At 36.0% G+C, this 72,089-nt stretch overlaps 2 protein-coding genes and 1 long non-coding RNA gene across 3 annotated transcripts; 1 reads left to right on the top strand and 2 right to left on the bottom strand.

Annotated features, from left to right (window-relative positions):
• Positions 1–16,402: 16,402 nt before the first annotated feature.
• On the bottom strand, positions 16,403–18,325 carry LOC130459647 (uncharacterized). Its single transcript, XR_008919173.1, has 3 exons — positions 17,622–18,325; positions 17,191–17,253; positions 16,403–16,439 (listed from the first exon to the last, which is right to left on the bottom strand). It is a non-coding gene; the product is annotated as an uncharacterized lncRNA (long non-coding RNA).
• A 30,301-nt stretch (positions 18,326–48,626) lies between these two features.
• On the top strand, positions 48,627–53,009 carry LOC110789914 (phosphoglycerate mutase-like protein AT74). The gene is made up of 2 exons (XM_021994635.2): positions 48,627–49,261; positions 52,325–53,009. Exons 1-2 carry the CDS (start codon positions 48,808–48,810, stop codon positions 52,807–52,809), a joined length of 939 nt encoding a protein of 312 aa, XP_021850327.1. The 5' UTR covers positions 48,627–48,807; the 3' UTR covers positions 52,810–53,009.
• Positions 53,010–53,730: 721 nt separating this feature from the next.
• LOC110789913 (glutathione synthetase, chloroplastic) lies at positions 53,731–58,985 on the bottom strand. Its single transcript, XM_021994634.2, has 12 exons — positions 58,544–58,985; positions 58,024–58,193; positions 57,266–57,341; positions 56,993–57,123; positions 56,743–56,865; positions 56,580–56,660; positions 56,237–56,317; positions 56,042–56,111; positions 55,527–55,648; positions 55,129–55,268; positions 54,862–55,054; positions 53,731–54,062 (listed from the first exon to the last, which is right to left on the bottom strand). Exons 1-12 carry the CDS (start codon positions 58,910–58,912, stop codon positions 53,939–53,941), a joined length of 1,680 nt encoding a protein of 559 aa, XP_021850326.1. The 5' UTR covers positions 58,913–58,985; the 3' UTR covers positions 53,731–53,938.
• Positions 58,986–72,089: the final 13,104 nt, after the last annotated feature.

Genomic DNA, 72,089 nt, shown 5'->3' with positions numbered 1-72,089 from the left:
GGCCCAGCGCAAGGCCAGGCCCAGCAGGCCGAGGCAGCGCGCACAGCGCGCGCAGCGCGCGCAGGAGCTACGTGGGCTTGTAGCTCGCGTAGGCCTCGCTGCGTGGGCTACTGCTCGCACGCACGCGCATGGGCGGCCCATCGTGGCTGCCGTGTGTGTGTGCGTGAGTGTTTGTGTTCATGCACGATTCCTAAAACATGCAGAGTTCGGTTAATGATTAAATTCCTAATTCTATTAGATAAATTAATTAATTAGAGTTCTTGTAGGATTCTAGGTTTAATTAATTTGTATCTGAATAGGATTCCAATTCCCTTTCCATACCCCTATAAATATGTGGCCTGGGTTCACAATTTATAACGAGTTTCAAAGTATTCAAAGTGAGTTTTTGAGAGAAAAATTCAATCACACATCTTGCTCTAAAGTGCCGAAAATTCTAGTACCTTAAGGGCGATTCTAGTTGGTCAATCTTAAGGCGGATCCGGACGTGCTGTGGACTATCTACGGAGGGACGACACTTGGAGTCCTAAAGACTTGTTCTTGTTCGGTTCGGGCGCAGCTAGGGAGGGCACGCAACAAAGAGTATGCATCTAAATTATGCTATATGATTATGTGTAAATAATATGTAATCCTGGGTTAATGGTTGTTTCCGCATGATTTATGTAATATCATATGTATCATAACCTAACACCTTACCCCTTTAGGATCAATAAGTAACACCTCGCTTAGGCGGAAAACTATTACTAAGATTGATGTAAAGGTTTATCCAAGTAAGTCTTATTTTGTCATGACACCTTTTAACTCAATTTTTTTTAAAGTTTGGAACTTAAGGCTCTTACTATGTTGGTTAGATTTTAAGTTAACTAAAATCCTTAATCATGCAACATAATCAAGCCACAATCTCATGCATAATTAAGACATATTTAAAGCAATAAATAACTTAAAGCATGCATAAAATATAAATGTGATCTAGTATGGCCCGACTTCATCTTGAAGCTTCAACTTCAAACTCCGTCTTGAAAATGGATTGGAAACTCCGTCTTGAATTTCACCATGGGAGGCGCCATTTTCTTCAAATAGGATAAGCTATAATTTAATAATTAAAACTATTTGATGGTATGCAGACCATTTTAAAGCAATAAAATTTGGTACTTTAGACCAATATTACATTCAAATTAATGGTACGCAGACCATATTTTCTATCCTATTTGGGCCATACCAGTCACTTTCAATAATCTGCAAAACAGTACATATACAATATATACCATTCACCCATTCATTTATCAATGAATGGCCCACATAGCTGGTTAGTAGAACATATTATGCATCACATAAATATTTGCATCAATTAATCAAGGCTTCCAATAATCTACCAATTATTCAATCCTTATTAATTCTAATCAAGTTGTTTTAACCTTAAAGGATTGTAGACCTAATCAAGAGTTTATGACTAAAAGGCACCCACTTAAACCAATAAATTTACATGCTTTACTAATTTTAAACATAAAATTGTATTTCATAGTCTAACCGGAAACATACAAATTTAATAAAAATTTAAAGCTCATATAAATTATTAATTGAATCCTTTAATTTATTTTCAGTTTATTAATTTAAATTTAATCAAGGTTTAAATTTTAGTAAAATAATTAGTATAAATAAAATTTATAATAATTAGATTATTCAAAATTAAATTCCGAGAAAAAATAAAATTACAAATTTTAAAATTAATTAAAATCGTTTTCTGACTGAAAAATCAAAATTAAATTCAAAGCGCATCAATCGGATCAAGATGAGGCCATGGGCTTACGCCCATACCCCGTCGAGTGCACGAGGCAGCAACGCCCCTCGACTGATCGCATAGCAAGGCACAAGCAGTAGCCACGCCTAGACGCAGCAAGCCGAGCCACGCCTAGGCGCAGCAGCAGCTCGCTCGCTATGGCGCAGCAGCGCTCGCTGGGCGAGGCAGCGCTCACTGTGGCGCAACATCCCTCGCTGCCCACGCGCGCCCGCCTGCTCGGCTTGTGCCTTGCCTCTAGGGATGGCAGCGGGTCTAGGACCCTACCCGGACCCTGTCGGACCCTACCCTAAAATTAGGGTATGGGTCTTTATTTTTTAGACCCTATAGGGTAAGGGTAGGGTATGGGCATATGCTGTTTTTTTTAGGGTAAGGTAAGGGTCTTAATTTTTCAGACCCGTACCCTACCCATACCCTACCCGCGGACCCTTAAGACCCATACCCTACCCATACCCTATATTTAGACCCGCTTAAATTTTGTTATTTTTATGTACTTCACTTTTTTGGTAGGATCTTGATGATGAAGTAGATGATGATATGGACGATAACTACTACTAAAGTACTGAATGGATGCCTATTTATTAACATTAATGTTGTGTAGTTAAGAATGTGGGATTTTGTAACTTATGAGCTTCGTACTTTAAAATGTATTGTGTTTAAGGATAGACAAGGATTATTTTTGAAGACTAGCTATTTATTTGTTTTAAAATGCCTTATTACTCGTTGTTCTTGTATTATTTTTGCATATTACATATAATTGTATACAAAAAAGGAAATAAAAGTTATAGTTTAACGCGGACCCGCATAAGACCCTAGACCCTACCTATATCCTATCGGACCCATAGGGTCCGGGTAAGGGTCTTATAATTTTAGACCCTATAGGGTAAGGGTAGGGTATGGGTATATGTCAAAAAATTAGGGTCCGGGTCCGGGTATTACTAGACCCTACCCATACCCTACCCATTGCCATCCCTGTTGCCTCATCGCCCCATCCGCCCATGGCTCGCAGCACACACGCGTAGGCAGACCCACTGCCTTGCGCGCATGCCACGCTCGTTTTCTCGCTGCATTCGTACCGCATGGGCGACGAGCTCTCTTGCTCGTCGTCGCATGCCCGCACTATACAACACCCTTTAAGGGTAACACGTAGCGTCCATTGCTTTGTGCGTGCAAATTCATGAGCGAATTATATAAAAATAAAAACTTTTAAATTCAAATTTATAGACAAATTAATAAATCATATTAATTTCATAAATTTAGGGCGAAAAATCGAAAATTTATTATTCAATTAATTTCCGATTATCATGGATTCAAATCTAGGTCATAAAAATTTAAAATTTATCAAATTTAACAACTTTTATGGTAGTTTTAATCATGGATACCTAATTAAATTGTCAATTAATTATGAAAATCAAATCAAATTCTAAATTATTCGAATTTCAACAAATTAATTACAATTACAAATTAGGTTCTATAATTAACAAGCTTAGGCATTTAAATTTGTTAAACATATACAGTAGGTCAATCAAAAATTCAAGATTTACAAACAAGAATCGCAAATATTTAATTTAACATCTTAAAAACTACAAATTTTGCGTTCGAAAAACTAAAACCTCCGAAAAGTCATAGTTAGACTTCGAATTTGGGAATTCTGGGTTCGGCATCAAATCTTTGATTTTAGTCAAAATTTTAAAACTCCGTTTACATGCGAAATACACTAGAAAATTATACAATTCCGACCATTATTGACTAAACTGCCGAAAATTCTGCGAACATATAATCAAATAATCGCACGAATTTGCAATTAATTACAAAAAATCAAATTTTCGAAATTAATCACCCCTTTAATTCATTGCAAATTTATAAAATTTAACCATGTTAACTAATTATTATGGAATTAATTAGAGGCTCGTGATACCACTGTTAGGTTATGATACATATAAATCATATATTAATCATGCGGAAAAACCATAAAGCCAGAAATCCAAATTAATTGCCACGTAACAATTAGCATAATTTAGGATACATACACTTTGTAGCGTGCCCTCCCTAGCTGCGCCCGAACCAAACAAGAACAAGCATAGGACTCCAAATGTCGTCCCTCCGTAGATAGTCCACAGCACGTTCGGATCCGCCTTAGATTTAATTAACTAGAATTGCACCTAAGGTATTATCAATATATTCGAATATTTTTAGGCAAATATTAGTCTTAGTTTTAATCCTTAAAACTAGGTGAATAATTGAAATTATGTGTTCATAAATTTGTGAATGCCATCACATATTTATAGGGTAGGAATAATGGAATTAGAAGTCTACTAGGATTCAAGTATTCTAAATCTATTAGAACTAGAGTTTACTTAAAACTAGTAACTTAGGAAATTTAATCTTTTAATCTAATCCTAATTGCTTAAGGATTCGATGCATGCACAAACTTCAACACACACACGAGCCCGGCCCACAAGAATGCAGGCCATGCCCGCGCGCGGAGAAGCCCGCAGCAGGCTCGCAGCCCACACGCTGCTTCGCAGCCCGCATTGCTCGCAGCCTATGGGCGCGCTGGGCCCGGCCTTGCGCTTGGCCTTGCGTGCCTTTGGCTTGCTGTGTTGCTCATGCCTTGCGCGCTGGGATTGCTAGGCGTGGGCCTGGCTTCGTGCTGGGCCTTTGTCTAGCAAGCTCGTCCGATGCTTATTTCGTACGACGCGCTTCCGATTAATTTTCCGATTCGGGAATTCATTTCCGATTCGAATAATATTTAACATTTTCGATTCGGGAATTAATTTCCGTTGCGAACAAATATTTAATATTTCCAATTCTGGAATTATTTTCCGATTCCGATAATATTTCCGATTCTGACAATATTTCCGTTTCCGGCAATATTTCCGATTCCGGCAATATTTCCATTTCCAATAATATTTTCTGATACGTACCATGTTTCCGTTTTCGGCAACATCTACGACTTGGATAATATTTATATTTCCGATACGATCCATATTTCCGTTTCCGACAATATCATCGTTTCCGGAGTATCCATAATTTGCCTTTTGACGATTTCAGCTCCCACTGGAACCGAGATCCGTCGATTATGAATATCCATAAATGGAGTATTTAATTCCATTAAATACTTGATCCGTTCACGTACTATTTGTGTGACCCTACGGGTTCAGTCAAGAGTAAGTTGTGGATTAATATTATTAATTCCACTTGAACTGAAGCGGCCTCTAGCTAGGCATTCAGTTCACTTGATCTCACTGAATTATTAACTTGTATAATTAACACTGAACCGCATTTATTAGAGTTAGCATTAAATGCATACTTGGACCAAGGGCATTATTTTCTTCAAAAGACTGCGATTTTTTCAGATGGGTTGGAGAAAACAATGTAATTGAAGACTACCAAATACTAATTTTGGAGAAGGAGACTACGATATCTGAGTTGGAGTATGAGAAAAACGTGGTTGAGGAAAAAATGAAGAAGTTGCAATTGAGGATTGAAATTATGGAAGAGGATGAACATGGATGAAGAACGAGCTTCGTGAATTGCGTATAGAGTTGATGAAAAGTTCAAGGAATGAGAAGAATTATTCGATGGTTTTGATGTTTTCATGGGTATTTTTTGTTGTTTATATTTTCTATTTAAAGTAGGAAAACACGAGAAAGGAGCGTGAAAGCATTACATTATGTTGGAGTTTGTAATTTTGAATTAGAAATGATTTTAATTCAATATAATATCGTATTTCTTAAACTTAGCGTGTTTGTGTAATTATGTGGTCGTTTTCTTAAGTTATTCAAACGATCGGAAAATTTATCGTAAAGGAATCGTATATGCTACATTTGTAAATGTAGCCCTGGACTAATAACGAACTTGCAACAAAGTCAACATTTACCAATTTATGGCTGTTTATGACTCAGAAACTCAACATTAGTCATATTTCAGAAAGTCAACAATAGTCAACTTTAGCACAAGTTATGTGCATTTAGATAGTGAACTAAACCAAACCAACTGCCAGCAACATTAGTCAACTTTGGCACTGCCAGCAACATTAGTCAAGTGATGGCACTGCACTGCTGAAGATCAACTGCCAACAAGGAATTCAGCAGAGGTTAGGGGCAGTTTAACTGCAACCAACTGCACTTGAGGGTCAGTCCAACTGCACTGCAAGCAGGCAAGTAAAACCAACTGCAGCTGCAGACAGGCAGGCAGGTCAGACCTGATGTTAACATGCAAACAACAAAAATAAAATCCACATCAGCAACATAAGTCAACTCTTGCAAGTTGAAGTTTGACCTGTAACATTCAGAAGAACTGTGATGTATAACAAATCCAAACCAAATCTGGTCAACATAAGTCAACTTTTGCAATCAAAATAACGACCAAGATTCATCGTATTTTCAAAAGATGTTACATAAATCCCAAAAGCACCACCAAACATGGCCGTGGTTCCAAAATTACAAAAACACAACACTACTACTATAACTAGTGATCTACTAAGTTGCTTGGTCCACGGTTGATGTTTGACTTTGCTGCGTATTCAGGACCGAGCCATCAGAACCAATCAACACTCCTGCAGTACTAGGTAACTGCATTCAAATCACAACAATCAGGCATGTAATATAATTCAATTATGTTACAAAAAATAAAGTGAACACAGAAATAAAAATATACCCTTGAACCTCTTCCACCTCTGGAACCTCTGCCTCCTCTCGAGCCTTCTCCGGTTTGTCCAACTCTTCCCCTTCCTCTTCCCCTTGAAGTTCTCCCTCCCCTTGAAGCTGTTTCTGTTCCCCCCCCCCCCCCCCCCTCTTCCTCCCCTACCCCTACCTCCCCTACTACCCCTGCCTCCTCTAGTACCTTGTCCAACTCTAATCATTCTCCCCCCCTTGACCTAATTGTGTTGGCTGTGTTGTGACAGTGTGAATAACAGTGGATGTTGTCCCTATGTCAGACTGTGCAGTAGGTCCACCATCTTTCCTTGGTCTTCCTCAAAGCCTCTTTGCTGCTGGTTCCTCAACAACAGGCCTCCTGTTGTCCTTGTTGGGACATCCTCTCTTGTTATGTCCCTTTGCTTGACATAAACTGCATGTCATTTCCATCCCGTGCCTTGACAATTTTCATGGCTTCTTAGGATCTTCAAAAGGGCACTTGATTCTATTTCTTCGAGGTCTTCCCGGGCCAATCTTGATGGGAGGGGGATCAATGTCAGCAGCAAACCTAGGCAAATGCCTTTCACCATCCAATGGAGGTATGGAACCTGAATATGCTTTCAAGTAGGTTGATTTTTGTAACACTCGGCTACGAAATCTTCAGTCTCTTTATGCTGAAAGAAAATGCAGGCAATGGCATGGCATCAAGGAATTTCCAACATGTCCCATTTTCTACAGGTACATGTTCTCTTCTCTAAATCCACAGTGAGTTGATTCAAGTAGTACTTGACATTGAAAAGTGTGTCAGTCGAGGGTACTACATCACAGTTTGCAGCTATTACCTTTTCCTCTTCCAACTTAGCTTGAATTCTAGGACAAATAACTGAAGTCGACTTCTCCATTTCTTGTTTCTTAATGAGCATCCTTTACATCAATTCCACTCTAATATACTCTAACATGTAAAGCAAGTGTTTTGTCCTAGCATCTATTATGTATACGTTAAACATTTCTGCCATGTTGCTTGTAATGGCATCGGACTTAACGGAAGTATCCAAGAATGCTCTACATAACAACTTAGGGTTGTAGGATTCGAATGCAATGAGAGCATCTGGGTTAATCTCATTCAATTCCTCACAAGCATCCTCATAATCAGCCATGTTATACGCTTTGGCTATTTTTCAAAACATTAAGTTCATTTCAACACCCCTAAACCCCTTATGCCAGTGAGAAAAGATGTGTCGAGCACAATGCATATTCTCTGCTTTAGGTAGAACAGTGGAAACACCATGCAAAATTCCCTTAAAAAAAACAAAAAAAAAACACACAAAAATGCAAACATTTAAAATAGAATCAAGCAATATCAATAAACATGCACACAAACACATTATGCCATTCAAAAAGACAAAAAAACACACATTATGCCAACTCGATAATACAATATGAAAACGATTACCCGAGTTCGGGTAACATCCACAAAAATTAATATGTATTGAAATAACAAGGAAGGTAAAGGACCCTTACTATGTGTTCATCAGATAAAATTGCTATGCCTTCACCGTCACCCAACTCGAGAACTTTAGCTAGTATAGTGAAGAACCATTCCTAAGAATCATTGTTTTCCCCCTCCACAGCAGCCCAAGCTATGGAAAACATCTGGTCATTAGCATCTCTTCCCACAACAGATAACAATTGGCCACCTAGGAAAGTCTTCAGAAAACATGCATCGACTGCAATGATCTTTCTACACCCTTCTCTCCACCCTTGTTGTAGTCCCTCAAAGCAGGTAAATAACCTCTGGAAAATAGGAGGTATCTGATCTTTGCTAGGATCAATGACTAAATGCACCTCTATGCCAGGACTTAGTGTTTTCAGAGCATCCACATATCTCCCGACCTTCTTGTAATGGTCTTTCATTGAACCATGAAGTAACAAGTGAGCTGCATACTTAACCTTGTATGCAAAATCTCTATTCACCAGAACCTTGTATGCTCTCCTTACACACTCCATTATCTCTGCAGCTGGCCAGTGCGGTCTTGCTTTGAAGACTTCTAAAAACTGCTCTGCAAGCCATGTTGACTTCAATTGTCTGTTCTTCTTCATATTTCTGTGACACGTGTGGTTGTCGTCAATTGTTTTTACAAACCAAGTTGCTCTCCTACTATCCCAAGAACCATAAAGGTACCAAGGACACCCTTCAACACACTTCACTGCCACTTTCTGCTTTCTTTTCTTGGTACTGCACACTATGCTAATGTTCCTGCCTTGAAGAATAGCATACTTAGCAAGACAGTTCTTGAAGTTCTCCCTGGTTGCAAATCTCATACCCACCTTCCATTTAAAAACTGAGAAATCAGCATCTAGACTCACAAACACACCTCTTCTGGCCCTCCTAGCAACAGTGTCTTCATCTCCACTTTCTGGTGGGGTATGGATCTCATCACCACTCACCTCATATTCACTGGTATAACCCCCATCCACAACAGGATCAGATCCAGGAATAGATCCACTCTTCTCTTTAACACCAAGCCTTCCTTCAGCAGCCTCTTATTGTAGTTGTTTTGCTAACTCATGAAGCTTGTTGTTCTTGTCTTGTACTCTCTGCCTTACTGCCTTGAATTCATCATCACTGGTGTCTGGATCTTCACCATTAAATGTGTCATCTTCATTAATTTCTTCTTCCTCATCATAAATAAGTCCATCACCTTGATTGTCAACCTCATCTGCATCAGATGCCTCATAATCTGGATCAGTATTAAGACTCCCAGAGTCACTTCCCCCTATAAGTTCATCATATGGCAGTGGACTATCAGGCCTATTATCATAGAAACCATAATCTTCTTCAGTGTTTGGGTCTGGTTGTGTCTGGTTGAAAACTTCAAGGGTTGGGTCTGGTTGTGTCTGGTTGAAAACTTCAGGGGTTGGGTCTGGTTGTGTCTGTTTGAAAACTACAGGGGTTGGGTTTGGTTGTGTTTGGTTGAAAACTCCAGGGGTTGGGGTTGGTTTTGGGTTGACAACTCCAGGGGTTTGGGTAGTTTCAGTTGGAATTTTAGTACTTGCACTTGTGTGAGGTGGGGCAGATTGTGTTTCAGTGGGGGAAGATTGTGTTTTAGGGTTAAGTTCTGCATTTGTAGCATCTGTAGATGAGGTGGCAGAATCTTTTCTGGGTTGTGGTGCCCTAAGACTGGTCCTGGTTGGGGTATTTAGTGGCTTAGGTGGTGGACCCCTCTTAGGAGTTAATTTCTTAGCTTTGGGTTTTACAGCGGTGGAACTTTTTGGTGGTGTGTTTTGCTTATCTTCTTGGATTATTTGTGGTTCAAATTGTGCAGAGATAATGGGAATCAAATCTGGTTCATCTCCTCCATGTAATACATACACCTCCAAACACCTAATCATTTTTGCAACAACAGTCATCTCCCTAACCTCCTTATCCGTATACACCCTTCTCAACCCATTCTCTAAAATCATTCCCGGAATCAAGTAATATATTCCATCAATTTTTCCGTACTTCCCACATTTCTTAGCCAAATCCACAAGCTAAAACCAACACAATTCATCAGGATCAACCACAAATGTTCTACCTTGTGCTCCAACATAGGCCCAACCATTATTTGACTTCCTAAATAACCCACCATGCCAGAATTTTAATGTAACATCATCATCTTCCATTTTCCCCAATTTTACCTATAAACAGTGAATATTTGCGCAATTAACACATAAATACATAGTCAATCGCAGTAACTTAATTACAATCAATCACAATTTAACCATAACCAGTCAAAATTAAACCCTAAACCCTAGTTTAACACCAATCAATCAAAAACCCTAAACCCTAATTATGCAATACATGTTCATAATTATACCCTAATCAATCGCAATTGAAACCTAACAAATTGCAAAAACCCAAATAAATCCCTAATTATTCACAAAAAAACCCCTAATTATTCACAAAATATCCCTAATCAATCGCAATATATCCAAAATTAATCAGAACACTTTTACAGCAGTTCATGAAACAACGAATCATCCAAATCACACCCAAAATAAAGAAATATGCAAAATTGCAGGCAATTCTGGACATTAAACCGTAAACCTAACGTCTGTAAGCAAATTATTAGGGTTTAGACTAGGCTTGCCTGTATGATGTACGATTTTGGAAGTTAATGAAGATGACGCCAAATTCTGCTATGCGTGCATCCTTTTCCTAAATTAATGGCCCAGAATTGATGTTGACGAAAGCAAAGACAAAGGAGAGAAGAACTTCAGTAGAGAAGAAAGAGGAGTAAATGAAACAGGGGTAGTAATGGGGAAGTGAGAGAGGTGGTTGAGAAATGAAGGAGGGAAATGGAGGGAAACAGAAAAGAAGTCAACATATTCGAGTTTGACTTCTCTTATTGCCACGTAACAAAGCCACGCCACCCATTTACCTTTGTTAGCAGGTAAAAAAAAATCCCTTTAATTATAAATTAGTACTTAAGCTTATATTATTCTTAGATTAATGAAAGCTCAGCCCTTTTTTAGCGAACCGGCCAAAGGTTGGATTTTTTAAATCAATTTTTCCTAAAAAAAATCTAGAAAAGCTTTGCGGTTTTGCCTGTAAGGATTATGGGCTAATTTACTTGACAGAAAAGCTCTCCTATATTTTGGTATGAGACCAAGAAAGGATCACTTGAACTCACTTCCCCTGTTACAAAGCAAAGACTGGACCCAATCACTATTTTCTCTCTCTTTCTTGTTTTACATGGCCCAATTTCACATTTTTATGCCCAAAAAATAGTTTTTGGAAAAAAGTTAAAAGTTTTAGAGGTATTTCTATTAAACTAAAGCACAGGGCCCCTACATTAATTAGTTAGGTCAGGCCCTAGAGTAACTACCTCAAGATTAGAAGAAAGTTTTGTTAGCCACCAAATTAGATATATGAATCTTTACCAAACACCTAAGTAAAATTTAGTATGTATTGATCACCAAAATAAAAATAAAAATCTTTAAAAAACACAAACTAAATTAGGGTTTCATATTCTAACTAAAATACAACCTTAAAATTTAATAAAATAAAATACTTTTTTAAAAAAATGTATAATTTTGTAAAATTCAAGTGAAGCAAATGAGTACATACGACGTAGTACAGTTCAAGATGAAATTCTAATGCCCTAAATCATGGATGATGATAGTTATTCAAAAGGTTTTGATGATGAATATTTTGAACGATAATCATTATACTTTTTTATTTTTGACATTGTCAATTGCAATTTGTTTCAAAACACTTTTTGTGGAGTATGAACGTATTGATCAAGCTACCCGTTCTCTTCTCGGTCGACAATGTTCGGACCAAGTATAGTGGTGCCTTTTTTTTAAGTTGTTGATATGTAATTCTGCTACTATTTGAATGTACATGTTGAAAAAAAATTTGTTTCTTATTTTTTTCTTATAACTGATGTTTACTTCTTTATTTTTTATTTTTATTTATTTTTTAATTTTTTTTGTTCTCTTTGTTTTCTTTTTTTTTAATTTTTTTTTTTTTTAATTTTTTAATTTTTTGAATTAGTTATTTTTTGGGTTTAGTTTAGGTAATCATTGGGTTAAGATATCAAGTTATGGTTTCTCTGTAAGATTGTAGGGTTTATATCGCTCGACAAATCATTTACCATTGAGGTTAGAGTGTACGTGGTTCCTATGTTCTTTTCGATTTAATTTCTTTTATCTCGTGGTCATTGTCTTTCATCCGAAAGGGCAAGCTAGGTAGTCCGCATAATTTCATTTCCTTATAAAAAGAGTCCGCATAATTTCATTTCCTTATAAAAAGAGTTATAAAAAAATTGAACATTTAACGTTCTTTAAACAATATTGAAGGAAATCGTTCGGACGGTATGATGGGAATTAAGTAAAAAGTGGCCCATTTTTTAAATTTAACATTTAACGTTCTTTAAACAATATTGAAGGAAGTCGCTCAACAAATAGTGTTAGACATTTAACGTGAGACAAAAGGAAGATGGATTGCTCGTATAAGAATTCGTGATAATGTGGCATAATATGGTGATTTTAGACTGGACAATATATATTAACTAGATTAGGTCCCGTGCATGCACGGTTATTTGAAAATTATTAATTGACTATTTTTTCAACTGAAATATTTATCCCTTAAATCTATTGCATAATTAATAAATCTCGAACATCCTCATTTTATCATATCCGGAGTAATATAAAAATTTTTCTCTATTACATATTATATATTTTATATGTTTAATATGATGATTTGATCAAATTAAATATTTGATATGCTTAATATGAACAAAATATTGAGTAAGAATGTTTTTTTATTATTGATATGACTATCTGACTAAATATTACCAAAATTGTCTAATAATGTCATATTTAATAGTCCTATAATTTTTTCTATTTATAAACATTTATACAAAAGGAAAGAAAATAAAAATAGAATAAAATAAATATTTTTTTTAGGAAAAGGTTTTTGACGGGAAAAAATCGCACCAGGAATTGACACGTGTCATTCCTGGTGTCTCTTTTAGTATATAGTATAATAATAGATGGCCCGTTTCTGTTTGTGTTACTTCATTGGGCCTGTGTTGTAGTATTCAGTCTTCAGTCTACACTATACATCGTATAAAATGACCCAAAATACAGCACATGTCATTAAATCTTGACGAATAATTAACAAAATTTGATCAACGTCTCAAGGGTAAATCCATAATAATACTAATGAAATTATATCTAATCCCCTAGAAGAATAATTTCGCTAATTTTGTCATTCCAATGATTAATGGTCCAAAATATGGACTAGGCCCAAATAGATTGGAGTAGTATTTTATATATTGTGGGTCATCTCAAATTATACCTCAAGCCCTCATGTAAGGAGTTCAAAAGAAGAGAGAGTGATGTAAAAATAAAAATGAGCTCTATATGGGATAAGTATAAAAAATATTGTAAGTTTTGATACCTTTTATTGATAAGAGAAGCGGTGTTTTGAGAGTCACACTATTAGACATTAGAGTCTCAAAAATATAATACACTAAAAATATTATGACTAATCACTGTAGAAATAGAAATAATTACGAAAGGTATCAAACATTAAATAGATCGACTCAAATGGTACATATAAAGGACATGTTTGCAATAATATAAAATATACTTGTATAACTACAAGCTCACTATTGGAGGCCAACAAATTTGAGTATTTTGCATTTTTGCAAGTTGTTATAGCCCAAACAGTCTACAAATTAACTTCCTTGGAAAAAATATTGGAGCTCCACTTAGGGGGTGTTTGGTAAGATTACTGGAAATGGATTGGAAAGGATTTTGATAAGAAGGGAAAATGCTAATAAAAAGTGTTACCTTAAATAACTGTTTGGTATTATTATGGAATGGAAACAATTATAATGCATTCCTTTCTTTTTGTTTGGTATGATCAATAGTGGAATGGAAAGGAAACATTACTCTTATTTATTTATGCATACGGAGTATTTTTTTTTTCAATTTTTTAAAAAAAGGAAAAGAAAAATGCAAAAAATTGGTACGGTTAATTACAAGAATCTCTCCACTTTTTTAATTCTCTCTCCTCCAACTACAAGCAAACTCTGTTTTCATTATTTTTCTTCAATTAATTATGTCTTCTTCGTCATCTTTGATTTTTTTTTGTTTTATTCATCATCAAAATCATCAGACAATCAAAAATCAAAATCATTAACACCAGATCATCAAAAACAGATCATCGTAAAGGCAGATTATGGCTCACGAAGTTGTGATCATTTGCAATTACCATCATCCATCATCACAACTGTTTATAATCAGCATTTGATCATCATTATCCACCATCAAATTCAAATCGCGACCATCAATCGTCATCATGTTCGATCATCATGAAAACAAACAGATCAATCGCAAATAACCCAGAAATACGTTGATGTTGATGATGATGGTGGATGATGATGATCAAATGCTGCAACCCATGAACCGTTTCCATTGATGTTGATGGTGGATGATGATGAAAAAAGGTTGATGATCAACTGTCGTGAAGATAGATGAATGACAGGTTGATGAGTGTTTGAGCCGATGGAAACAGTTTTTGTTTCCTTGGGGTTTTGAGCGGAAACAAAGTAGGGGGATGTGTTACCATCAAGAAACGGTAATTGTTACCTCCCATCACTAATCAAACAAAAAGTAACGGCAATTGTTACTTGTTTCCGTTTCTTGTGTTAAAAAATTTCATACCAAACACCCCCTTAGAGTGTGACTTTCGTACAACAATATTTTAGTTTTTTTAGGCAAGCTAACAATTAAAGCACCTTGTAGCTAAAAAGTATAGTAGCTTAAAATTCTGACGTGGCAATGCAAGTTAATTCTTGTACCTTACCGCTGGAGGTGGTCTTAAAGAGTCAACATTGGTGATGATTAAGCTCCTTTCTATTCGACTTATTTTGACTGAACTTTTATTTTCTGAACTTATCTGAACTTAACTGAACTTATCTGAACTTATTTTATTTGAAACAAACGTATTTTGTCTGAAATAAACTTATTTGTGTGTGAAAATGTCCGGAAACAACTTTTTTTTTTTGAACTTAACTGGATTTATCTGAACTTATGTTGTCTGAAATAAGTCAAAATAAGTCGAACAGAACAAAGCCTTAGAGATAGGCATGGGGTGGACAAGCACGCGGGTTTCTTGACTCCGGCATGAAATTGGTCTAGCACGACATGAAAGGCACGACGATAGGCCACATTTTGTGTCTGGACATCATTTAAAAATTTGGCACAAGCATGAAGAGTGGGCCTACATGTCGATTAACACATTTATTTTTTTAAGCTATTTGCAAAACATCTTAAAATCAGCAAATGGATCCCGCTGTGTCGTGACCGAAACATAAAGAGAGGTATGAGCCTGACACAACTTTCCCTTGACCCGTTCAAGGCACGACTCGTTGTGAACGAGGCATGCGATCGATATGTGAGTCTATACGGCCCAATACGTGTCCAACTCTAATAACACTGTATAGACTATAAAAAGTGAAAAAAAAATTATAGCATACAAATTAGGATTTTATCAAACTTACCACCTATAAAATTTCATTTAAAAATTACCACCTTCTAAAATCACAAACCTTTATAGTCACCACCACTTAACAGAAACTATTAAGTTTTTGTTTGCGGGACCCATTTTTTAAAATTTTCTTTTGTTTTCCCTCTTTTTTTTCCACGATTTTCACAAACTCCCATACATATCAATCTTTTCTCAAATATCGACCATATTTCTCTCTCCTCTTCTCTCACCCTGTTCTCCATCATCACCATCATTGAACTAACTACTCAGTAAAAAAAATCGCTGCAGATTCAAAATCAACAAGCTATGGGGAATGATGCAACGCCAAGAGATGGTTTATTACCCAACACTCAAAACCCCCAAAAGATCATTCAATCGATTACTCTCGCACGCCCTTGTTGAATTGCATGGCTTCCGGTATTACTTTCGATGGGTGTGTGTCGATCAATCAAATACACAACTTTTCTGTTATGGTATGTGTTTCTAATCTGAGTCATTGCACTCCCTACATTATCCTATTTTTACCTCGCTTGTCCTTCTTGTGACGCCACGCACGACCGCCGTTACAATACGGTCGTGCAACTCTCTCTCTCTCTCTCTCTCTCTCTCTCTCTCTCTAGCGTCGCGACGATGTCAATTTTATGTTTGTTTTTTTGATTAGTTGTGTAACACCCCGACCTCTAAATCACTTATTAAGGAATACCTAGCAGCGTAATTAACCTAATTCGGTCGGGACATTACCTGCCGTAACTCCCTCTTGGGAATTACAAGGCAACCATCAATCATAAGCTATTAAACTCCGAAATTAACATAATAATCCTTTTTAATTCCTTAATCAAAGTACGTAACTTAATCTCGAATCTTTACTGAAACTTCTTACAACTTAACAATAACTTAGGTGAACATAGCTATAGTGAAAATCCTCGCCACTACTCGTTTCCGTGGTCCCCAGCAATACCTAAAACAGAAAACAAAACGGTGAGCCGAAGACTCAGTAACGAGTTACCCTAGCATCGTATCATCATTTCAATTCATTTTATTTAATAAACAGGGAGAATAGAATATAGTAAAATATTTAATAAATCATCATTTCAGAAGCATCATCATTTCAGGAATATCATTTCATTAACCTTTTTTTTCTTTTAACAGTTTTATTCTGGTCGTCTGGACTTTACAGGAAACATGGTAGGACGTCTCCTACGAACAGGGGAAGCCAGTGCTTCATAACAGGGGGAGCCAGTGCTCCATAACAGGGGAAGCCAGTGCTTCTTATCAGGGGGAACCTTGGTTCCATATCAGGGGAAGCCAGTGCTTCTTATCAGGGGGAACCTTGATTCCATATCAGGGGAAGCCAGTGCTTCTTATCAGGGGAAACCTGGGCACCATATCAGGGGAACTTGACCAGTTCTTACACTTTCCTTTATCATGTTTACATTTCTTTTAATGGGACATTAATTAGGAAAATCTCATTCATTCATGATAGTTCAATAAAATCATTAAATCTCGTTATTTCATAAAATTATTTCTTTCAGGAATAATAATTCATTAAATCAATACTTTGCATAAAACTGCATTATCATAAAACAATTCAATCAAATCATACTTGTAATCCCGCAAATCATAAAACAACATTATAAAACATCAGTCATTCATAACATCATTCATAAATACATTTCGAAGGGATTGCGGGTACTAGCAATAACCGTTACCTCAACCGTAGTTTTTATACTCCCTGTCTGATGGATCGTCCTTCCTGAGCCCGAGTCCAATTTCTTTCAAAATATTAAATTATTGAATTAGTAACTAAAACGATAAATACTTAAAACTAATATTTTATAAATAATAAATTTATAGATAGTGAATTTTGAAATAATGAATTTAATAAAAATATACATTTTTATAAATTATAGAAAATATTATTAAACGAGATTTCAATCGAAATATAAATATTTCATAAATCGATTTACTTGAAACTTTATTTAAATCCCATAATTAACGGTAATATTATCTAAATTAAATTTTCAGCCAAAATATAAATTTGAAATTACCATTTAAATTTATATAATCATAATTAAAATAAATATCAATTGATTTTGATGAAATATTAGCATGAGTGTTTAAATAAAAGAATAGAGCTTACTTTGATATATATATTGGGCCAAAACAAAGGTTTGGGCTTTTGGGGAATAAAAGAACAAAGTTCCAATTACTGGAACTCGTTTTATTAGGAAACAAGGGCACGAAGAAGAGGAGGGCGGGGGCAGAAACAGAGAAAGGAGATGAGGGAGGAAGAAGGTGGCGTTGGGCTCGGGTTATGGACGGCGCAGCAGCATCAGAGCCGCTGGAGAGGCGACGGAGGTGGGGTGGTTCTGCGGCGGCGGAACAGCAAGGAGGGGGAGAAGGTGGTCGCGCAAAACAGGGGAAAACAGGGGTTCTGGTGTGATGATGTGGTGGTTTCGGGGGGTGGCTGTGGTGGCTCGATGGTGGGGGTGGAAGCGGGGTTTAATCAGGAGGTGCTGAGGTCGCGGAAAGTGGTGGCTGCGTGGCTAGGTGGTGCAGAAAAGGGACGAAAAGGGGGGGCAGGGTGTGCGAAGTTGCGAGGAGGAGAGCAGGGACGACGGTGGGTGTGCGGTGTTTCTGGGGACAGGTGGTGTTGCGTGGTTGAGATGGTGGTGCTGGGCAGCAGATAATGGTGGTGGTGGACGGTGTTGGACGGTGGTGGTGGAAGATGGTGGCTGATTGAGAATGGTGGTGATGGTTCGAAGTAGAGAGGACGATGAGAATTGAAAATCGGTTTTGATTTTCTGATGTTCAATTCCAATTGGTATTATGACTGATTTGTATAGTCAAGTAGAGTGAAAGAGAAGCTGAAGTCCTTGGGGAGCAAGGCATGAATCAAGACTGAATTGAGGGAAGGAGAGGAATGAAGAATTTTCTTCATTCTAGAAAGGGGAAATGGAATTCTGACTTTGCAATGGGCATTTTGTAATTTCAATTACTTAGGCAAAAATTCAGAAAATTGATCTCTATTATTAATTAGGAAATTAGTTGGAATAGAAATGGTTAATTAAAACTAAGTTTCAAAATAACCTTTTAAAAAAAAATATCGTTAACGAAAACTAAATTTAATTTTCGAATAAAATAAGATCGTTCCGAAATTATTAAAAATCCGAGATAAATTATGAAATAATTAAGATTTTAAAAAGTAGCTTAAGCTCGTAAGTTTGAAATTAAATCATAGAATCTGAAAAATAATAAATCGTGTAACAATATAAAAATTCAAGCGAAATAAACTTCGTTAATTAAAATAAATTTCGGAATTAGTATTTAAAACGATTTTAAGCTAAATAAAAATAATTAAGCATAATTAATCTAGTTTTAAAAATTCGGGGTATTACACTCTTACCCCCTTAGAAAAAGTTTCGTCCTCGAAAATTGAAAATTAGATTTATAAAATGATTGTTGAAAATTGAAAATGCTCGAATAAAAGTATAATGTTTTATTTAAAACCAAGATCTAACAATTTCAATTCTGACAATGTCTAGCCTTCATTCCGCCATCATCCTTTAGGACTCCGCTTCAACTCGAGACCTAGAATCGAAGAGTAAAGAATACAAAAGGGGCAAAATTATATTGATCCTTAATCGTCATTAAGGTCAATTACATTCCACCATCGTCTTTCGTATCTCCACTTTACTTCATAAAATAGGATCGAGGAGCAAAGAACATAAAAGGGGCAAACTTGTTAGCATAGACTAGGCTCCCATTTTACTTTGTGAGATCCTGTTTGAAAATATTTTCTACCAAAAATAGTAACTTTTAATGCAAAATTATAACTCTGAAATTATATGTATATGTAATGAAAATAAATATTTATCTACCAATTGCAATACTCAAATAATTTGTACATTTATTATATCAATCTCGTACTCTAAGCTCAGGAGAACTTCCATCGGAGACGGCATCCATGAATAACAATTAGATTACCAGTACAATCATGTCATCATAAATATAATCATATCATAACGACATAATTCATAATTGAAAATTTTCATATTCAACATAAGCATAACATTCATAATCATTTGATCTAACACACGAGCATGGTTGACCATAACATAATCATTCAAAGAAAACATAGCCATTCATACATCATATCGTTCATGGGCGAATAATTAGAGACATTTCACTTTCATTTGCTATTGGCCTCTTTGTTGCAGGAATCTTGTCGTTGACTTTCATTATTCGATTCGTTTTGATTTCGATCTTCGATCTTTTCTTATGCGTCAAACAACTTCGTTGACTACGTTCGTTGCGGGGGTTCGAGTCCAATCACGTGACAGGAACTACATCATTAGACATACGACTTCGTTACTTATCCTTAGTATTTTAAGTCGACAAACCTTAGGTTTTGGCGGATAATTCTAAGACATCACATGTGCCTTTATCAGAAACAAGCTAGGTTCCAGAAACTTTGTTCAGACTACCTGGATTTACAGACATGTCATTTCGTCGATTTCTTTTCTTAACTCCATTGCATTCCTCAATCATTAATAATTCTTTTCGAATTTCATAACATTCATTTATATCGTCAATCTAATAGACAAACTAATTCTCGATAACTTATTTTGGTAAGATCCTAAAAGCTTATATGCAAACTCAATCTCATGCTTTCACCATAAATCATAATTTTTCCACATAACATTTTTGCAAACCTTACATTCTTTCGCTTAGCTTTCTTTATGGAGATAATCAAGCATCCTTTCAAATAAATACATAAAAATAATCCTTACAAATGATGCAGAAAAGTAAACTAAGAATCGATTTCAATTATAACTTCAATGCTTTAAACCTCGATTTATTTGTTGACCTGCCACTCATGAAATACAAACTCATGCTCTTCCGATACTCTATTATCCGACCTTTTTGATAGACTAATTCTTGATAACTCCTTTTGATAAAATCCTCAAAATCTTATCCATGTGTCGACTAAAACGGGTCTTCTACCATAACTCATGGGGTTCATAACATTCATGTATAACTTCTTAGCATCCTTAATAGAGGCATATCAATCATCTTTCAGATACTAGACTTTTGTACTTATAAACACCAAAACATTCATCGGAAAGGTAACCCAAGAATAACTTTTATTCATAACTTTAACACTTTAAACTTCGAATAATCTCAACTTAATTAGTGATCCACCAGTCATGGAATACAACCTTATGCTCGCTTTGTACTCTTAACATTTATACTATCCTTAAAAATTTCATAACCATAAAAATTCCTCAAAACGATTCACATCCACAAATTCTTGAGTTCGAGCCGTGCTTACCTTAACTTCTTCCGAGAAAACAGTAATACTTAAACTTTTCCTAGTCTGTCTAGGGTAGGAAATTCATAACATGACATGTGACGATAAATATGAAATCAAGGGAAATTCGGTTAAAATAATATCAGCTTTGTCGTAATCTTCGTCTTTCATCATGTAAGCTCTTGCATATGTCGTGATCGTGTTGGATTATGATTAACCCTAGAATTGTTGTTGTTTCGTTCATGAATGGTCGAGGTTGACGAAATGCTCTTTCCCTCTACGTATTTGATCCTACACGACATTAGTTTCTTATTTGTCGGGGCATTGAAAAGTCTCCAATAGTTGATCCATCTTGTTGGTCCAATCTTCAAATTCCATCGAATCGGCTTGCCGTCATAGATTGGTGGATTCCAGGGTGAAATTTTCTCAAATAGTGATGCATTTTCGTTCGATTTCGTTTTTCGAGAATATTTGACCGATTAAGTTGACATTGTACTTGCAGTTCCTAATCGTTTCATCATCTCCTCGTGGTCTTCTATAAATTGGTCGTCACAAGAATCATCATGGAAAACATCATTGTGGACGACGTTATCGTGAATATTGCGCTTGTTGTGAGCTTCGTTCGTGGTATCGTTAGTAACCTCGATAATCGATATTTCGCATAACATATTCAATCAGGAAAACATAAATAACATTAGAATAAATCCCTTTACTCCCGTTCCTACACTCACACTCATTCCATTTTAACTTGACTTGATCTTAACGTATTCTTTTTAACTTATTCTTTAAAACTCTTTGCTTAAAGCCTACTGAATTCTACTATGCGCAAAACCCGTAAGGTTTAGCACATGTGGTCCAGAACCCTTGCTCTGAATACCAAACTGTAACACCCCGACCTCTAAATCACTGATTAAGGAATACTTAGCAGCGGAATTAACCTAATTCGGTCGGGACATTACCTGCCGTAACTCCCTCTTGGGAATTACAAGGCAACCATCAATCATAAGCTATTAAACTCCGAAATTAACATAATAATCCTTTTTAATTCCTTAATCAAAGTACGTAACTTAATCTTGAATCTTTACTGAAACTTGTTACAACTTAACAATAACTTAGGTGAACATAACTATAGTGAAAATCCTCGCCACTACTCGTTTCCGTGGTCCCCAGCAGTACCTAAAACAGAAAACAAAACGGTGAGCCGAAGACTCAGTAAAGAGTTACCCTAGCATCGTAACATCATTTCAATTCATAATTTAATAAACAGGGAGAATAGAATATAGTAAAACATTTAATAAATCGTCATTTCAGAAGCATCTTCATTTCAAGAACATCATTTCAGGAATATCATTTCATTAACCTTTTTTTTTCTTTTAACAGTTTTATTCTGGTCGTCAGGACTTTACAGGAAACATGGTAGGACGTCTTCTACGAACAGGGGAAGCCAGTGCTTCATAACAGGGGGAGCCAGTGCTCCATAACAGGGGAAGCCAGTGCTTCTTATCAGGGGGAACCTTGGTTCTATATCAGGGGAAGCCAGTGCTTCTTATCAGGGGGAACCTTGGTTCCATATTAGGGGAAGCCAGTGCTTCTTATCAGGGGAAACCTGGGCTCCATATCAGGGGAACTTGACCAGTTCTTACACTTTCCTTTATCATGTTTACATTTATTTTAATGGGACATTAATTAGGAAAATCTCATTCATTCAGGATAGTTCAATAAAATCATTAAATCTCGTTATTTCATAAAATCATTTCTTTCAGAAATAATAATTCATTAAATCAATACTTTGCATAAAACTGCATTATCATAAAACAATTCAATCAAATCATACTTGTAATCCCGCAAATCATAAAACAGCATTATAAAACATCAATCATTCATAACATCATTCATAAATACATTTCGAAGGGATTGCGGGTACTAGCAATAACCGTTACCTCAACCGTAGTTTTTATACTCCCTGTCTGATGGATCGTCCTTCCTGAGCCCGAGTCCAATTTCTTTCACAATATTAAATTATTGAATTAGTAACTAAAACGATAAATACTTAAAACTAATATTTTATAAATAATAAATTTATAGATAGTGAATTTTGAAATAATGAATTTAATAAAAATATACATTTTTATAAATTATAGAAAATATTATTAAACGAGATTTCAATCGAAATATAAATATTTCATAAAACGATTTACTTGAAACTTTATTTAAATCCCATAATTAACGGTAATATTATCTAAATTAAATTTTCAGCCAAAATATAAATTTGAAATTACCATTTAAATTTATATAATCATAATTAAAATAAACAGTTTTTTCATGAAATACCCCTGAGGTTTGCAAAAACGCATCAAATACCCTCGCGTCTTTTGAATCACATAATATACCCCTATTTTTGCGTACTTTTCATGAGATACACCTTTGAGTTAACGGCGTTAGTCTGCCGTTAGTCGCGTTTTACTATTTTGCCCTTAAAACATGTTTTTTGACAAAATTCCCAAAGAAATCTCAACCATTTTCTCTATCTTTTTCTCTCTCCTCTCCGATGTTCTTCCTCCGGCTCTCTGGTCGCCGGCGGCATCCGATCTCTGCTCTTTTTTCGCCGGCGGAGGCCGATCTCTGGTCGCCGGCAAGCCTAACCCACGATTTTTAAGTATAGTGGCTACTACAAATGGGGGCAAGATGTTGGTGATCCTCGTGACCAGATTCCAAACCCAACAGCCTCACTTGCATCATCCTCGTGACCAGATTCCAAACCCAAATTATTTTCTCTCTCCTTATCAAGTAAAGCTCTACAAAGCTTCTTCTCTTTCCTTTGATAATTATAATTGCCCAGTAGAAGGAAGTTTCTCATTGGGTTTGAATTAGGGATGGGTTTCGGGTCTTCTGGCGAGGGATCGACAAATTTCGCCGGATTTTGATCGGTGGTTTGGTTGTGATTCTTGGGTTTGTTGTTGATTAGTTCTTTTGATTACAAATTGGCGTTTGATTTCTAGGCGTTTTTTATTTGGTTTGATTCGCCTGTTGAATGTGATGTGGTTATTGCAGTGCCTGATTCTGGGGTTGTTGCTGCTCTTGGGGATGCTGAGAAAGATGGTGTGCCCTTTCAAAAGGGTTTGATTAGGTCCCATTATGTGGGGAGAACCTTTATCGAGCCTTCACAGAGGATTAGGGACTTTGTTGTGAAGCTTAAGTTGGCGCCGGTGAAGGCTGTTTTAGAGGGGAAGAGGGTTGTGATTTTGTTGACGATGGCTTGACTGGAGTTATTGCCCCCATTGATGGTGCTTGGGTTCAAGGCCCTAGGTATCGTAAAGCAGATGAAGTTGCTGGTCATTTGTAGTAGCCATTTCAGATAATAACTTGATGATGATGATTTCTACAGTTTTGATTTCTATATACTCTTTGGTTGTGCTTTCTAGTTGAAATTGGTTATATTTCACCCTTGAATTCATCATGACAGTCATGTTCCTTTCTTTTTCTTGTAATTTTGATCTCATTTTATTAGAGTGAGCTAAAGTCAGTTGATTATTAGCACTTCCCTGCTAAGTTGTTGCCCCACCTTGCTGTATCTATGGGATATGAAACTAGTCGGTTATTGTTTTTCTGTGAATTCAAGCCCAGAGGTGATGGTGAACTAATATAGAAATGAACCACTATGATTTGGTTTTCCGATTAATGTTTGTGGGTTGTGATTGTGTAGACGCCCCCCTTTTATTTCCATTGCTGGTCAAACAAAGTGTGATATTTTAGGTGAAAGATTTGAGTGACAATATTTTCTATTATTAATTGCATATCCTCAATCCCCATATTAGGTGAACGATTTATGGAAATCAAAATCTGCGGTTTAAAAATATTTTGGGTATTTGGTGCAACTTAGTTTATAAATAGGGGTATTATGTGAATTATAAACACGACTTAACGGAGGCTTAACGGAAGGTCGGTTTAGGGGTATTTGGTGCAAACTTGGGAAAAAATAGGGGTATATTATGGGATTCAAAAGACGCGAGGGTATTTGGTGCGTTTTTGCAAACCTCAGGGGCATTTCATGAAAAAACCGTAAAATAAATATCAATTGATTTTGATGAAATATTAGCATGAGTGTTTAAATAAAAGAATAGAGCTTACTTTGATATATATATATATATATATATATATATATATATATATATATATATATATATATATATATATATATATATATATATATATATATATATATATATATATATATATATATATATTGGGCCAAAACAAAGGTTTGGGCTTTTGGGGAATAAAAGAACAAAGTTCCAATTACTGGAACTCGTTTTATTAGGAAACAGGGGCACGAAGAAGAGGAGGGCGGGGGCACGAAACAAAGAAAGGAGATGAGGGAGGAAGAAGGTGGCGTTGGGCTCGGGTTATGGACGGCGCAGCAGCATTAGAGTCGCGCTGGAGAGGCGACGGAGGTGGGGTGGTTCCGCGGCGGCGGAACAACAAGGAGGGGGAGAAGGTGGTCGCGCAAAATAGGGGAAAACAGGGGTTCTGGTGTGATGATGTGGTGGTTTCGGGGGGTGGCTGTGGTGGCTCGATGGTGGGGGTGGAAGCGGGGTTTAATCAGGAGGTGTTGAGGTCGCCGAAAGTGGTGGCTGCGTGGCTGGGTGGTGCAGCAAAGGGATGAAAAGGGGGGGCAGGGTGTGCGAAGTTGTGAGGAGAAGAGCAGGGACGACGATGGGTGTGCGGTGTTTCTGGGGACAGGTGGTGTTGCGTGGTTGAGATGGTGGTGCTGGGCAGCAGATAATGGTGATGGTGGACGGTGTTGGACGGTGGTGGTGGTAGATGGTGGCTGATTGAGAATGGTGGTGATGGTTCGAATTGAAGCAGAGAGGAGGATGAGAATTGAAAATCGGTTTTGATTTTCTGATGTTCAATTCCAATTGGTATTATGACTGATTTGTATAGTCAAGTAGAGTGAAAGAGAAGCTGAAGTCCTTGGGGAGCAAGGCATGAATCATGACTGAATTGAGGGAAGGAGAGGAATGAAGAATTTTCTTCATTCTAGAAAGGGGAAATGGAATTCTGACTTTGCAAGGGGCATTTTCGTAATTTCAATTACTTAGGCAAAAATTCAGAAAATTGATCTCTATTATTAATTAGGAAATTAATTGGAATAGAAATGGTTAATTAAAACTAAGTTTCGAAATAATCTTTTTTTTTAAAAAAATATCGTTAACGAAAAATAAATTTAATTTTTGAATAAAATAAGATCTTTCCGAAATTATTAAAAATCCGAGATAAATTATGAAATAATTAAGATTTTAAAAAGTAGCTTAAGCTCGTAAGTTTGAAATTAAATCATAGAATCTGAAAAATAATAAATCGTGTAACAATATAAAAATTCAAGCGAAATAAACTTCGTTAATTAAAATAAATTTCGGAATTAGTATTTAAAACGATTTTAAGCTAAATAAAAATAATTAAGCATAATTAATCTAGTTTTAAAAATTCGGGGTATTACAAGATGCATTATTGATTTTCTGGGTTTGTTGAATTGTTGATTGAATTGGGTGATTTTTGTTTTGGATTACCGATTTTGCTTTCAAAATTTGGGGTTTGCGGGTTTTAATTTGATATGTGTCACATTGTCATGGGATTTTGATTAATTCGATCTCCAGGTGATTTTTGGATTAAATTAGTTGTTTAATTTCATCCCCTACTTTTGGGTTTGTCAAATTGACGATTAATTCATTTCTGGAATTTGTTTTCAATACTTGCTACTTTGCTAGTATGATTTCGATTAGTGATATGCGCTTTGATTAATTTGCATAATTTGATCCCTGTATTGAAAAGTATATTTGTGAGAGAGAGAGTGAGTGAATGTGTGGTGATGAGTGAATGATGAAATTGAAAAGTACAGTTGCGAGAGAGGGAGGAGGAATAACACTAATGAAGAAGGTGGAGGTTATGTTACAAAGGAAGAGGAAAAGTGAAAATAGTGGGGGAAAAAGGATGGAAACGAAATAAAATGAAAAATTTAGGCCCTATAAATGGAAAACTTGACGGTTTTCGCTAAGCGATAGTAACTTTGAAGGTTTGTGATTTTATAAGGGATAATTTTTAAATAAAATTTTATAAGGTGGCAAGTTTGAAAAAGTGGACATTATAAGGTGGTAAGTTTAACGAAAAGAGTAGTACTCTCTTTGTTTTTTTAACCTACACGATCATCTAGACTAATATATTAAAAGGCGTTTGTACGAAAGTATACAATGGGCACGTGGCGCCGCCCTCTTTCAATTCGACACATGTTATTACATGTCATCCAAATGTTATTAAAAAATTAGAAATACAAGATTCAAACCCATGCCTTGATTATTTAAACACTATTGACTTATTCACTTGGCTATGCAATGTTTTTTTTTGACATTGGGTTATGCAATGTTACGTGTTATCTTTTACAAACGGAATATAATAAAGTGATAATAAAAGAAAAAAATTAGTTTAATAAAATTAGGAGTTAAATATTTTTTTTTTTTTTACATAATGACATTGTTACAATTATCTAAGTGATTACTCGGCCACTCAGAACATCACCCGAATCCGAAATCTAGTTTCATACTTCGTATATAATTAATCAAAGGAGGCATATATATTATGTATAGATATTAGAAAGTATCGATAAAGAATACAAATATGACGGTGGAAATTGTTATCCCACTTTTTGTACTAACGACATAACTGTTTTGTCGTATGATCATGTCGTGTTGCCAGGTACCGTCGTGACTGCAGGGCAAGACATGCCGCCTGGAAAGGTCATGAGTAGGCTCGAGCGACCGACGACAAGGGATAGACGACCAAGAGTTAGGTTAAGATTGTGGGCCAAGGCCCAAGGTCCAGCGCCGACAAGAGGTTTGAACGAGTCAAGGGAGCAGTTGAAGACTAAGTACGTTGTTGAGGATAAGCAGGAGAAGTGGGGAAGTTGGTTACTAAACGGCTTCCTATTTCCTAGGGATTCTGATAACCAATCTTTCCGTTGGGCTCAAGTTATAAAAGGACGAAGCCATAATGAGCAGATGACACGTTAACTCAAGCATTCAAGCAATATAGCATTATTATTCAGTCTAGCCATTATTGAGAAATCATTGTATCTTTATTATTATCGCAAAGTACTTCTTTTTTACTTAGATTATTTGGGATATTAGTGGATTGATAGCCTCATTGCTACCCGCGGTTTTTCTCCCTATTCCTGGGTTTTCCGCGTCACCATCACCTCGTGTCGTCTTTCTTTCTTGCTTTCCTTGTTCATTGCATTTTTTGAAGTAGTTGTGAAAATTATTGCACGTCTTTTCTGCTATTTACTGGCCTGATTTTAGCGGTTCCCAAAGTCCGACCAGTTGGGCGGTTTTTCTTTGTTCAAATTTTAAATTGTAAATTTGCTTTACGTGCTTCCTCAAAACCACAATTGGCCGGGGCAAAATTGTTATCCCACTTTTTGTACTAACGACGTAACTGTTTTGTCGTATGATCATGTCGTGTCACCAGGTACCGTCGTAACTGCAGGGCAAGACGTGTCGCCCGGAAAGGTCGTGAATAGGCTCAAGCGACCGACGACAAGGGATAGTCGACCAAGAGTTAGGTTAAGATTGTGGGCCAAAGCCGAAGGTCCAACGCCGTCAAAAGGTTTGAATGAGTCAAGGGAGCATTCGAAGACTAAGTAAGCCGTTGAGGATAAGCAGGAGACGTGGGGAAGTTGGTTACTAAACAATTTCCTATTTCCTACGGTTTCTGATAACAAATCTATCCATAGGGCTCAAGTTATAAAAGGACGAAGCCATAATGAGCAGATGACACGTTAACTCAAGCATTCAAGCAATATAGTATTATTATTCAGTCTAGCCATTATTGAGCAATCATTATTGTATCTTTATTATTATCGCAAAGTACTTCTTTTTTACTTAGATTATTAGGGATATTAGACTATTAGTGGATTGGTAACCTCATTGCTACCCGCGGTTTTTCTCCCTTCCTGGGTTTTCCGCATCACCATCTCCTTGTATCGTCTCTTTCTTGCTTTCCTTATTCATTTGCTTAAGTAGTGTTGATCCAAATTAAGTGTCGCACCTTAGACGAAATTTAGCGTAAACAGAAACATACAATGATGGCACAAAAGTATAGGTATATTAATAATACACCTTTTATTTTGGCTTAGCCCATACGGCCATACCCATAGGCCAAAGGTAGAAAAAGCCTTGATGTAACCATAATTCCATCTATCGGGGATTGTTTTTTTTGGTGTACATCTATCATCGGTGATTGTGAATGGCGTGCGCTGAAGCTTCCTAGTCGTGAGAATAAAGACAAACCTACCGACCAACATCTTAATTATACTATGGTACCTTAAAATATATAATATGTACCATTTCTATTTATTTTTTTGCAACCCTTTGTTTTTTCCATTACTCAGGTGTTCTATATTTATTTATTTTTAATGATTTATATTTAAGAAAAACATATTAATATAAAATCTTTTTAGATTTTTCTTCATAAATGTATGTATTTTACGAATATTTAACTTTTATAATATTCATTTATTGATAATTAGCTATATTAATTGTTAAAGTTACATATTAGTAAGTATAAAAGTGAAAATATTACGAGTAAAAAAGAAACGTTTGAAGTAATTTACTTATTCTTAAAGTCCACACCTTTATTGTTCCTTGTCAATGAGGCACGCCACCTGATTAACAGCAAAGTTAGTGTTAATTAAAAAAAAGGATTAGCATGATAATCTAGATTGATGGGTTCCACGATGCGTCCAAAATATGAATAAGGATACGTTAATCAAGAATTAGAGACGAAAGTCAACCATGCACCGTCAAAACTAATAATCGCATGCATGTACGTAACGCTGTTGCCAACTGCCTTTGTATTCTTATAAGCAACGATCGAGTACACGCTAAGAATTAACACATTGATAATGATGACTCCTCATGGATCCAGATAATACATGGGAAATATACAACTATGTATGTATTAGTGTATTACAAATATACGACAATACGAGTACTTTTATAACAGTCAATTATTAATATCTATGGATAAATTATAACATATTTACAAGCGAAAATTTTACAAAAAAAAAGTTATTTATAATTACCGCGCACTAACATATTTATATAAGATTCACAAGAGCATGCATATTTGCATAGTGATGCATCAAATTTTGTAAGGAATGATAAATACATCTCTATTTTATTACAAAAATGTTTACCCTTTAAATCACTCATAATGAATGAAAATCGTGAGCAGGCAACTTATTTAATTTATGTTAATTAGCGTCAGAAATATTGTGATACAACGACGCATTACAAGTCTATTACTCCGTATGAATTATGAATGAAGAAAGCAATCGAGCATTTTGATTTCTGAGACACACGGTCTGGTGTGTGTACAAGTGGTCCACCACTATCACCCACTACTTTATCAAAATAATTCAATCACGCAACAATAATAAAAACACAACTTGATAGATGTTACAAATTTATAGGCTTATTTGTTTTAATGGTTTTTCGATATATATAGTGAAATCAATTTATTAATAAAAAGTTATACGGTATTTATAAAGAAAAAATGACTTTAACAAATCACAAACTCTTGTATAAAGCTAATGTACAATAAATAATTAATATAAGTCAGAATGCTGAATGTAAAATTAACTCAATATGCTTAAAAAATACACAGTATAACGTAAAAGTTATCAATTTGTTAGTAATAAAATTTCCTCTTTAATAAAAACTATACATTTAAAATCACTAGTAATGTGGGTAGTACCATAGTATGAAGGTAACTATATATGCAACCTTTTAAAAAGTTATCCCTGAGTTTTTTACCTCATCACATAAAAAGTGAATCAAAACATTATGTTAAAATACGAATTGAAGTACCAAAAAATGAGTAAAAGCTATCATGATATACAATAAATTTATTACAACCCACATGCGCGCAAGACCTTCATCAAAACTACTATTCCCGAGGAGATATTACAATGCAACGTATCTCTCGTATATATCGCTAAAATACACAACCCTTTAGAGATACAATTTAACGATTTGTTGTAGCCATGAGCATTATTTTCACCTTACTCATTTGACAATATTTGTAAAATTGATACCCGTTGCGATTCCATGTAAATTTTTATCATCGAACCAATTTACAATAGCCCTCCATATATGCGATCTTGAACGTTAGATAACATGAAACAAAAAGTCTCTCGCAAGGACAGGAGAACAATCCCTACCTTTCGAGAGAATAACGTTCCTCGTGGAGGAAATAATGCCCTTGGTCCAAGTATGCATTTAATGTTAAGTCTAATAAATGCGGTTCAGTATTAATTAAACAAGTTAATAATTCAGTGAGATCAAGTGAGCTGAATGCCTAGCTAGAGGCCGCTTCAGTTCAAGTGGAATTAATCCACATCTTACTCTTGATTGAACCCGTAGGGTCACACAAATAGTACGTAAACAGATCAAGTATTTAATGGCATTAAATACTCCATCTATGGATATTCGGAATCGACGGATCTTGGTTTCAGTGGGAGCTGAGATCGTCAAAGGCAAGTAAATGAATACTCCGGAAACGATGATATTGCCGGAAACAGAAATATGGATCGTATCAGAAATATAAATATTATCCAAGTGGTAGATGTTGCCGGAAACGGAAACATGGTACGTATCGGAAAATATTATAGGAAATGGAAATATTGCCGGAATCGGAAATATTGCCAGAAACGGAAATATTGTCAGAATCGGAAATATTATCGGAATCGGAAAATAATTCCGGAAACGGAAATATTAAATATTTGTTCGAAACGGAAATTAATTCCGGAATCGGAAATGTTAAATATTGTTCGTATCGGAAATGAATTCCGGAATCGGGAATTTAATCGGAAGCGTATCGCACGAATTAGCATCGGACGAGACTTGCTAGACGAAGGCCCAGCACGAAGCCAGACCCTCGCCCAGCAAGCCATACGCATCAAACCACACGCCAAAGCCTCGCCAGGCCCAGCGCAAGGCCAGGCCCATCAAGGCGTGGGGCGCGCGCGGAGCAAGTGGGCTGCGAAGCAATGGGCTGGGCGCCGTGCAGTTCGTGTGGGCCGCGAGGCATGCGCGCGGGCTGTGCGGTGCTCGTGCTCGTGCTCGTGTGCGTGCTATACGAATCTTAAAGCTATTGGAATTCGTGCTATGATTAAATCCTAATCCTAGAAGATAGAAATTAATTAAATAGAATTCTAAAGGGATTCTAATTAATTAATTTAGTATTCTAATAGGATTCTAAATCCTTTTAAATATGTGCCTAGGGTTACAAATTTATACGCGAGTTTAATAAGTATTCAAACAATAAAAAGCTAGGATTTTTAAGCAGAAAAATCAGCCATATTACTTGCCTATTTAGCCGAAAATAATAGTACCTTAAGGGCGATTCTAGTTGGTCAATCTTAAAGCGGATCCGGACGTGCTATGGACTATCTACGGAGGGATGACACTTGGAGTCCTAAAGACTTGTTCTTGTTCGGTTCGGGCGCAGCTAGGGAGGGCACGCTACAAAGTGTATGCATCCTAGACTAATTATATGATTATGTGCTATTAATATGATTCCTGGCATTAAGGTTTTTCCGTATGATTTATGTTGTTCATATGTATCATAACCTAACACCTCGTACCAGGAAAAACATTATTATAAAACTAAAAACAAAAAAACAAAACAAGACAATAAACCCAAAAGTAAAATTTGGGGCTTTCCACGGTATAAATAAATGAAAGCCCCCTTCAAAATTCGTTGATGGGAGCTAGCCGGCTAGGGTTTGAGAGAGGAGGAGGAGGAGACAAGTAGACAACCCAACTATATGGCGAATATATTGTTTTAATGGAAAATGATATCATGAAAAATATACGGAGTAATTACAACTTAGTTTTCCGTTGTTTTTTTTTACTTACAAGAAACTTTTAAAAAATGTATTTCAACGTATAATAAAATAAAGGTTAAATTGTTTTTTACCACCTAAAAAAATTGATAAATTGTTTTTTACCACCTAAAAAAATAAAAGTTGTTTTTTACCACCTAAAAATAAAATATAAATTGTTTTTACCACCTCTTAACCGAAAAAATGTAAGGAAACGTTATGCGGATCCATTTCACAGACTATATTTTTTGTTTCCTTCTCTTCTCCACGATTTTCATTCATATAAGCTACCATTTTCCCTTACTTCCCATTAATTCACATAACGTTTTCATCCATTTTGTAGTTAAGAGGTGGTAAAAAACAATTTTTATTTTATTTTTAGGTGGTAAAAAACAATTTTTATTTTTTTAGGTGGTAAAAAACAATTTGTCAATTTTTTTAGGTGGTAAAAAACAATTTAACCTAAAATAAACAAAGAAAAAAAAATTGATAAATATTTCCCGTCATAACAAACAAGCCTTAGTTACTCCTCCATTTTACAATAAAAACATTTTAAGTATTAAAACACTCGAATTAGTTAACATTTATTTAATCTAATGCTTATGTCTCATTTGTCATATAGGAAAATCATTTCGCCATTTCGGTTCAAATAAATTTCACATTTAATTTGACCCAACGATTCCTCTTATTAAGTTATTCATCTTTTTTGTTTTTAATTTTTTTCTTCAAAAATGAATTTCTGTACAAGTTTTGTAATTTCGAATGTTTTAAGGTGAAACCCTTTTCACAGAGGTGGAAAGATTACCTCCACAAGATAACGTAATGATTTGAACTCCGTATATTTTAAGATGAATTGAATAAGGCCTCGTATGATAATGCATGTTATGATATTATCCAACCAAGATTTTAATTTTGACCTTGAAAATAAAAATATACTCCGTATTGATTTTGAAACGAAGGTATTAAAAGTTACTCACTTCTTCCCATTTTAATCTTTACGTATGGTATAAGGTGGTTTAATAAATAATTAATGTGAATAAATTTTTTATTTTTTCTTTCAACAGTGTAAATTACGTTTATTAACAATGGTTTCACTTTTATCCAAAATTTGACATACGTTTATTAACAATGTTTTCACTTTTATTCTAAATATGACATTAGAAAAGTGAGAGAGATTTAATGTCCCAATGGAAAAAATGTGAGAGATTTAATGTCCCAATGAATCTGATTGATTAATAGTCGCTTGACACGATTTTTGACAGAATATAACGGACATTTATGTTACTCCCCCCATACTTTAATGATTTGTGCATTTTTCTTAATCAGTCGTATTTGAATGATTGATGCACTTTCTATTTTTCAAAATTTCTCCCTTTCTTTTTATTATATTCTTCTTACACTGAATACCACACTATCAATCAATACCTATTATTTAAAAAACATAACCATCATCATTTCAATGACACATAAGCAACCCCATCTTGAAGACACATGTCCAAACCTTATTAATCTTTCTATTTACTTTTTGTTACAAAAAAAATAATGGTCAGTCATTATTCTACTTTATTGCCATTAGTTTTCATGTAGTATACTATTAATTCCCGTCTCTTTAATTTATTAGAATTATACTCACTCTGTCCCATATTATACCCCCATTGACTAAAAACACGGGTTTTAAGAAAAATGGAATATAGTACACGTAAAATTGGAATATAATACATTGATAATTGATTTGTATGAGAAAGTGGAATATATTACATAGAAAATGGAATATAGTACATAAAGAATTAAAATATAGTACATGGGGAAGTTTTTTTGGGTTTTCAATGCATTTTAAATCAATATAGTAATGGAAAAGTGGAAAACTTAATGGCCAAAAATAGAAACATGACTATAATTTTGGGACGCTTAAAATAGAAACAAAATTATAAAATGTGACGGAGGGAGTACCAAAAATTAGGATCAGCACTCAACTTGATTATGCCTAACAACCGTCCCCTACTTCATCTTCCCCATTCTTCAACTTCCCATTAGCTCTCCAACCGTAATTATTTTCAATGACAATTTAATTCAATCCCCAAATCTTCTACCCTTCTCCTGTAGCATTCATTCAAAAGTTAACCTCCTACTAAAAGACTTTTTGATTGCCCCGTTTTAAAACGGTAGGAGATTATAGGGTGTTTTAATTCAACATTTCGATTGTTTATTTTCATGCATGCAATTCAAGTTGTAGTACCACCTCCTCCCTCCCCCCCCCCCCCCCACCACTCTATCTCTCTCTCTAAGAAAATTGTTCTTGATTTTTCTTAATTTTGGGACGCTCGAAATAGAAATAGGACTATAGAAATGAGATGGAGGGAGTACCAAAAATTAGGATCGATACTCAACTTAATTATGCCTAAATAACCGTCCCGCTCTTCATCTTCCCATTAACTCTCCAACCTTAAAATTCAATCCTCAAATCTTCTCTCATTCTCCTGTAGAGTTCATTCAAAATTTAACCTCCCACTAATAGAATTTTTGACTGATCCTTTTTGAAACGGTAGGAGGTTATAAGGTGTTTTAATTCAACATTTCGATTGTTTATTTTCATGCATGCAATTCAAGTTTTAGTACCACCTCCCCCCTCTCTCTCTCTAAGCACGTTGTTCTTGATTTTTCTTAAGCATATTGGAAGTATGTTGTTTATTCTTCTTGCTTAATTAGTTGCAATTCATTTTGCAGAGAAGGAGAATCTTATATTGTATGGTTTTCATGCAAATGATTAAAGGAGTCTTCAACATTTTGAGACTTTTATGTGGTTTATTTGTATATGTTTGTTGTTAGGGAACTTACATTTAGTTTTAATTATTCTATAAGAAATTTTTTGTCAATATAGTTCAATAGTTAAAATTTGCTAAGCATTTCCCTTAATTGGATATCATGAGTATAGTCGTACACTGTAACAGTTTTGTTTGATTTTTATATAAATGATATGTTATTGGTGGTAATAGGGGATTTAAAGTGGATCTATTTTTTCAGGGGAGATGAACATAAGTAGAAAAATGTAATGATCGAGAAGACAAGACTTCATAGGCCATAAAGTTTTATTATTGTCATTTGATTTAAACACCTTCTAACACTAGCTTAAAAACAACATAACTTTTAAACTCCATTACACTACCAACATATGATGAACGGGCCCAAAAACTAGTTAATATTTAATCATTTCATCCACACTTACCCCACTTCCATTGTCTTTCAATTCGCATATACCTCACTTCTTCTCCACTTCTTCCATTCTTTAATAAAACTAGTATAGAACCCCGTGCGATGCACGGATTTGTCACTGTTCGTACTTTTTTTGTCTTATTATAATTATATTTGTTAGGTTATGATACATATGATAATACATAAATCATGCGGAAACAACCATTAAGCCAGGAATACATATTATTTACACATAATCATATAGCATAATTCAGATGCATACTTTTGTTGCGTGCCTTCCCTAGCTGCGCCCGAACCGAACAAGAACAAGTCTTTAGGACTCCAAGTGTTGTCCCTCCGTAGATAGTCCACAGCACGTCCGGATCCGCCTTAAGATTGACCAACTAGAATCGCCCTTAAGGTACTAGAATTTTCGGCACTCTTAGGTAAGAAATATGGCTGAATTTTTCTCTCAAAACTCACTTTGAATACTTGAATTAATCTCTGAAAATATGTGACCCTAGGCACGTATTTATAGAGTTATGGAAAGGGAATTGGAATCCTAGTAGGATACGAATTAATTAAACTTAGAATCCTACAAGAACTCTAATTAATTAATTTATCCTTTTAGGAATAGGAATTTAATCATATACTAATTCTAATAGTTTTAGGAATCATGCATGAACACAAACTCACACACACACGGCAGCCACAAGGGCCGCCCATGCGCGTGCGTGCGAGCAGCAGCCCACGCAGCGAGGCCCACGCAGCCGTGGCCTTGGCGCGCGCTGGGCCTGCCTTGCGGTAGGCCTGGGCGCTGCCTTGGCTGGGCTTGTGGCGCGCGTTTGGCTTGCTGGGCGATGGCCCAACTTCGTGCTGGGCCTTCGTCCGGCAGGCCTCGTCCGATGCTATTTCGAACGATACGATTCCGATTAAATTCCCGGTTCCGGAATTCATTTCCGATACGAACAATATTTAATATTTCCGATTCCGGAATCAATTTCCGTTTCGAACAAATATTTAATATTTCCGTTTCCGGAATTATTTTCCGATTCTGATAATATTTCCGATTCTGACAATATTTCCGTTTCCGGCAATATTTCCGATTCTGGTAATATCTTCATTTCCGATAATATTTTCCGATACGTACCATGTTTCCGTTTCCGGCAACATCTACGACTTGGATAATATTTATATTTCCGATACGATCCATATTTCCGTTTCCGGCAATATCATCGTTTCCGGAGTATTCATTTCTTGCCTGTGACGATCTCAGCTCCCACTGAAACCAAGATCCGTCGATTCCGAATATCCATAGATGGAGTATCTAATGCCATTAAATACTTGATCCGTTTACGTACTATTTGTGTGACCCTACGGGTTCAGTCAAGAGTAAGCTGTGGATTAATATCATTAATTCCACTTGAACTGAAGCGGCCTCTAGCTAGGCATTCAGCTCACTTGATCTCACTGAATTATTAACTTGTTAATTAATACTGAACCGCATTTATTAGACTTAACATAGAATGCATATTTGGACCAAGGGCATTATTTCCTTCAGTCTCCCACTTGTCCTTAGGGACAAGTGTGCATTTCCTAATTCCTTTGTCGCTCGATGCTTGCTCTTGAACATAAGGTAAGAGTTGTCATCCTTATTATGTCCAGAGGTGTTCCTCGGTTTCAGAGTTCAACTGATCAAATAAACAGATAATCATAGCCTATGATTCATCCGAGCACGGCCATGCATTTCATAGTTTCTAGCTCTCCGAGTGGCCTTGTACAACTTTTAAGCATCTCATCCCGATTTATGGGAGGACAATCCCAATCTTGCGATCTTGAGATTAGACTTCGTTTGATAGGTGATTACCTGAGCGTTGCCTTTATAGCCTCCTTTTACGGTGCGACGGTTGGTCAACGTCAAAGCAACCAGTTCTCAAACAAGTAATCTCAAATCACTCAGGTATTGAGGATTTAGTGTCTAATAATTTAATGAAATTTACTTATGACAGACTTTCATCTCTTACAGTAAAGTTTCATAGGTCTTGTCCGATACTAGTCTTCCCAAAGTAAGTATCTATGCAAATGATTATGACATTGCCATGTCCACATAGTTCAAGAAACAGAACTACTAGTCATCTTGCATTCTAGTCGTCTAACGTTTTCTATGCGTCCAATTTTATAGAAAACTCCGACTAGGGACCATTTTCAACCTTTGACATTCAAGTTCACTTGATAGACATTTCTTAGTCACAGGACTGGTCCTGACAGTCTATCTTGAATGTATCGTCAAATTGAAGGGACTCATCATTTAATAAACCACAAATTAAATGGAAAAATGAATTCTTTTCATTTATTGTGAATGATTAACCAATAATGTTTTACAAAGATTTAAACTCTAAAACTTCAAAACATTAAACAGAGACATCAAAGCCATTCTCCAATATGCTTGATTCCCATAGCTGCAGTGTGCGAGTTGTGCTTCGCCTGCGGCAGAGGTTTAGTTAATGGATCTGATATGTTGTCATCAGTTCCAATTTTGCTTATCTCGACTTCTTTTCTTTCAACGAACTCTCGTAGAAGGTGAAATCTACGAAGTACATGCTTGACTCTCTGGTGGTGTCTAGGCTCCTTTGCCTGTGCAATAGCTCCGTTATTGTCACAATACAGGGCTATTGGTCCTTTAATGGAGGGGACTACACCAAGTTCACCTATGAACTTCCTTATCCATATAGCTTCCTTTGCTGCTTCATGTGCAGCAATGTACTCCGCTTCAGTTGTAGAATCCGCAATGGTGCTTTGCTTAGCACTTTTCCAGCTTACTGCTCCTCCGTTGAGGCAGAAGACAAACCCAGACTGTGATCTGAAATCATCTTTGTCGGTTTGGAAACTTGCGTCCGTATAGCCTTTAACAATTAATTCATCATCTCCACCATAGACCAGGAAGTCATCTTTGTGCCTTTTCAGGTACTTCAGAATGTTCTTGGCAGCAGTCCAATGCGCCTCCCCTGGGTCTGACTGGTATCTGCTCGTAGCACTGAGTGCGTACGCAACATCCGGGCGTGTACATATCATAGCATACATTATTGAACCAATCAATGATGCATATGGAATCCCATTCATTCGTCTACGCTCATCAAGTGTTTTTGGGCACTGAGTCTTGCTTAGAGTCATTCCATGAGACATGGGTAGGTAGCCTCGCTTGGAGTCCGCCATCTTGAACCTATCAAGCACCTTATTGATATAAGTGCTTTGACTAAGTCCAATCATCCTTTTAGATCTATCTCTGTAAATCTTGATGCCCAATATGTACTGTGCTTCTCCTAGATCCTTCATCGAAAAACATTTCCCAAGCCAAATCTTGACAGAGTTCAACATAGGAATGTCATTTCCGATAAGTAATATGTCGTCGACATATAATACTAGGAAAGCGATTTTGCTCCCACTGACCTTCTTGTATACACAAGATTCGTCTGCGTTCTTGATGAAACCAAAGCCACTTACTGCTTCATCAAAACGTATATTCCAGCTCCTGGATGCCTGCTTCAATCCGTAGATTGATTTCTTTAGCTTGCATACCTTTTTAGCATTCTTTGGATCCTCAAAACCTTCAGGTTGTGTCATAAACACAGTTTCTGTTAAAACGCCGTTTAAGAAAGCAGTTTTGACATCCATCTGCCATATTTCGTAATCGTAATATGCAGCGATTGCTAACATTATCCGAATAGACTTTAGCATTGCAACTGGTGAAAAGGTTTCATCGTAATCCACACCGTGGACTTGCCTGTAACCTTTTGCAACCAATCTAGCTTTGAAAACTTCAAGTTTCCCATCCTTGTCCTTTTTCAGTTTGAAAACCCATTTGCTTCCAATGGCTTGGTAGCCATCTGGCAAATCGACCAAATCCCATACTTGGTTTTCAGACATGGAGTCTAATTCAGATTGCATGGCTTCTTGCCATTGCTTGGAGCTAGGGCTCGTCATAGCTTGTTTGTAAGTCGCAGGTTCATCACTTTCAAGTAATAGAACGTCATAGCTCTCGTTCGTCAAAATACCTAAGTACCTTTCCGGTTGAGATCTATATCTTTGCGATCTACGCGGGGTAACATTTCTAGATTGACCATGATTCTCACCAGATTCTTCTAAAGATCTCTGAGCTTCATCCTGAATGTCATCTTGAGCATTCTCTAGAGTTTGTTGTTCGACTCGAATTTCTTCGAGGTCTACTTTTCTCCCACTTGTCATTTTGGAAATGTGATCTTTCTCCAAAAAGACACCATCTCGAGCAACAAACACTTTGTTCTCAGATGTATTGTAGAAGTAATACCCCTTTGTTTCCTTTGGATAGCCCACAAGGATACATTTGTCAGATTTTGGATGAAGTTTGTCTGAAATTAATCGTTTGACGTATACTTCACATCCCCAAATCTTAAGAAAAGACACATTTGGAGGCTTTCCAAACCATAATTCGTATGGAGTCTTTTCGACAGCTTTAGACGGAGCTCTATTTATAGTGAGTGCAGCTGTATTTAGTGCATGTCCCCAAAATTCTAATGGAAGTTCGGCCTGACCCATCATTGACCTGACCATGTCTAGCAAGGTTCTGTTCCTCCGTTCCGATACACCGTTCCATTGTGGTGTTCCAGGAGGAGTCAATTCTGATAGAATTCCACATTCTTTCAGATGGTCATCAAATTCATAGCTCAGATATTCACCGCCTCTATCAGACCGCAGTGCCTTAATCTTCTTGCCTAATTGATTCTCTACTTCACTCTGAAATTCCTTGAATTTGTCAAAGGATTCAGACTTATGCTTCATTAGGTAGACATAACCATACCTACTGAAGTCATCAGTGAAAGTGATAAAGTAGCTGAAACCACCTCTAGCATTTGTACTCATTGGTCCACATACATCTGTATGGATTAAACCCAATAGTTCATTTTCTCTTTCTCCAACTTTAGAGAAAGGTTGCTTTGTCATTTTGCCAAGTAAACATTATTCGCATTTACCATAATCCTCTAAGTCAAATGGTTCTAGAATTCCTTCCTTTTGAAGTCTTTCTAAGCGTTTCAAGTTTATATGGCCTAATCGACAATGCCACAGATAGGTGAGATCTGAATCATCCTTTTTGGCCTTTTTGGTATTTATGTTATATACTTGTTTGTCGTGATCTAATAAATAAAGTCCATTGACTAATCTAGCAGATCCATAAAACATCTCTTTAAAATAAAACGAACAACTATTGTCTTTTATTAAAAAGGTAAATCCCTTAGCATCTAAGCAAGAAACTGAAATGATGTTTTTAGTAAGACTTGGAACATGGAAACATTCTTCCAGTTCCAAAACTAGCCCGGAGGGCAACGACAAATAGTAAGTTCCTACAGCTAATGCAGCAATCCGTGCTCCATTTCCCACTCGTAGGTCGACTTCACCCTTGCTTAACTTTCAGCTTCTTCTTAGTCCCTGTGGATTGGAACATAAGTGTGAGCCACAACCTGTATCTAATACCCAAGAAGTTGAATTACCTGTATCTCATGCATTTTAAGACATATTTAAAAGCAATAAATAACTTAAAACATGCATAAGATAAATGTGATCTAGTATGGCCCGACTTCATCTTGAAGCTTTGACTTCAAAGTCCGTCTTGAAAAACTCCGTGGGAGGCACCATTTTCTTCAAATAGGATAAGCTATAACTAATTACAACTATTTGATGGTACGCAGACCATATTTGAATTGAAAAACAACTTTGGTACTTTAGACCAATTACATTCAAATTAATGGTACGCAGACCATATTTTCTATCCTATTTGGGCCATACTAGTCACTTCATAACCTGCAAAACAGTACATATACAATATATACCATTCACCCATTCATTATCATGAATGGCCCACATAGCTGGTTAGTAAAACACATTATGCATCACGTAAACATTTGCAGCAATTAATCAAGGGCACCAATAATCTACCAATTATTCAGTCCTTATTAATTCTAATCAAGTTGCTTTAACCTTAAGGATTTGTAGACCTAATCAAGAGTTTATGACTAAAAGGGCTCCCACTTAAACCAATAAATTCATATGCTTTACTAATTTTAAACATAAAAATGTATTTCTAGTCTAACCGGAAACATACAAATTTAATTAAAATTTAAAGCTCATATAAATTTATAATTGAATCCAAAAGTTTAATTTAATTTCAGTCGTATTTAAATTAATTCATGATTTTAATTTTAGTAAAATAATTAGAATAAATAAAATTTATTATAATTACAATATTCAAAATCAAAATCCAAGAAAATAATTTAAATTATTAATTTTAAAATTAATTAAAATTACGTAAACTGAAAAATTTCAAATTAAACATTCAAAACGATCTAATCGCAACGCAAACACCCTACGCATCGCACGCCCATGGGCCGCACGCACACAGCCATCGCTGGCCATGTGCGCGCAGCCCATGCGCTCGTCGCATAGCTGCTGCATCTCCATCGCAAGCCATCGCACGCTGTGGTGCTTGCTGCGCGCGCGCCAGCGCTCGACGCACGCGAGCCATCGCTCGCTGTGCGCGCTCGCCAGCGCACGCTGCGCGCGCTCCATCGCTCGCTGTGCGCGCTCGCCAGCGCACGCTGCGCGCGCTCCATCGCTCGCTGTGCGCGCGAGCCATCGCTCGCTGTGCGCGCGAGCAATTGCGCGTGATCAATCGCTGGGCGCAGCGCTCGTGGCACGCGAGCTTGCGCTCGCTGCGCGCGAGGCTGCGCGCTCTTGCGCGAGGCAGTGCGCGTCGTGGCGCAGCTCGCTTGCTGCCCACACGCGACTGCCTTGGCTTGCCTTTCGCCCATGCCCATTTGTTCATAGCTCGTGGCCCACGACACAAGGCAGGGCTGCTGCCTTGTGCTCGTGCACCATGCCCTTGCTCATTGCATTCGTGCCGCACGGGCGACGAGCTCCCTTGCTCGTCGTCGCATGCCCGCTATACAACACCCCTTAAGGGTAACACGAAGCGTCCATTGCTTTGTGCGTGCAAGTTATATGAACGAATCGCATAAAAATTTAAAATTTATATTTAAAATTAATGACAAATTAATAAATAATATTAATTTCATAATTTTAGGGCGAAAAAATCGAAAATTTATTACTCAATTGATTTCCGATTGTCTTGGATTCAAGTCTAGGTCATAAAAATTTAAAATTTATCATAAATTTACAATTTTTATGGTGGTTTTTAATCATAGGTTTCTAATTAAATTATAATTAATTATGAAAATCAAATTAATTCTAAATTATTCTAATTTTCAATAAATTAATCATAATTACAAATTAGATTGCATAATTAACAAGGCTAGGCATTCAAACTTGTTAAACATATACAGTAGGTCAATCAAAAATTCAAGATTTATCAACAAGAATCGCAAATATTTAATTTAACATCTTAAATTTACGAAATTTTGCATTCGAAAAACTAAAACCTTCGAAAAGTCATAGTTAGGCTTCGAATTTGAGAATTCTGGGTTCGGCAGAAAAATTTTATTTTTGTCAAAATTTTAGAATGCCTTTTACATGCGGAATTGACACAAAAATCACTCGATTCGGATGAGTAACGAAGAAACTGCCGAAAAACTGCGTACGTATAATTAAATAAACGCAATTTGCAATTAATTAACAATTACGAAAATTAATCACCCCTTTTAATTCATGCAAATTTGTAATATTTAACCATGTTCATGCAATTTAGATTATGAAAATAATAAGGGGCTTCTGATACCACTGTTAGGTTATGATACATATGATAATACATAAATCATGCGGAAACAACCATTAAGCCAGGAATACATATTATTTACACATAATCATATAGCATAATTCAGATGCATACTTTTGTTGCGTGCCTTCCCTAGCTGCGCCCGAACCGAACAAGAACAAGTCTTTAGGACTCCAAGTGTCGTCCCTCCGTAGATAGTCCACAGCACGTCCGGATCCGCCTTAAGATTGACCAACTAGAATCGTCCTTAAGGTACTAGAATTTTCGGCACTCTTAGGTAAGAAATATGGCTGAATTTTTCTCTCAAAACTCACTTTGAATACTTGAATTAATCTCTGAAAATATGTGACCCTAGGCACGTATTTATAGAGTTATGGAAAGGGAATTGGAATCCTAGTAGGATACGAATTAATTAAACTTAGAATCCTACAAGAACTCTAATTAATTAATTTATCCTTTTAGGAATAGGAATTTAATCATATACTAATTCTAATAGTTTTAGGAATCATGCATGAACACAAACTCACACACACACGGCAGCCACAAGGGCCGCCCATGCGCGTGCGTGCGAGCAGCAGCCCACGCAGCGAGGCCCACGCAGCCGTGGCCTTGGCGCGCGCTGGGTCTGCCTTGCGGTAGGCCTGGGCGCTGCCTTGGCTGGGCTTGTGGTTCGCGTTTGGCTTGCTGGGCGATGGCCCAACTTCGTGCTGGGCCTTCGTCCGGCAGGCCTCGTCCGATGCTATTTCGAACGATACGATTCCGATTAAATTCCCGGTTCCGGAATTCATTTCCGATACGAACAATATTTAATATTTCCGATTCCGGAATCAATTTCCGTTTCGAACAAATATTTAATATTTCCGTTTCCGGAATTATTTTCCGATTCTGATAATATTTCCGATTCTGACAATATTTCCGTTTCCGGCAATATTTCCGATTCTGGTAATATCTTCATTTCCGATAATATTTTCCGATACGTACCATGTTTCCGTTTCCCGCAACATCTACGACTTGGATAATATTTATATTTCCGATACGATCCATATTTCCGTTTCCGGCAATATCATCGTTTCCGGAGTATTCATTTCTTGCCTGTGACGATCTCAGCTCCCACTGAAACCAAGATCCGTCGATTCCGAATATCCATAGATGGAGTATCTAATGCCATTAAATACTTGATCCGTTTACGTACTATTTGTGTGACCCTACGGGTTCAGTCAAGAGTAAGCTGTGGATTAATATCATTAATTCCACTTGAACTGAAGCGGCCTCTAGCTAGGCATTCAGCTCACTTGATCTCACTGAATTATTAACTTGTTAATTAATACTGAACCGCATTTATTAGACTTAACATAGAATGCATATTTGGACCAAGGGCATTATTTCCTTCAATATTATCGTATACAAATACGCACTTTTTAAAGTATATCTATAATAGAAAGTTAAAATAGGTCCCTTTTCAAGTTGGAGTATAAACGTGTTCTTAAAATTAAAAATGTTTATACATAAGGCGCTCATGGAAAAGCTGAGTTATGAAATGGTAATTCAATAATGGTAAAACTCGGGTTAGTTATTCACGTGATCTCAACAAAATCATTACATATACTTTGTATAAGTATAGAATCCCTCTATCCTTATTTTCTCGCCCCATATTCTATTTAGTACATCCCTTAGATCGAGCAAATATACAAGACTCCTCCCAAACCCCAACTACATAATGTAATTACCTTTTGAATTAGCGGGTGTGGTCAATATGCTTAGTTATGTAATTACCTTTTGAATTAGCGAGGGTGGTCAATATTCTCAGTACGAAGTAGTTAATAAACGAACCAATTACATTAAAAAAAATAGAAAAAAAATTCAAGGGTGTAGAATATTAGGAATATATTACTTTAGAATTATCTTAGGAAATATTATGTTAGAATAAGTATTTGGTTCATATTAGGTATATATATTAATCCCTTATGACTCTCGTTCAGTTTTCAACAAACAAATTTATCAAATATCTTTAGAAAGATCTACCCTCACATACCTCTTTTTGTTTCCAATTCTCTCTTTTTTTTTTAAGGAAAAATTACTTTAAATAATCCAACCTTTCGACGATTTTCTGTTAATAATCCGACCTTTGGATTATTATCTAATAATCTAACCTTTGCACCCCATTAACTTTCATTGCACCTAACAAGTCACCAACCCGGTATAGCAGGTCACCTATATACGTGTCATGCAACCATTTGTTATTTTTATATTAGAAAATAATTAATATATTTTTTTTTTCCCTTTACCTTCTTCCTTTTTCTAGTTTTTTTCTTTCTTCTTTTCTTTACCCTTCCTCCTTGTTTAGTCGCGGCCTCCACCAGAACTCTAACCCTTAACCAAATCCATTATAAAAACCATTTTTTTCATTTTTAATATTATTTCTTTGAATTACATTAAAAAAAAAAAACTTCCTCATCTCCTATATCCACCACCGCAACTCCTCCTCTTCCGCTTCATCATCATTCCTTCTTTATTCTTCTTGTCAATCACCAACAAGTTATGCCTCTTCAACTAGTGAAATTTCTATTGATTTTTTTTTATGATTAGTAAAAAAATCAATGAAGGATTACTCAAATAACTAAAGAGAATTTCAATTGAAATTTTAGTATGAGGAAACGGATTTGTAGATCTTGATGAGGGTGTGGTTATATATCTGCTAGATTTTGCCGCCCCGCTTTGTAGATGGTTTTGATGGTGGTGACAGAGCTAGGGACATTCCGAGGTGAGGGGTATTAGCAGTGGTGGTTGATTTTGGGTGTTAGTGATTGTTTGTTGGTGGTGAAGAATAGACGGTGGGGAGGAGAGGTGAAGGAGAAAGATGGTTGGTTTAATTGGTTGGGTAGTGGTTGTGGTGGTGGTGCGGTACAGACAATAAAAGGATGGAGAGAAATTTTTTGTTACATAAAGGTAAAATTAATTTTAAGAAATATAAATAAAATAATTCCATCAAAAAGGAAAAAAAATACAGCAATCAGTTTTGAGGAATGATGGGTTCTTTTTAGAATAAATAAAAATAAATAAATAAAGGTGATGACTTGTTGTGCCGGTTGCAAGTGGTTTAGGTGCAATAAAAATTAATAGGGTATAAAGGTTAGATTATTAGATAATAATCAAAAGGTTGGATTATTAACGGAAAATGGTCAAAAGGTTGGATTATTTAAAGTAATTTTTCCTTTTTTTAATGGGATAATTGTACCTTTTTCTCTTATTATCTTTTAATTAGTACTTATTTATTATTTTATTCCTAGCAAAATTTATCTCTTATATTTTATCGGGTGCTTATCTATTTTTATCTTAAAAATCTGAATAATATTAGTTAAATATTTATAGCAAGGAGGATTCATCAGACCAATATTAGTTAAATACTACCTTTTGCGATTGGTACAAAGAACTGCAATACTTTATGTACTTAGTACCAATATTAATTATAACTTAAAAGTAAATTAATTAGGATTATAGTTCTAAAATGATTTCATTATATTTTCTGTATTATTAATGACTTGATTATGAGTATTTGATTTTGCTTACTTTACGGATTTACGGATTATAAGAGAAAACGAAACAATAATTTGTTACTCCATATAAGATTAGTTTGCATTGGACACAAAAATTAAGTTAAAAAAAAATGGAATCAAACAAAATTTACAACTTCACAACCATAAGACAGCCACCATACGTAGTACATAAACTATACTTGGTGAATTGGTGAACTAACACACGTCTACGATGAAGGAAGATTCTTAATAGCCCTCTTGAACACTCTGTCCACCGAGTCGGCATTCTCTTCACTTCCACCAACACGTGACACTGCTTGCCGGAAAATACCACCAGATTCACCAACCCAAGTGGCGGCTACATGGAGTGGAGTTATCTGCACATGCCCATTGCTCAATGTCAATTCATGAGCAGAGACAAGTGCCTCATTCGTCTTGTGGGTAATCCATAAACCAATGATCATCACCAAATGCAACCAATAATTCAAAAAAATATCCTAGATCATTCATAGTTCATAACCATCAAACGCAATTCACAAGACTGATTACTCAATCGCAATGCAACCAAATTCGTTGCGAGACCAATTTTGATGGTCTTAATCGATTTGCATAATTTTTCTTTTTTTTTTTTTCTGTGAAAAACTTAATGGGTCATATGATTAAATCTCGTAAAATTAGGTCTATTTATAATGTTTCATGATTGAAAGTTTAACTTAGGCTAAACTCTAAGGTTTTTTTTTTAAAATAAAAAAATCATACTAATCATTAAAGTATGACTCAATGTTTATCTGATGTTTATATTTTATCTTTAATTTGATTTTATCTTTCCTCGATTATTTTTTAATTATTAGAGTGTTTGATTTTCGATGGAGTTGTATATATTAATAATTAATTAATTAAAATATCTACGTGGCATCTAATTATCTACGTGACATTTGATTTTTTAATATAATTCAAAAAGAAATTAGAAATCTTATTTTTCATTGGCCGAGACCATTAGTAATCCTATGTGGCGCTCTAATATTTTAGCAAATATGCCTCCTTTATATATGTATATTAGATTAGATTAGTTTACTTTCATTAAACTCTGTACTGGTCAAAGTGCACCAAACATTAAAGTTCGAAGGAAATATAGTATAAAAATAAATATTTCAAACATAAAGATTAAAATAAAATCAAAAATATCTAAAGCGAAATATATATATTTTTAAAAAAAAGACAGAATCACAGAAGCAGTATTGAATTGGGTAACACTTAGAAATCCAAAAGAAAAAAAAGGCTCCTGGTAGGCAAAACGAATAAACTGAACACAATTAAATACGGATTAAACCCATTAAAAATGAACGCCCGACCCAGTTGACAAAATCACCCATCCCATTATTCCCATTATTCGAAATTCTTACATCAATCAATATCAACCCAAACACGTCTTCCTCTTTCCCCAAACCCCCCATTTAAATACACAGTTCCCCGAATCCCCCATAACCTCATAAACTGCTTTAACAATCAAAACCCAGTTTAAAAACCACCACCAGCCACCGTTACCGCCACCGCCGCCAACCACAATCGGGATCACAACCACCACTGAAAATGGGGCACCACAAACTCCCAAAAAGAATAATACTAGTGCGCCACGGCGAAAGCCAAGGAAACATCGACACTAAAGCTTACTCAGTAACACCCGATCACAAAATCCCACTTACTTCTGACGGAATTACCCAAGCTTGCGACGCCGGAAACTCAATTCGCCGCTTACTTGACACCGCCTCCTTCTCCGTCGATGCAGCCTCCGCTTGGCGAGTGTACTTCTACGTCTCCCCTTATGAACGGACTAGATCCACTCTCCGGGAGATCGGACGGTCATTTCCGAAGCGCAGGGTGATCGGAGTTAGAGAAGAGTGTAGAATACGCGAGCAGGATTTTGGGAATTTTCAAGTGGAGGAGAGGATGATGGCTATTAAGCAAACTAGGGAGAAATTTGGGAGGTTTTTCTATCGGTTTCCTGAAGGAGAATCTGCAGCTGATGTTTATGATCGTATTTCGAGTTAGTTCATCTTTCTCTCTCCTCTTTTTCCATTAATTTGTTGTCTTTTGTGATTTTTTGATGTTAATTTTTCTGGGTTTTGATTTTTTGGGTTGTGTGTCTGTGATTTTTTTATTAGAGACATTAATTTGATCATGATTTCATTAAGCTGTGAAATTAATTGTGTATTTGTTATAGTTTTTGCTTATTTATAGTTTAAGAAGCTTATTGGTGATACGTTACATACCCAAGACCTAGGATCGAATCCTGTTGTGTCATTGGCTCATTGTCCTGGTAGATAGATGGTGGTGGTTGAAATAAAACATTAATTTGAAGATTTTGCGGTTTTTTTAATTTGATGATTTTAATAGGGGAAGTTTGAGGTTTTGCTTCCGAAATTTGTCACCTCCAGTTTGTTCTTGCCTTGTCTCATTCAATGGTATTGGGTGGATTGTGGGCGATGGTCAACTTGGTTGATGGGATCATCATGAAAATGAGACTTTGGGGTTGCTTTAGCTCTATTTTATTCTGAGATTGAGCTCTGTATCTGAAAGTCAACGAAATGTTTATGTTGTCAAAAAGTCAACTCAAAATTTGGAATTTATTGGGTTGAAAATTCCTTTGCTCTATAAGAGGGGAAAATATGTTAATACCAAATTATGGAGTGTCTTCTTATCGGGGTTACACGATCTGCTGTTATACTAGATTCCATTTTCGTTTATTAGTTGTGAGACTTGTGACCATGTTAAGGCGATCACTTGGTGGGGAAAGGCATGGTATTTGAATATCATAAGACGAGTTGGTTACACATTCACTTATTATTGAAATGATGAGATTTGGGCCATAAAAAATAAAATTTGATGAGGTTTGACTGAATCTAGTGTAGTTGTAAATGTTATAATGGAAAATTGTCTTATGGGTGGCAATTAAAATGTCAAAAAGAATATCAAACGTCATGAAGAATGACTGGTTCCTTATTTTATTTGTAACTAGGTGAGTTTTTTTTGTAGATTCTTGAGCATTCTATCAGAACAATGAACATAGTCGACATGCCTAGAGAACAACCACAACATGCTTAAAAAATCTTCCACTTTGTAGGAAATGTTGAGACTTAATTTATCATGTTGTACTAGTGAAACTTCGATGATTGGCTTCCTGAGATTCATGGAAATGGTAATATTGAAAATTGTATCTCTTGTATGCATCTTGAGTGAGGAAAGTAGCAGTCTAGTAGATTGTTTCTTTACTACTTCATATGCATCATACTTGGAGCAAGAGGGCATTTATTTATGGAGTCTGACTCTGTTCTATGAGCTAGGGGAACTACATTTTCCCTTTACTTTCTCGCACATTCTTTTTGCAAATCTGTGTTGCATTAAGCTTCATTTAGCCACTAGTTACCTTGAAATGCTGTTGGATGTATTTTGGGCATGCTAAGACTAACTAGCCTTACAAAGTAGAATAAAGTAATTGATACTGCCTGCGTATGTAGTCCCAAGGAGGCAAGGAGAAACTACTGGATTTAGAAAGAGTTCTAACCAGCTTCCATTGACAACAGCTTTTCCTCTTATTTTGTGCTCTCTGTCTGCTTCACATATTTAAGTTCCTTATCAATACATATGTAGTGGTAATCAGTACGGACTACGGAGTAATTAGTCTGTATGAAGAGCTTTCCACAATATTTTATTGCCTGCCTTATTCTTCTATGAATCTTTTTTATTGCATGGAAATGCAAAAGAATAACGCACTGAAAGTCTGAAAGTTGCACGAGATGGCTGCTTATTTCGAAGTAATGTTCTTCCATGAATGAGCTCTAGCAATTCATATCACTGATCAAGGTTGAAGTGTCCTTGCTGTTCTTTGTGCCACATGATGTCATGGCCTTGTGACCCTGTTTTGTTTTGGGGGTAGGAAGTGTGCTTCTCTTAGTCATCGAGTACTCTGATATTCTATGATTCTATCCTCCACTGTGTCGGGCTTAACAATTTCTGGTACACTGTTTTTTGTCATACTGCTGCTTTATTTAGTTGATTAATTGGCTTGCCTTAAAACAGCCAGCGTTATCATTTTAAACGAAGTATGAATTTAGTTCTTATGTTCATTATTAAGCATCTTCATTGACATTGAGAAAGAAGGGTTGTAGGTTGGTGTTCACTTATGACCTGTATCAAAATCTGAGAATATATTGGAAGTTATAGTCTCTGTTACCCGGACTCTTCATTTTACCTCAAATACTTGTGTCGGATCCTCGACACTCGGACATGGGTATGGACACTTCGACACTTCATTTTGAACCAAAATCATGCAACTTTTTCACAAAATATCTGTGTCGGACAGTTGGACACGTTCCTGTGTCCGATATGGGTATCCAAGTCCGGGTAACATAGGTTATAGTAACTAACACAAATTAGCTCCACTGTCTAAACTAGGAGAGTTTTTCTCTCATTCTGTTTTCACTGTGGACCATTTTACTTAGTGCTACAATCTCCTGCCGTTTTTAGAGGCATTCAGTAATGGTGTTAATATTGATGTATTGTGCTTTCACTTTGCGAAGTGATTTAAGACTTTTTAAGACCAGATTTCCTGAGTTTTCTGCTCAGCCAGCAGTCTAGGATTTACTTGTTTTTTTTTCCTGCAAAATATGAGTTCTTATGTTGGTCTAAGGAAGTAAGGAGCAAGCAAGCCTCATGAGACTAGTAATTTCTCTGAGCTAGTACCAATTATTTTAAGAATAACTCTTCGATTGGTCACTATGGCCCTTTTTTGTATGCGAGACTTCAGTCTTTCCTTATATACTGCATTACAGAGAGTCTTAGGGATATTTTTTTACATATTTCTTGAATTATGAGACGTGCAACTGGGGATAGCTGTTGGATTATCAGGAGACCTGCTGGTTCGTAGCTGGATTGGCCTTTATTTTGGCATTTACAATCGATTTGTTGTTTAGTTTATGTGTTGGTGTTGCCTTCCTTTATTCTCAAGTGCTGTCTCAGCTGAATGGACCGAGTAGTTTATGCTATTTGCATTTGAGTGTTTGCAATACAGCATTTGGTATTATATAGCTGATCATGAAGCAAATTGCAGGTTTCATGGAATCATTATGGAGGGACATAGACATGAGCCGACTTCAACATGACCCTGGGCATGAGTTAAACCTCGTAATCGTAACACATGGGTTGCTGTTACGTGTATTTTTAATGAAATGGTTCAAGTGGACAGTTGAACAGTTTGAGTTCCTGAATAATCCGGGCAACTGTGAGTATCGAGTGATGGAGTTAGGTGAGGGGGGAGAGTACAGCTTAGCTATCAATCACACAGAGGAAGAGTTGCTGGAATGGGGACTTTCTCCTGAGATGGTAGCTGACCAGAAGTGGAGAGCCCATGCCAAAAGGGGTGAATGGAATGAAAAATGCACTTGGTATCTTGATAGCTTCTTTGATAATCTAGAAGATTCCGATCACAGTGCAGAAGCTAGTCCTCGTTTTGAAAAGAAATCCAGTCTCACCAAGAAAGATGGAGTAGAAGATAATAATCATGTTGAAGACGAACAACATAAACCTACTGACTGAGTGTTGATCAATTCTTTCACTACAAATTTGTACAGGCAGGTGCTTACCCTGTATACTAATTGATTAATAGGTTTGAATTTCGGATATTGTCATCTGTTATTCAGTCCTTTTAATTGTATTCTTTGTAAGAATTTGCTACAGTATCGAGCGGGGTGCTCCGTTCTATTTTCTTGTATAATGTATCCCTCATTGTTGGAGTATGCACTAATAACACAGTAACATTGTAAGGAAAACAAGGTACCGCCTAACCTGAACCCTCATCTTGTAGGAAGGTGAAGAAGTAATGGAGATCTGATCCTCCTTCATCTTCTCTTGTATCATTAAACACATACACCATAACCTGAACCCTTCTTGTAGGAAGGTGAAGAAGTAATGGCGATGAAGAAGGCGGTTAGTTTGATAGTTTTGGTGGTTGCCACAAAACCTGAACCCAGCTTGGGTGTTCACCAATACCCTGATCCTTTGTCAACCATCCTACTCTCGGAAGAGTTTGTTGATAATAACGAAGCTTGCAATTGTCGCGATTATGGGCAAGTTTGCATACCATATATCGATGGTTGCTGCTCGCCCTATCACTGCCTTTATCCTGGGACTACTTGTGTAAAGCTTCAAGCTTCCGATCCTTGCATGATGATCTTCATCGATCTCCTTTGCGTCCATTACGTACTTCTGTCTTAATGCAGTTTACCCTTATTCCTCAGGTTGTAGGGGTGCACTGCTACTGTTAGCAAAGTGTACATCCATCTTGTACCTTTTCCATGTTCTCAGAGTGTTGATGAACCTTAATAATACACCACTGCATTTGTCTACTTGGAAACTATATTATCGTTAAAAGAAACTTCATACACTAATGTACAGAGTAATTTCAATGTTTAACCAAACAATCACTATGTCTCATGTGAAGCTAAAACAGTCTTCAGAGATCAGGAACAGAAAATTTTCAAAATTATTTGACGTTCCTCTGCTGCATTAAACAGACACTGTCTCTCTTTGCATTACACAATACAGTTATTCCTCTATTCAGAACCACAAGCCTGTTTCTCCCTTTAGGGTCAAGCTGAATATAAAACCAATGTTTCTGTTTATGTCAAACTTCAGTTATCATAGAGTAGTTTTTACATGTAAACTATCAACTTAAATACAAACTGTCCAACACCGCAAAACCAGCTGCAACCCCACCTTCATCTGATGAAGAAACCTTTGTCCGCATCAAGTAACCACATTGCTCATTCATGATAATCTTCTCTTTGTTTCTGCACAGTTTATGGACACCTTAATGAGATACAATTTCAGAGATAGGAAAATGTTTTTTATTTTAACCCAAAACCCATAAAAACTCTCACGGCCCCTTTGGTGGCCGGTAATAAATGGTTGAAATGGGAATAAATCTAAGTGTTATTTGGCAAGAAAATAACATCATGATGTCCATGGTAATGAAATTCTGTCCCAAACTTGGTGTTTTTCTTCGTAAATTTTACTTCTCATACGGTAATGGAAATTTATAAAGAAAAAGAGATAACTTTGAGTAAACTAGCATTACCATGGGAATGAATATTGATTGACACCATTTATGACCGGCTACCAAACGAGCCGTTAGTGCTGTGATATCTTTACTACGTGAGAAACCAATGGCTATTCATCAATTTAGCTTAATTTAGAGGTCACTTAACTAAAAACTACTCGATAACACGAGGGTAATGAAATTTGAAGAAAAACACATGTTTGGGGATGTGGTCACTGGTCACATTATCACAAACATTGGAATATAATTTATCTTAACTAAAAACCTACTTGACACCACATGATGGTAATGAATTGAAGAAAGGAGTCGCATTACCACAAACATTGGAATATAATTTTTAACAATTCTTATACATTTATTACCAACTATCAAACAAGCCGTAAGAAGGTTATTATTCCTAAAAGTTGAGATAGATGTCCACGTATCAAATTATTTGCGGTGACATATACAAAGTGTATAAAAAGGCCTTCTTTCTCCTCCTCTTAGCATGCCAAGTTACGAAAGATATTGTGCGATGTGCATTTACGTACCTCAAATAAGCTCCATATATTCCCAACTCTGAAATGGCATGATCTTTGTGACAAATGCCTTCTCGTACCAGAAGTGATGGAAAAACAGTAGGGAAAATCCTTTGCATGAGAATGTATGCAGCATCTTCCTGCGATCCCCCCTTCTGTATTCTTAGCAGTGCTTCCCTCACCTCATCCCCATAAGTGTTGTAGCCTGTAGTTAATGATAGTCCAATATTACCAATCACATTCATATAAACAAATAATCATGTCTGGAATTAGTGGTACCTCCGCCTTCTCTCTGTGGTTTCATCACGTATAACTCAGGTTTTTCAATTGCATCAGTAATAACTTCAGTATCATCTAAGCTCCACAGACCTGCAAAGCATTTTCTAAGTTTGGCAATGTCTTCTTTGTCATCAAGGAACCTGCTTGTAAATCAAGGACAGGCCCAAAATCAGACTTCAGGATACCATTTTCCATCCACCATTTCAAAAAAGTATCATGTTGAAGATCAAAGACCGAAATTTACAAAGTCAAGAAAATGGCACTTCTGCTAGTGGCAAAGAGTTACTACATAAAAATGCATTGGTTACTTCTAACAGTTCCAAAGACACAAATGCATTTCTTAAGTTGCATAAGCAATCAATATGAGTTGAACATGTGCATGAAAACTCAAGAATTACCTTTCAAGCACATTGGGTTTTGCAAGCTCCTGCTGGATCTTCTTGGTACCTGCTAAATGGTATGCAATTGAAGGACACTTCACGGCAGATGACTGCTCTATTAATAGCCTAGCTCTCCATTCCTGTAGAGCATTATACTTTGTCATTAGCGCTTAAGTAAGGCTAATCCATGGTGTGAATCCATTTCTACGCTAGGTGATTGATATGCAGAAATGAAGCATATGAACGCAAAGCCTCAAGTCAAATCCTTAAAACATCTTAAATTATAACATGGAAATTGTTGAAACACCTGAAAGTGAAGCTTCTATAAGCTCATTCATCAAAAGTTCACCAAAATATGAAGGTTCACCCTCATAGCGATGCTGCGATGCATATAATATTCAATTACATTACGAATTATCACTTGCTCAGGGGTTTTTGACATATAGATAGGGGGAAAAAAATCAAACACAGACAACAATAAATTTCTCATAAAATATGAAATTAAGGGTGATAACAGCTGCCAAGGCACTGACCAACTCTGAAGGATAATCAGTTGGTGCATAACCAGCTCTAAAATACACCACTGCAACTGCTTCCCCATCTCTGCAAGCATTGAATACATAAGTTAGAAACTTGAAGTGATAAAAAAAAACCACAACATTGAATAAAGGAAATTTTAACTGGGCTGAGGAAAAAGAGAAAGGCATAATGTCCTTGTGATCACATACACAACAAGTGTCCCGTCATGCAGTATCTCACCCTCTGCCTCAATTTCTGCTAATGTCTTCCTGATAGATGTAACACCATGTGTATTACACAGTTAAGAAAAACTGAGGCACAAAGACAGTACAAAAATCCCTCAAATATGAATACTTCAAACATTCACCCCCATGCTCTGAATAAAATTTTGCTCCTATATCTTCATTGGTATAGTCTAATCGCATTTTATAGACAGTTCATAATATCCCATACAGACAACCATTTAAATAAGTGTACTTAAATTATGAGGCTTTTGCGACAAGCCGACAACCATCTTTCCACATGTTTCAATAAATAAAGAAAAAAGGATATTTCTCTCTCAATACAGCAGAAAGCCAATGCTGGTCGTACATGTTGCGTTCCTCAGCTTGAACCACAACTAGGGCAACAGCCCTGCAGAGTTTAACAATACCAAAAGTTATTCAAGAGAATGAGACACCAGGTACAGAAATAAGAGGCTATTAAGCAAATCAACCTAGGATTATTGTACTCTCGCCATGCTTCAGCTAATGCCTTCGCAAACTGATGAACAGAAGGGTTTTCAGGGACCTTTCTGGAGTCCAATTGAAGCTGACTTCCATAGAGATCGATCAAGTTCCTATATTACAAACTTCAATCTGTTACCGGGCACTACTTATGTAGCAAAAATCTTTCTTCAGGGGCCTTTAGTTTAATTGAGTAAATAATTTGTAACCAATAGGGGAAGCTGAAATTCATAACCTTACCTGTGAAGTTCACTGACAAGACATGTAAGCCCAGAAAATGAAGATGAGATTGTGTTGAACTCTATTTGAAGAAGTGATTTTGTTTGTGCATCAAGCATGTAATCCGAACGATGTAAGCCCAAGCGTATTTCCTATATATTATTTTTGAATCAGATCAAACTTCAAATCCCGAACTTCAGAAAGCAATTACTAACTTTTCACGCTAGAAATCAAGACAACTGTAGTTCAGTTATCATCATAGTTTAAACAGTATACAGAAGAAGAAAAATCCACCTCCTTCTTATTGATGTCTATCATTTTGGAATGAATATCTAACAGTCTCGAAGTGAAAGTATCCACTTTTCCGGTTCTGTAATATGAAAAACAGCCGATATATTCAGTTTCATATACATCACCAGCTATTCCAAGTTGATACGAACTGAGAAACAAAGGAAAAACAAAAAAATCCATGGAATGACAGACGTAGTCACACAGACTTCCAAAGAAAAAGCTTGGAATAATAACAGAAAAATCTACGGAAGTACAAAGCTAACTTGACCTACCATCCCAGTTCCTCCCTCCTCAATTTAAGGTTCACTGGGCTGCCATTGTCACAGGATAAGGACTTATTGCAGAATTTATTTTGATATCGATATATCCCTTACAATTCCGGATACACAGATAAAAACTCTACTAACATTTGACTGATTCCTTGTCCATGAACCTCAATAGACTTGAAATATATCTCTTGCAGTCTGTGGACTCTACTTCCACCTAAATAACACATATTTGATTCACCAATATGAAAGGGCCCTTCATACTACAATCAAGTAGTACTGAAAATACGTAGACCTAAACTCAATTCCACATGTACACCCGATTCTTGTCCCTGAGCAACTTAAGTTACTCTTAGAGTTTCCAACCAATTTCTAATTACCAACACAACTTAATGTAAAATAAACTAATCTGATGTGTTCAAACAAGATATACGTGGTACAAGGATGCAAAATTGTGCAACCTTTAACTGCATTGTGGGGACATTGAAGACGAACCTCGATAATGAATCTTGGAGAAACTTTGCATCCAAGCTGACACGATCAAAAAGTTCATTGAAAATAGGAGCTAATTCACATGCTTGCCTGAAGTAATCCTCTGGAAATGAGACAGGTAAAAGAGCAAATGGGGCATGAATAATACCAACCCCAGGAACTGTCCCTGATTTCTGCAAATGAACCAGTAAACTACCTTCACTTTCAATTAGCAACCAAATTACAAATACCCAACTGCCCTCTAAACCAGTACCAGCTCTAATTAATCATAATCAACATTTATTAATTCATTATTCCTTCAGTCAAACATAAAGATTGAGCATTTTACTTGCAATTTTGTTTTTCCTAAAATTCATGTCAATAAAACCCCATTCAATCCAAAAATTAGAAAGGTTGTGCTAAATAACAACCATCAAATAAATTTCCCAAGATAGGATTAACTCAGGAATTCACGAAAAAATCACGTATCGTTTGATGTAATTAAATGTTCACTATATCTACATTTGGGGAAAAGATGACAAACCTGAACAGTTCTATCACCAACGACAAGCCCATGAAGAGAAGACCAAACCAGGGCATCATAAACCAATTTCTGAAGCAAATTGGTGTTAATATCATGAGGGTTAAAGATGGGTTTTCCAGAAATTTGTTGTTGGGTTTCAAATGAATCGATTTTGCTGGAGCTTAGAGGAATAATTGAAGATTGAAGTGGGGATTGAGACATGACTGTGTTACTGAGATTGGGGAGATGAGAATAGGGTGAACAAGTTTGGAGATTGTTGAAAGAATTGAAATTGGAATTGGGTTTGATCGGAATTTTTGTTGAGGAGAGAGAATGAAAAAGGGTGTGATTGAAATTGGAATTGGGTTTGATGGGAATTTTTGTTCCCATATTCTTTCTTTTTCAGTTCTTGCTCCAAAGTTGCTGCATAGTTTATTCTTCAGAGTGCTGATTGACGATTGCAAGAGGAAGAAAAGTAGAACAAGTTGCTAAAATTACCCCTTTGGGGTTTCACAAAATTCTTATTTACAAAGGGTGTACAATAAATATTGTACACTGGAGTAAAAGTTAACTCAAAATATTTAAAAGTTAAGCTTATATATGTAAAAGTTATATATTTTTTAGTGATAATTTTTTTTATTTCAGTAAAACATATTTTTTCAAAACCACTAATAAGTATAAAATTAATCATTTCTATCAACTTTTTTTTTACTAATATAAAAGTTAATCAAAACTAGGTTAAAGTTACAAAAAAATGAGTAAAAGTAATCTTGGTGTACAATAAGTTTATTGTACACCTTGTGCACGCAAGACCTTTTGTTGGATTTTTGAAACGTTTTTTAAAATTTATTATTTTTTTGAAACTCACTTAAAATTGTACGTCTATATCTTTCTTATCGAGGGAAAGATCGGGGCCCTTTCTATATTCCCTTCAAAAGAAAAAAGAAGGGGAAATACCAAGATTTGTACGTCTATCCAAGTTTAACATTTCAAACTATTTGGTTTGTACATTTTTAATGAAATGATTAGATTATATTTATGTTTAAATGATATTAGTATGTGCTCGTGCTAATGCATAGGATTTCTACAAAGTTGGAAATCTAGTAAAAATGGTTGGTAGATGATAGATAACATTTCAAACGATGTCAGACAATTAAAACGTTGGTAGATGCTTAAGGCATAATACCACTTAGATGTAACTTGGTGTTTTTTCTTCAATTTTGTTTTATCATAGCTAGCTTGAAATATACTTATCGTTATTGTATGGTTATATTGGTATGTTAGTCGATTTTTCGAAAGTAATATTATCTTGATACAACATGTCATCATATATTTACGTGTCAATTGATTGTTAAAATTATAAATTTTCATAATTATATTTTGATGATTAATAAGTTAGTCTAGATTTACTTCTTTCCCCCTCTCTTACCCAAAGACTTCACTTTTTCCTTTCCCCGTCTACTTCATGGTCATTTTGACCATCATTCAGTGGCGGATCCAGGATTCAAAACTTGGTAAGTCACCTTTTAATACGCTCTTTAAAAAAAGTCAAAGTCTTTCCTCAATTTTAGATACTACTCCTATAAATCAAAATAACGTGGAACTTGTTATATCATACTATGTAGTATGTACTCCGTATGACCTAAAATAGCATCAATACATATATAATATGTCCATTTCACATTCGAATGTAAGACAATGAACGAATTACCTATAATATAATTCAATGTGATATATTCCCCACAGTTACAACTAGCAAATACATTAAATACTACTTTGTACATAGTATATGTTTACTAACAAAACTAGCCACCTTTTACTTTTTGCTGCATTGATAAATTCCTCTTCATAAGCATAATTTTGATTTTTGAATAACCATTAATATAATAAACAAAAAACAAAAATGAGAAAGGCATAAAAGATTGGGGATATTTTAACAGTTTAACAACAACGCATATGAAATAACGAAGGAAAACAAAACAAGTGCCTGCAGTGCTGCAGTATCTCTAGTTTGTGAACCGGTAGTATGGAGTAAATAGAGAAAGAGGAAAATTATTAAGAAAATACTCGAGAAGTCGAGAATATGGACTAAATAGAGGAAGGAAAAAATCATGAAAAAGGTAAAATTATAGTTTGATGGCAATCGAACCCGGGCAAAATGGTAATGATAAGCTCAACGTGAGCGGCAAGAACCAGTGAGCAAGCTTACACTTTATGATACATATGGCACCATATATTTTCTTATATTTATTTTTCAATATTGTTTTTTCAATATTGTTTTTTGGGAATGGTGGGTCCTATGACCCACCATGCCCTGCAGTAGCTCCGCCACTGCCATCATTGACCAACACCTTAACTAACCACCACCGCTCGACTTAACCATGTCGGCCACCAAAACCACCTAATTAACTTTAGAACCTTCCATCCCAAACCACCTGCTGCATGCACTTAACCCCCAAGAAACTCTACCCCACCACCAGGAATTTCTTCCTAGTTCCTACCACCAACGAAAATCTATCAACCAACCCAACCATCCTCAATATCTCCCACCTCCCCACGACTGGGAAAAGTTGTCCCACACATGATCCAAGAAACTACCTGTTAGGTTATGACAAATATAAATCATATATTTCACGCGGAAAAGCCATAAAGCCAGGAATCCAAATTAATTGCCACATAGTTAATTAGCATAATTTAGGATACATACATGTGATTCGTGCCTTCCCTAGCTGCTCCCAAACCGAACAAGAACAAGTTTAGGACTCCAAATGTCGCCCCTCCGTAGATAGTCCACAGCACGTTCGGATCCGCCTTAGATTCAATTACATAGAATATTATCTAAGGTTTTATGTTTATTCGAATGCTTAATTATATATTTTAGGCGTTTTATTAAATTCGTACTTGAACTTAAACTATATGAATACTTATTGATTGTGGTGTATAAATTGTGATTATGAACCACGTATTTATAGGGAGGAAATATCGGACTTAGATTTCCACTAGGATTCAAATAACTAATTCTATCATAATTCTAGTTAAATTAATCCATTAGAATTTAATGTTTAATTAAACAAAAACATTTAATTCTTGTGGAATTAGGAAAACGAGCAATCCTAAACGACCAAGGAGTTTGGTCGTACGTAGCATCGTACACACACGCAGCCCACAAGGGCATGGTGCGAGGCTCGGCCCAAGGCAGGCGCTGGCAGCACGCGACCCATCCGTGGGCGCTGCTGCTGGGCCTTGCCTGGCTCGATTGCTGCGGGCTTGGCTTTGCCTTGCTCGCTGCTTGCGGGCCTCGCTGGCCTTGCTGCTCGCTGCGCGCGGGTCTGGCTTCGTGTTGGGCCTTGCGTCTAGCAAGCTCGTCAGACGATCGTTTCGTACGTCGCGCTTCCGACTCGTTTTCCGATTCCGGAATTCATTTCCGATTCGAACAATATTTAATATTTCTGATTCCGGAATTTATTTCCCATTCGAACAAATATTTAATATTTCCGATTCCGGAATTTATTTCCGATTCCGGTAATATTTCCGTTTCCGGCAATATTTCCGATTCCGGCAATATTTCTATTTCCGATAATATTTTTCGATACGTACCATGTTTCCGTTTCCGGCAACATCTACGACTTGGATAATATTTATATTTCCGTTATGATCCATATTTCCGTTTCCGGCAATATCATCATTTCCGGAGTATTCATATTTTTGCCTTTTGACGATTTCAGCTCCCACTGGAATCGAGATCCGCCGATTCCGAATATCCATAAATAGAGTATTTAATTCACTTAAATACTTGATCCGTTCACGTACTATTTGTGTGACCCTACGTGTTCAGTCAAGAGTAAGCTGTGGATTAATATTATTAATTCCACTCGAACTGAAGCGGCCTCTAGCTAGGCATTCAGCTCACTTGATCTCACTGAATTATTAACTTGTTTAATAAATTAATACTGAACCGCATTTATTAGACTTAGCATTGAATGCATACTTGGACCAAGGGCAATATTTCCTTCAGTCTCCCACTTGTCCTTAGGGACAAGTGTGCATTGCCTAATTCCTTTTTCGCTTGATGATTTGCTTATGAATATAAGGTAAGAGTAGTCATCCTTATTATGTCCAGAGGTATTTCTCGGTTTCAGAGTTCAACTGATCAAATAAACAGATAATCATAAATTATGATTCATCTGAGCACGACCATGCATTTTCAGTTTCTAGCTCTCCGAGTGGCCTTGTACAACTTTCAGCATCTCATCCCGATTTATGGGAGGACAATCCCAATCTTGTGATCTTGAGGTTAGACTTCGTTTGATAGGTGATTACCTGAGCGTTGCCGTTACATCCTCCTTTTACGGTGCGACGGCTGACAACGTCAAAGTAAGCAGTTCTCAAACAAGTAATCTCAAATCACTCAGGTATTGAGGATTAATGTCTAATAATGTAATGAAATTTACTTATGACATGTTTTCATCTCTTAAAGTAAAGTTTCATAGGTCTGTCCGATACTAATCTTCTCAAGTAAGTATCTATGCAAATGATTGCGACATTGCCATGTCCACAGTGGCGGAGCCAGGAATTCAACATTGGGGGGGCGAGAAAAAAAATGGAACTAAAAATAAGGGGGGGCGAGGAAAAAAAATTAAAACTAAAAAGAAAGGGTAAGGTATAAGGATTCGAACCCTAGATCAACAAGTATAAATGTGCTTTTAAACCAGAAATAACCATTGAGGCAAGTAGGATTTAGTGATATATTTTAGTATTTATTACTATATATTAGTCTTTTTTAAAATTGTTTGGGGGGGGGGGGGTGCGGCCGCCCCCACCCGCCCCCCTATCTCCGCCTCTGCATGTCCACATAGTTCAAGAAACAAAACTACTTGTCATCTTGCATTCTAGTGGTCTAGCGTTTTCTATGCGTCCACCTTTATAGAAAACTTCCGACTAGGGACCATTTTCAACTTTTTAAATTCAAGTTCACTTGATAGACATTTCTTAGTCACAGGACTGGTCCTGACAGTCTATCTTTAATATATATATTGTCAAATTTGAAAGGACTCATCATTTAATACTAAACCAATATTAAATGGAATATGAAAATACATTTCATATATGATAAATGTTCAACCCCAATGTTTTACAACCATGGGCCTCAAACCCATCTTTAAAACAATTAATGGAATTCAAAACTATATTTGACTTCTAGTGCCACAATGTGAGTGTTGTATTTCACTTGTTGCATAGGTTTAGTTATCATGCTTTGCCAATCTTAATATCCTTTTCATCGAATACTTTCGAGATAGGATGATAAGATCTTTTGAGTATGTTTATTTTGTGATAGTCTTTCTTGCTATAATAGCGGTTCTACGCATTTTGCAATGAAGAACCATCAAGTCAGCAGACACGTGATCCAACCAAGTTCATTGAAGAACTCTTTAACATAAAGAACTCTGTTTTATTGCTTCTTAGGCAATAAGTACTTTTACTTCAACTGTTTAGGTTGCTAGTGATGCTTTGTTTGGATTTACTTATCCAAGCAGTTCACAGATATGTGGAAGACTTTCCAGCTGTATCTTAGAACATAGAAATTAATATTTAATTTCCCACGCAACAACTCATGGTTTCCAATACATGTTCCCATTTCAAAACACGATGCTCTTTAGCTCGTCCTTGCCAATGGTTAACTCCAAAGGGATCTTGCTTGATCCTTTGCTAGTGTTTATGCGTGTAGCATCAATATTTAGCATATCTTTATTTCCTTGAATCAAGAACTATTCCTATTTACCTTTTCAAGTACCATAGGATTTTCTTGATCTCAATCTAGTTGATCTTTACTTAGAACAATAAAGATTGGTATATGTTCGTCATGCCTAAAGCCATACAATACATTTTTGGCGATCCTTATATTATATCATACATGATAAATTCTTTTGCAGAATAATTCCCAATTGAATTCTATTCATGTAACTTTAGCTTATCTAGTTTCAGTAGATACTAAATCCAGCTAAATTATTTGACATATAATATAGGTTAAGAATCTCATCTAGATTCTTTGATGTTTAACTTAGTAAATGCTTATACATAGTTCAAACATTCTTTACTTAGATTTATTCATATGGGTCGAATATCTCCAATGGAGTCTTTCGTGTTTGATTTAGTAAATGCCATTACTTAATCCAAAAAAATAATATAAGATCTTTGTAAATAGATCTTAGTACCCAGTATGCACTAAGTTTCGCCTTGGTCCATCATTGATGAATAATTTCAAATCTAAGTCATTAGCATTTGAATGTCATTTCTTAATAGAGAGATATGTGTGTGATACACATAGGACCAATTAAGTTTTACGTACTCCCACTAAACTTCTTATATATCTATAAGAATCATGTACATTTTATGAAACTAAAATTCTTATTAGCTTCACTAAAATACAATTCCAATTCCCAATTGCTTGCTTAAATCTGTACTTAGATTTCATAAGTTATATTTCCTTTTCAAGTATTTATTTGGATCCACAAATCCTATGACATGCCATGTACATAGTTTCTTCCATCATTTGATTGAGGAATATATTTGTCATCCAATTGCCATATGTACCAATATGCAATCATTGCTTGAATTATACACTTGAGCATTACGATTATGCATGAGGTTTCAACACAATCCACGCCGTGAATTTTCTTGTAACCTTTTGTTAGGTTATGATTCATATGACAAAACATAAATCATGCGGAAAAACCATTAAGCCAGGAAAGCATATTATTTACACATAATCATTTAGCATAGTTTAGATGCATACACTTTGTTGCGTGCCCTCCCTAGCTACGCCCGAACCGAACAAGAACAAGTCTTTAGGACTCCAAGTGTCGTCCCTCCGTAGATAGTCCACAGCACGTCCGGATCCGCCTTAAGCTTGACCAACTAGAATCGCCCTTAAGGTTGCTTAGGAATTTCGGCTATTTAGGTGCAAGTGTATGGCTGATTTTTCTTCAAAATCTTACCTTTAGAATACTTCAATTGTATCTATAAATTATGACCCTAGGCACCTATTTATAGAGGTATGGAAAAGGAATTATAATCCTACTAGGATTTGGATTTATTAATTAGAATCCAACTTGAACTCTAAATAATAAATTTAATCTATTAGGATTAGGATTTAATCAATACACGAATTCCGATAGGATTAGGATTTGTTACGAACATGAGCATCGTAAGGCCACGAGCATCGCACCACCCGCGCAGGCCTTGCGGCGTACACGAGCAGTCGCTGCTCGCAGCCCAACAGCACGCTTAGCGTGCGCGCGCCAAGGCCTTGCTGGGCCTGGCGAGGCGTGGCAGCTCCATGTTGGGCGCTCGGCTTGCTGGGCGCGGGCCTGGCTTCGTGCTGGGCCTTCGTCTAGCAAGCCTCGTCCGATGCTAATTCGTACGATGCGCTTCCTATTAAATTCCCAGTTCCGGAATTCATTTCTGATACGAACAATATTTAATATTTCCGATTCCGGAATTAATTTTCCGTTTCGAACAAATATTTAATATTTCCGTTTCCGGAATTATTTTCCGATTCCGATAATATTTCCGATTCCAACAATATTTCCGTTTCCGGCAATATTTCCGATTCCGGTAATATTTCCATTTCCAATAATATTTTCCGATACGTACCATGTTTCCGTTTCCGGCAACATATACGACTTGGATAATATTTATATTTCCGATACGATCCATATTTCCGTTTCCGGCAATATCATCGTTTCCGGAGTATTCATTTCTTACTTGTGACGATCTCAGCTCCCACTGAAACCAAGATCCGTCGATTCCGAATATCCATAGATGGAGTATTTAATGCCATTAAATACTTGATCCGTTTACGTACTATTTGTGTGACCCTACGGGTTCAGTCAAGAGTAAGCTGTGGATTAATATCATTAATTCCACTTGAACTGAAGCGACCTCTAGCTAGGCATTCAGCTCACTTGATCTCACTGAATTATTAACTTGTTAATTAATACTGAACCGCATTTATTAGACTTAATATTATATGCATACTTGGACCAAGGGAATTATTTCCTTCAGTCTTCCACTTGTCCTTAGGGACAAGTGTGCATTTCCTAATTCCTTTGTCGCTAGATGCTTGCTCTTGAACATAAGGTAAGAGTTGTCATCCTTATTATGTCCAGAGGTGTTTCTCGGTTTCAGAGTTCAACTGATCAAATAAACAGATAATCATAGCCTATGATTCATCCGAGCACGGCCATGCATTTTACAGTTTCTAGCTCTCCGAGTGGCCTTGTACAACTTTTAAGCATCTCATCCCGATTTATGGGAGGACAATCCCGATCTTGTGATCTTGAGATTAGACTTCGTTTGATAGGTGATTACCTGAGCGTTGCCTTTATAGCCTCCTTTTACGGTGCGACGATTGGTCAACGTCAAAGTAACCAGTTCTCAAATAAGTAATCTCAAATCACTCAGGTATTAAGGATTTAGTGTCTAATAATTTTTAATGAAATTTACTTATGACAGATTTTCATCTCTTACAGTAAAGTTTCATAGGTCTGTCCGATACTAGTCTTCCCAAAGTAAGTATCTATGCAAACGATTACGACATTGCCAAGTCCACATAGTTCAAGAAACAGAACTACTAGTCATCTTGCATTCCAGTCGTCTAACGTTTTCTATGCGTCCAATTTTATAGAAAACTCCGACCAGGGACCATTTTCAACTTTTGACATTCAAGTTCACTTGATAGACATTTCTTAGTCACAGGACTGGTCCTGACAGTCTATCTTGAATATATCGTCAAATTGAAGGGACTCATCATTTAATACTAAACCAAGATTAAATGGAATATGAAAATACATTTCATATATGATAAATGTTCAACCCCTAATGTTTTATAACCACGGGCCTCGAACCCATCTTTTAAAAAACTAGTGGAATTCAAAACTATGTTTTGATTTCCAGTGCCACAATGTGAGTGTTGTTTCTCACTTGTTGCATAGGTTTAGTTATCATGCTTTGCCAATCTTAATATCCTTTTCATCGAATGTTCTTTGAGATATGATGATAAGATCTTTTTGAGTTTGTTTATTATGTGATCTAGTCTTTCTTACTTTGATAGTGGTTTTACGCATTTTGCAATGAAGAACCATCAAGTTAGCAGACGTTTTTCTTGCTTCAAGAGTGGTTCTACGCATTTTTCAATGAAGAACCATCAAGCCAGCAGATAGGTGATCTACCCAAGTTCAGTGAAGAACTTTAAACAACCCTGTTTTATTGCTTCTTAGGCAATAATTACTTTTACTTCAACTGTATAGGTTGCTAGTGATGCTTTGTTTGGATTTACCTATCCAAGCAGTTCATAGATATGTGGAAGACTCTCCAACTATATCTTAGAACATAGAAATTATTATTTGAATTTCCCACGCAACAACTCATGGTCTTCAATCCATGTTGCCATTTCAAAACACGATGCTCTTTAGCTCGTCTTTGTCAATGGTTAACTCCAAAGGAACCTTGCTTGATCCTTTGCCAGTGTTTATGCGTGTAGCATCAATATTTAGCATATCTTTATTTCCTTGAATCAAGAACTATTCCTATGTACCTTTTCAAGTACCATAAGTTTTTCTTGATCTCAATCTATTTAATCTTTACTTAGATCAATAGAGATTGGTATATGTTCGTCATGCCTAAAGTCATACAATACGTTTTTGGCGATCCTCATATTATATTATACATGATAAATTCTTTTGCAGAATAATTCCCAATTGAATTCTATTCATGTAACTTTAGCTCATTGTAGTTTCAGTAGATACTAAATCCAGCTAAATTCTTTGACATATAATATAGGTTAAGAATCTCATCTAGATCCTTCGATGTTTAACTTAGTAAATGCTTATACATAGTTCAAACATTCATTACTTAGATTTATTCATATGGATCGAATATCTCCAATGGAGTCTTTCGTGTTTGATTTAGTAAATACCATTACTTAATCCAAAACAATATCATAAGATCTTTGTAAATAGATCTTAATACCCAGTATGTACTAAGTTTCGCCATGGTCCATCATTGATGAATAATTTCAAATCTAAGTCATTAGAATTTGAATGTTATTTCACAATAGAGAGATATGTGTATGATACACATAGGACCAATTAAGTTTTATGTAATCCCACTAAACTTCTTATATATATCTATAAGAATCATGTACATTTTATGAAACTAAAATACTTATTAGCTTCACTAAAATACAATTCCAATTCCCAATTGCTTGCTTAAATCTGTACTTAGATTTCATAAGCTAGCTTTCCTTTTCAAGAATTTATTTGGATCCACAAATCCTATGACATACCATGTACATAGTTTATTCCAACATTTGATTGAGGAATTGTTTTGTCATCCAATTTCCATATGTACCAATATGCAATCAGTGCTTGAATTATAGACTTAAGCATTACGATTTTGCATGATCTGAGGTTTCAACACAATCCACACCGTGAATTTGCTTGTAACCTTTAGCAAAAAATCTAGCTTTGTGTGTGAACACAATTTCATGTTTGATGGTTTTTATCCTTAAAACAAACTTGCAACCAATAGGTGTGAAACTATTCTTGCAAATCAACAAAATTTCAATTTTGTCATCAAAACATTGAGTATGTTTTATGGCCTCTAACCATTTAAAACATTGAGTCTATATATGGCCTCTAACCATTTTAGGGAATCTGGGTTTCGTCATAGCCTTCTTACAAGTCACAAACTCATTTATCTATGTGATAATAGTTTGACTGCAAGTTGTAGGTTTCTTCACTATCTAATAAAAGAATCGCATAGCTTTAGTGACTTGAACTCTATGCCTACTTGGGTATCGAACATCAAACAATAGAATATCAATAGCCACTTGAAAGTCCTTTGAATATTCTGTTCTCCTTGAAGCACTTGTAAAGTCTTCTAAGAGATGTCTATTCTTTAAAGCCACTTCTAAAGTCCTTAAGAATAAGTGTTCGGATTTTCTGAAGAACTTCGAAAAGCCTCCGGAATGTCCGTTTATGTTTGTTGTTCATCTCGAAGACTATCGAGGTCTATTTTCTCCCACTTGTCATTTTGGAAACGAATCTCCAAAAGGACATTTATTTCGAGAAAACAAACATTATGTTCTCAAAAATTCGTGGTAGAAACAATACCTTTGTGTCCCATTTGAATAAATCACAATGAAACATATATCTATACTTGGGCCTTAGTTTGTTGAATAACAAACGCTAAGCTCCCACTGAGTTTGGCAACTCTTTAGATATATATTATTGAAAAGATATTCTGAAATTACTTTTCAATAGCTTTGACGAATTTGGTTTAGTTTGGTGGTAGTTGAGCATTTTGTTGTAGAAATTATAGGAAAATTCTTTATGATTCATCATTGATCGAATCAAGTACTAATTGACTTCGATCATTCCAACTTTGATATGCCATATCTTATGGAGATAGATTGTGAATTTACTACACACAATCATTGATGATCATTCTTGACTTAAGTAATCATCAACATGATCTAACCTAGATCTTTATGATTTGTTGCCAAGTGGGATTTTATACTTATGAATTTTTGAACTAGCCAAACAGATTCAACTTATATCACATTTGAGTAAATAAACCTATATTCACTCAAATCCATGTGAAATAATAAAGTCATAAAATCGTTCTTTAGCTTTGAACTCTATTGTCTAGGCGTTCTAACAATAGTTCATATCCTTTGTTACTTTCAACAAGTAAGACTAGTTGTCTTAAATTGATCTAGAAATCAATGAACTTTCAAAAGTCCATCAAAATAGAGCTTTTGAATGTTAACTTGTTGATATGGTCTAAGCAGCAATGCTAAAGGTTAGTGGAACTCAAATCAAGAGATTGATTTGAACCTAGTAAAGTTTTATTGTTAAAGATTTGTTTGTTTTAATCAAGCATATTGACTCAACCCGTAAATGACCATTTCATTCAAATAAACAAACAAACATTGTTTTTGTTCTTCTGAATGTGAGTCTTTCTGTGTTTGAAAACAGAAATTTAGGTATGCTGATTGTGGAACAAAATAACCATTAAGTTCCAGCCTTTGAAAGGACTTAAAACAAACTAGATGACCCTACAACTAATGTAGCATTGCCATGCTTCATTTCCTACTCGTAGGCCATTAGTGTACACTAGCTTCCATTGTTTGAGTTATTACCGAAGTAAGAACCTCAAGCGGTATATGATACCAAGGAAGTTTGATTGCTAGGTCACTTCTCTTTAAACATAAACTTATAGGTAGAAACGGAATCGTAAATTCCTTTCATTTGTTCCTTGTTTTCCTATTTCTTGTACCCTTTCTTATAGTCTTAAGGATTGAATTCTTTATTGTTGACTTTTATACTTTGTTAGACATGTCCAATGTCACTCCAACAAGATTCTTACTATTTAATTTATGTTGAATATTTTGTTTCAACTAGATGATCTTACCAGAAGCTTCTAAAGTTCTCTAAGTATCGATCTATTCGAATGTCTAGGGACTAGACTTATTCGAGAATTAAATGGACAAAGATATTAGGTTGTTAACCATTGGTAAGGCTGAGCGTTTAAACTCAATGCTTTATGATCTCAAAACTACATTGTATTCTGAATTCACAAGCACCAATCGGTTTGCCATTCGACTTTGATACTCGAAAACAACCATAAAAGTCGTTATAAGAAACGTACATTTAAATTGCTCATTTTCTCTCATTTAAATTACTATGTTGGTTAGATTTTAAGTTACCTAAAATCCTTAATCATGAAACATAATCAAACCACAATCTCATGCATAATTAAGACATATTTAAAGCAATAAATAACTTAAAGCATGCATAAGATAAATGTGATCTAGTATGGCCCGACTTCATCTTGAAGCTTCAACTTCAAAGTCCGTCTCGAAAATGGTAACTTCGTCTTGAATTTCACCGTGGGAGGCGCCATTTTCTTCAAATAGGATAAGCTATAATTAAACTAATTACAACTATTTGATGGTGCGCAGACCATATTTAAATTGAAAAACAAATTTGGTGCATTAGACCAATTACATTCAAATTAATGGTGCACAGACCATATTTTCTATCCTATTTGGGCCATACTAGTCACTCCATAACCTGCAAAATAGTACATATACAATATATATACGATTCACCCATTCATTATCATGAATGGCCCACATAGCTGGTTAGTAAAACACGTTATGCATCACATAAATATTTGCAGCAATTAATTAAGGGCACCAATAATCTACCAATTATTCAGTCCTTATTAATTATAATCAAGTTGTTTAACCTTAAAGGATTTGTAGACCTAATCAAGAGATTATGACTAAAAATGCTCCCACTTAAACCAATAAATTCATATGCTTTACTAATTTTAAACATAAAAATGTATTTCTAGTCTAACCGGAAACATACAAATTTAATTAAAATTTAAAGCTCATATAAATTTATAATCGAATCCATTAATTTAATTTATTTCAGTTGAATTAAACAAATTTAAATTAATTCAAGATTTAATTTTAGTAAAATAATTAGTATAA

Source organism: Spinacia oleracea, chromosome 4 (genome assembly GCF_020520425.1).
Source record: "Spinacia oleracea cultivar Varoflay chromosome 4, BTI_SOV_V1, whole genome shotgun sequence".
Lineage (NCBI taxonomy): Eukaryota > Viridiplantae > Streptophyta > Magnoliopsida > Caryophyllales > Amaranthaceae > Spinacia > Spinacia oleracea.
Note: the sequence above shows the minus strand (reverse complement) of the source record. Positions and strands in the feature narration are given on the sequence as shown.

What these genes read in the sequence shown, in the direction of transcription:
- LOC110789913 (XM_021994634.2), bottom strand. Translation starts at nt 58,912, where the DNA reads ATGGGAACAAAAATTCCCATCAAACCCAATTCCAATTTCAATCACACC. An exon ending in CGAGAGTACAATAATCCTAG is followed by an intron (nt 56,661 to 56,742) that starts GTTGATTTGCTT and finishes TAAACTCTGCAG; the next exon opens with GGCTGTTGCCCTAGTTGTGG. An exon ending in TCTGCTGTATTGAGAGAGAA is followed by an intron (nt 56,318 to 56,579) that starts ATATCCTTTTTT and finishes ACTGTGTAATAC; the next exon opens with ACATGGTGTTACATCTATCA.
- LOC110789914 (XM_021994635.2), top strand. Translation starts at nt 48,808, where the DNA reads ATGGGGCACCACAAACTCCCAAAAAGAATAATACTAGTGCGCCACGGC. An exon ending in TGTTTATGATCGTATTTCGA is followed by an intron (nt 49,262 to 52,324) that starts GTTAGTTCATCT and finishes AGCAAATTGCAG; the next exon opens with GTTTCATGGAATCATTATGG.